The 72,089-nt window shown below is 34.8% G+C and overlaps 2 protein-coding genes and 1 pseudogene across 2 annotated transcripts; 1 reads left to right on the top strand and 2 right to left on the bottom strand.

Moving 5' to 3' along the window:
• Window positions 1-1,344: 1,344 nt before the first annotated feature.
• LOC133834337 (terpene synthase 10-like) lies at window positions 1,345-4,218 on the top strand. The gene is made up of 7 exons (XM_062263922.1): window positions 1,345-1,672; window positions 1,833-2,103; window positions 2,178-2,580; window positions 2,866-3,084; window positions 3,200-3,338; window positions 3,477-3,725; window positions 3,806-4,218. The coding sequence occupies exons 1-7, from the start codon at window positions 1,412-1,414 to the stop codon at window positions 4,115-4,117; spliced, it is 1,854 nt and encodes a 617-aa protein (XP_062119906.1). The 5' UTR covers window positions 1,345-1,411; the 3' UTR covers window positions 4,118-4,218.
• Window positions 4,219-23,949: 19,731 nt separating this feature from the next.
• Window positions 23,950-31,838, bottom strand: LOC133778799 (ABC transporter B family member 14-like; annotated as a pseudogene).
• Window positions 31,839-33,082: 1,244 nt separating this feature from the next.
• LOC133834336 (protein MOR1) lies at window positions 33,083-48,269 on the bottom strand. The gene is made up of 54 exons (XM_062263921.1): window positions 47,845-48,269; window positions 47,626-47,731; window positions 47,406-47,529; window positions 47,175-47,254; window positions 46,923-47,100; window positions 46,757-46,821; window positions 46,592-46,674; window positions 46,296-46,381; window positions 46,055-46,168; window positions 45,728-45,847; window positions 45,198-45,300; window positions 44,855-44,991; window positions 44,493-44,558; window positions 44,273-44,390; window positions 44,133-44,170; window positions 43,824-43,895; window positions 43,624-43,731; window positions 43,425-43,530; window positions 42,501-42,613; window positions 42,310-42,397; window positions 42,050-42,150; window positions 41,762-41,869; window positions 41,554-41,659; window positions 41,342-41,421; window positions 41,113-41,259; window positions 40,908-40,983; window positions 40,659-40,783; window positions 40,469-40,579; window positions 40,230-40,379; window positions 39,996-40,070; window positions 39,830-39,911; window positions 39,638-39,750; window positions 39,423-39,524; window positions 39,264-39,338; window positions 39,085-39,180; window positions 38,904-39,005; window positions 38,694-38,795; window positions 38,368-38,550; window positions 38,173-38,284; window positions 37,855-37,931; window positions 37,658-37,737; window positions 37,093-37,155; window positions 36,826-36,952; window positions 36,144-36,266; window positions 35,962-36,039; window positions 35,680-35,838; window positions 35,419-35,577; window positions 35,204-35,301; window positions 34,923-35,079; window positions 34,700-34,816; window positions 34,478-34,573; window positions 34,307-34,378; window positions 33,904-34,189; window positions 33,083-33,810 (listed from the first exon to the last, which is right to left on the bottom strand). Exons 1-54 carry the CDS (start codon window positions 48,002-48,004, stop codon window positions 33,512-33,514), a joined length of 6,102 nt encoding a protein of 2,033 aa, XP_062119905.1. The 5' UTR covers window positions 48,005-48,269; the 3' UTR covers window positions 33,083-33,511.
• Window positions 48,270-72,089: the final 23,820 nt, after the last annotated feature.

Below are 72,089 nucleotides of genomic sequence, written 5' to 3'. Positions count from 1 at the left end.
ACTACAACATAGATTACACAAGCGTGGTTGGGGACGTTTTACTACCCCCAATACGACTCACTCATACAATCGACACTTCTCAGTTGGTTGAACCAATTTTTCATGCAATTGATAAGAAAATTATAATTTCCTCATCCACTAAGCCACCAATGTGGTCTTCACTTTAAACCTATGTATTAAGAATATTTCAACTAAACTTATGATATTGTATTAATAATATTTTAACACTTAATTTATGTAAACACTAGTAGCAAGATATTAACATGTTAGTGTCAAACATATATCAATCAAGCAAGTACTGACTCTCCTAGTTAATCAACCATCTAAATAACATTTTTCCATACCTAATTTAGTTAGTGATTCATTCATCCCAATATTGAATAAATGAAACTTCTACAGGGAAAAAACTTTAAAAAATCTTATAAAACAACTACAAAATATATATCAGTTTTACTTACGTGGTTATTGTTGCGTCTCACTCAACATAACATATAAATCACTTGGCGGAAGCACAATGCTTACGTTACCAAAATCGTAAATATATCTCAAATTCATATTAAGTTTACAATCAAGTCCTTAAGTTTACGATCAAGTCCAGAGAAAAAACTTTAAAAAATCTTATAAAACAACTACAAAATATATATCAGTTTTACTTACGTGGTTATTGTTGCATCTCACTCAACATAACATATAAATCACTTGGTGGAAGCACAATGCTTACGTTACCAAAATCGTAAATATCTCTCAAATTCATATTAAGTTTACGATCAAGTCCTCAATTGTACATATTTTTGGACAGAGAATTACTTTTTTGCCCCTACTTTTTATACCCACATCACCATCAACTTTCTAACCGGTTCACACAACCGGTCATTGCAAGTCAAAAGCAAATGTGAAAAAAAAACTTCTATAAAATTTGGACAATTGGCAAAAAACTGGACCCCACACTGAAGGACTGAGTCCTATGAGGGACTGAAGAATTGGCCTTAAAAGTACTATATATATAATATTTTTTGAAAAAAAAAATTTGGGGTTGCCAAAAGCCCCTATGAATCCCTCCCTGAATTTTGAATCCCTTTCACTAACAACCACACAAGCTATATCGTACACGTTTTAAATATATTTGGGACAAAAGTGTACGTATGATATAATAATTCATATTATGACATTTCATATCATACATGTTTTTGAATAGTTCAGCTCATCAAAGAACATCATCAGTTCTGTGTTTGTCAACATGCCCAGGACCACCGATGTTCTTGGAGCTCGTGAGCTTGTACCCAAACCCTCCCAAGTTTTAATGTTTTTCCATCTAATCATTAAAATGTTGTAATCGTATATAAATAGAACCAAATTATCATCAATATAATTAGGCAATAAAGTCGACAAAAGTTAGAAGAAAAAAAAAAGAATGGCTGTTTCATATCAGTTAGCTTCACTCTTGATTGTCAGTACTAGTAGTATTAGCTTTAATCGTCAACCACCACGAGTACCATCTAATAGCTTCTCTACTTATTCTCGTCTTCGTCGTCGTCACTCTCTGAAATGTAGTTCAAATCATAGTAGTGATGATGATCATGAAACCATGACCATTATTCCTCGAAGATCAGCCAACTACCAGCCCCCACTTTGGCATTTTGACTACGTTCAATCACTTTCTACCCCTTTCACGGTAATGAACAACTGCCTCTTAATTAATAATTTCCCATCATCATCATCATCATCATCATCATCATCATCATCATCATCATCATCATCATCATCATCATCATCATCATCATCATCATTATCATATATATACATATATATATATTACCACTTATTGTACGCAGGCAGAAGCATATGGCGAACAAATTGAGAAACTGAAGAAAGAGGTAAGAGTGATGGTGAAGAGAGCAAGAGATGAGGACGACCCTTTATCTCAACTTGAACTGATTGATGTGTTGCAAAGACTTGGAATATCATACCACTTTGAGGATCAAGTAAATGGTATATTGAAAGATATATATAATAGCAATAACTATATCTACAAGACCAACAATATATATGCCACTTCTCTTGAGTTTAGACTCCTACGACAGCATGGTTATCCAGTGTCTCAAGGTATATATGGTATCACTCTATGATTCCTTTTGATCATTATTACTACTTAAAATAATGTTTATATATGATTGCAGAAATTTTTAGTACATGCAAGGATAATATTCCAGGGAATTTAAGGGCTTTTACCCATGAAACAAAAGGATTGTTATCTTTGTACGAAGCTTCATTCTACTTGGTAGAAGGTGATGATGGTATTTTGGAAGAGGCAAGACACACCACAAAGAAATGTCTTGAGGAATACATCATGATGAAAGGGCAGCAATTAGAACAAAATGATGATGATAGTTGTCTTTATGAACTAGTGAGCCATGCCTTGGAGCTTCCACTACACTGGAGAATGTTAAGATTGGATACCAGGTGGTTTATTGATGTGTACGAGAGGAGACCACACATGAACCCTACTCTACTTATGTTAGCTAAACTAGATTTCAACGTTGTCCAATCAACATACCAAGAAGAACTTAAATATGCATTTAGGTACGTGATATGATTAATTTATTTTCTCTTAAATTAATTCACCCTAAGGGTTTATTTCTAATATGTTTAATTTATTCGATTGCTACATTAACGTGCTCAACACCATATAACGTAATACTTTATGCACGGTTGATGGTGTTCAACACTATTATTATTACAACATAATAAGTGGTGCCGATTTTAAATTTTAAATGTGCTATTTTATGTGATATTAGATACCTAGCTTAAGATTTCTTTATATGTAACATTATAATTTTAATTTTTTGTATCATGCATGTAATTAAGCTGGTGGGAAAGCACTGGTTTGGGACAAAAGTTGGAATTTGCAAGAGATAGAATGATGGTGAATTACTTGTGGACAATAGGAGTTTCATTTGAGCCACATTACACAAGTTGTAGAAGAATGGCTACAAAAGTAAATGCTTTAATAACAGTAATAGATGACATATATGATGTTTATGGTACACTAGATGAATTGGAGCTATTCACTGATGTGGTTGAGAGGTTGGTATGAGACTACTTACAATTTTAATTTTTGTTTGATTTGAAATACAATTACTTAATATTAATTAATATTTGTAGTAATTTACCTTTCTTATTATAATGTAATTTAATGTAGATGGGATATTAATGCTATGGATGGGCTCCCAGAGTATATGAAGACATGTTTCCTTGCTTTGTACAACTTCATAAATGATTATGCATTTGATGTGTTAAAAGGGAAAAGCCTCCATGTAAAAAAATACCTTCAAAAAGCGGTACTAACTTTGTTTTAATGTCAATTTTTTTATTGGTCTTAGAGCTTTGTAATATTATTTTTTCTTTTGTGTATGTGTTTTAAGAGATCTTATGTAATTCTATGTATAATTATGATTTTTTTTTTCTTTCTGTTTTAGTGGGCAGATCTGTGCAAATCTTATTTAAGGGAAGCAAAGTGGTACTACAAGGGATACACACCAACATTTGAAGAGTACATTGAGAATGCATGGATTTCAATAGCAGGACCTGTTATATTATCACATATATACATTTTTGTAGCGAATCCAACAAAGGAAGATGCCTTAAGTTGCTTGGATGAATACCCTAGCATAATACGCCATTCATCAATTATTTTACGACTTACGAATGATCTCGCAACTTCAACGGTACTATATATACATTTTTCTTCAACTTTTTGATTACTTTTGCTAATAGTAAATATATTTCTTTCTCTTTGTTTTATTAGGATGAACTGAAAAGAGGTGATGTGCCCAAATCAATTCAATGCCATATGCATGAACTTGGTGTGTCTGAAGACGAGGCTCGTCAATATATGATGTTATTAGTAAATGAAACATGGAAGTGTCTTAACAAAGATTACATATATGACTCTCCATTCTCTAAGGCTTTCATTGAAATCTCTACAAATCTTGCTAGAATGGCACATTGCATTTATCAATATGGAGATGGACATGGTATTCAAGACCGCCAAACAAATGATCATGTATTGTCATTACTAATTCACCCTATTCCCCTTGGCCCAATAGGAGCAACTTAATTATCATCATTGTCATGATTCAATTACAACCTTATTGGCTCTTTAAATTTCGGTTGCTTTTGTAATGCTTATTATAATTTGGATTATATTTTACATGTTTTCAGAAGAATTAAATAATGTATGCTTGCTTATTACCATTACAAGAGACAATTCCTAAAGGGCACCACTGGTGCCCAACACCACAAGTAAGGTGGCATATTACTATTGGCGCAATACAATATTGGGTCCCACAAATTTGAATTTAATAAGTATTGTGGGGTATCACTAACCAACCATAGGATGTCACCTCATCATGTGTTATTGGACACCTTAAGGTACCAAATAGCAACACTCTTACTGTAAAACTACATTAGTAACAACTTTTGACTAAATTATATTTATTCGTCACAATAGTCAATTATTTTATGGCCTAGTCACAAAAAAATTATATATATCTTGATGATTTCTCTATATACACTACAACAAAAAGGGTCCCTATATTTTTCTCAAATACACGATCGGCCCCTTTGTTTTGTTAAATAACAATTCGGACCCTGTGTTTTACAATATGGCTCAAAATAGTACCCTAGACCCGATTTTGGTCAAAATATTTCCAATTATAAGATCAATTCTTGGGTCGTTAGTGATGCGATGGGTTCAGAGAAGTGGAGAAAGTGGTCGAGGAGTTAGAATGAAAGATTATATTTGAATTTTTTTTTACCGAATTGGGTATAAGGTACTATTTTTATCCATTTTGTCAAACATCGGGTCCGAATTTTCATTTAACAAAACACAGGGGCAGATTGTGTATTTGGGAAAAACATAGGGGTCAAACTGGTATTTTCCCTTAACAAAAGCATCGGTATCTTGACCAGTTGAAGAAGGTCGGGTGATGTTGCATATGAATGTTGTTGGTTGATTAGATTGTTGAACAACCAACTCCCCGAGCTCAACAGACAATACGAAATTGGATGAGTTTGTGTCATGTACAACATCAATATCAACAATTTGATCAGAACTGTCCAGAATATCACAAACTTGCCAATGATTCATGTAATGCCCCAAAATCCCTAATAAGGTTTAGGACCTTGATTAGGAGGCCAGGAGGGCCATAATTGATTTATTATGGTATTAAATGATTATATGCATGTTTAGGTGTATTAAATATGCATGTGAACCCATTTCTGATTAATTGGGTGACTTTCATATTTTGGCCATTTCGGGCATATTTGGCATATATGTGGCATGTGTGTGTGGTACTTTATTATTATTTGGTTATGCTAGGGTTACTCAACACGAGACGATCCTAGGAGGTAAGCTAGTGGAATAGTCACAACGGGATTTATTCTTGACTCGGAGTAAGTCAAGGGGTATTTAGCACATTACCAGGTTATTGGGTAATGGGAATAAGTATTTGGTGATAAATTGGGAGTTAGTAAGATCAGGGGGGAAATTCTGGAGGTTTTGACTATTTTGCCCCCAGGGACGTTTTCGGGACCCCGAGCGTTAGAATTTGTTTAAGGCTACTTAAGCTTGAAGTAACATGTTAAGAAATAAAAAGAACGTTCAGTAAGTTCTCTCTCCCTCAAAGTTCCATTTTCGGCACTCGATCGCATTTTCGAAGGAAACTAGAGTTCTAGGACTCGGATTCAAGCGAGGATCGAGGCATAGCGATCCTAGGGGAGATTAGAAGCTTATTAGCCAGAGTATTTAGTTGGGAACAACTCAATCAAAGGTAATTCCATTTTTAAGTTTTAAGTTTTTAAAGTTTTTAAGCTTGAATTGGACTTTGTGTTTTGATGAGTTTTTGGATGATTTGAGACTTGGGTTTTGTTGGTTTTGGATCATGGGGATGTTTGGGAACTTTTACTTTTGAGTTTGGATAGGTTTTTGGAAGGTCTTAAAATGGTAAAATCGGGGAAAAATGGTTGGTTCGTGGTTGGGCCGCGGCCCAGGCTCGATGAAGCAGTTGGAGGTTTCTGTTTGGCCTAGGGGCCGCGGCGCTTGTTTAGTGGGGTCGCAACGCTTGGAGCCATTTGTGGCAAAATCGATGTTTTGATCATGGGAACTCAAACTTTAGGCCTCAGGATCATTCCTACTACCCGGTTTAGTGGGATTCGATGTCCCGGAGGCTAGGTCTTGGTTCCAGGATTGGTTTTAGAACTTGAACTCATTGGATCATCGTTTATGGTTGTGACTAGGTTATCACTAGAGGCTTGGAATTACGATCGTGCTTGCGGCTCGTTTATTGGTAACATGTGCTTGGACCAAAGGTAAGAAAACTGCACCCATGTATATATGACATGTATGGTTATTATTGAGGCATGTCGAGTGTTTATATGTGAAACATGTGATGCACGAGAAACATGTGGTTAGGGCATGCCATGAATGTTAAATATGAGATTGATCAGAGCTTGAGTCTCTGTGTTTGTGCATGATCATAATTATGCTAGCAATTGTTAAGTAAACATGTTGAATGCCCTATATTCGGATATTTGACATATGATATATGCCTGGTAGCATTGCTTACTTGTGTATGGCACTGACTATTCAGAATCGGCACTAGTCGCGTGTTACTGACCTAAGAGTCAGAAACGGCATAAGCGTCATGAACGCAGAGCCAATAAAAGATTAGATCTTATCAATATAAGCATTGAATGACTCATATGGGGTATTAATGTTGGACTGACCCTAAGTTCGATGAACATCAGCATTGAATGACTCATATGGAGCATTAATGCTGGACCGACCCTAAGCTCGATGAAAATTATAAGCGCTTAACTAGTCTATGACTAGTTACTCAGAGCCAGGGCCAAAGGCCTAGGTGATTGTTTTATCACATGGCTAAGGGTGCGGTACCCACAGTTGTGACTCTATGATCACTCGGTAGGTTTATGTTGGTGACTATTTCATCAAATACCTACCTTGCTTAAGCTAGTGAAAGGGTCACTTATTTGTAAAGCCCAAGTGACCCTACCGTCACATGGCTAAGGGAGCAGTACCCACAGTAGTGACTCTATGGTCACTCGATTGGTTTGCATTGGTGACTTGCTTATCAATCACTTATTATGTTTAAGCTAGTGACGTGTTCACTTATTTATAATGGGAATGGAACCCACCTTAGTGACTTTTACAACTGTCACTCTTCTATTTGGGGCCATAAGGCCAGCATGGTTATCAAACCATCAGTGTTAAATCACTTATTTGATTAGGGTTGACTTGATTGTCATCCACTCAGGAGGGCAGGATTCCTTATCCTGGATACCCATCATTACGTGCACTTATTTGCATGCGTGATTAAGGCTATTATTGCGAGGCATGCACTTTATGATTTGGTGACATGATATTTCTAATCATGAGCATATTGAGCTTTCTTGTTGGGCTTCGGCTCACGGGTGCAATGTGGTGCAGGTAAAGGCAAAAGAAAGCTGGACCATCCTTGAGTTGGAGAGCTTAGGTGACGATGTGTACATATGCGGCTGCTCGACCACCACGGCCGAGGGTTGAAAGAGGAACTAGGATTAAACCCTATTTTTCCACTTAGATTGGCTCATTGTAAATATTTTCTTGTAATGAACCTTTAAATTATATTTTTGGGATCCCAATGTACAGTAAACGTTCTAAGGAAACGTTATATCTTAACCAAAATTTTTAATCCCTAAACCGCTAATCATACTTAGTTACACGATTATGGCCAAATGGCTCGATTAGTGAGTTTAGCACTGTTTAAAAGGCACACCGTAATGGTCCCTGGAGTTTAGGGCGTTACAACTTGGCATCAGAGCGAGCCAAGGTTTATGGTTCCTGAAGTCAAGCTGGGCATGTACACTTGTCACTAAAGATAGCTTCACTCAGGGAATGGTAACTATTTCTGTAGTTATGTGCTTAACTGCTTAAATAGAATGTAAATGCTTTACCTGCACATTTTATTAGGGAGCATGAGATTCTGATAGAGCCTGGCTCTTGACTATATGATTATATGCTCCGTGAATATACATATGAATATGATCATATGATTACCTGCTCCATGAATACTATAATTGTGATATTTGCATGCTGGAATTTGAGACATGGTGTGAATGTTGGAAGAGCAGGGATTATGATTAATGTATGAATGCCATGGCATGTTTTTAGCACTGCAGTGGTTTGTAATTGTAGTGTGGTAAGATTGATCTGGTGGGGAAAGCTATTGATATGCTCATTATGATTAATGGGTCAAGTTATTGACTGCAGATTCAATCAACAAGTTTATATCCAAGGCAGATAATGAGGCCTGGTGGTGGTTATACAGAGGCTGGGAGTTTCAGCCAGGGGTTGAGTTCTTCATCTGCCCCTCAGAATTTCCAACAAATGTTTACAAATGTGCAATCAAGATTGCAGAGGTAGGAGGAAGAGATTAGGTGTTTGAAGCAACAGTAGAACCTGTCAGGAAACACCTCTTCCTTTGTTTTGCCAGGAGTGGCACCAATTTTGGCTCAGCCTAGGGTTGAGAGCAGGTGGGAATTTCTCTGTAGAAGATTCCAGAAGTATTGCCCTCTAGTCTTTGAGGGAGGCCTAGATCCATTCAGAGCTGAGCAATGGATGTGCATGATCAGTTCCATTCTCGATAGTATGGGGCTGGTAGGTCACGATAGGGTGATCTGTGCTACATATGTATTGTGGGATGATGTCCAGACGTGGTGAGAAGTGGTATCCCAAACACGAGATACAGCTGTGATGGATTGGAAAGAATTTAGGCAGCTGTTTAATGAGAAGTATTACTGTGATGCAACCAAGATTGCTAAAGTGAATGAATTTATGAATCTCGTTCAGGGAAATGCAATAGTAACTGAGTATGTTAGCAGATTTGATGGGTTGGCCAAGTTCGCTTTTGACATGGTACCCACATATGTAGCTCAGAAAGAAAGGTTTATCCAAGAATTGAATTCCCGGATAGCTTAGGGCATTAGAGTTGCCCCAGTGTATGAAATCTCTACTTACGCTCAGGTGGTAGGGAAGGCTCTTACTGTTGAGAGTGTAGGACATCAGATTGGGCAGAAGAGTACTGGAGAGCACGAAGCTCAGATAGTGGTATCTCCACTTATTGGAGCAAGCAAGAATGAAAGTTAGAAGAATTATCCAATATGCAATCAGTGCAAGAGGCGTCATCTGGGAAAATGTCGAGCAAAGGTATGCTTCTTTTGTGGAAAGGTGGGGAATCGTAGGAAGAATTTCCCAAGGCTAAGGGAGTATGAGAAAAATAGGATGGACAGCTTGACTCCAGCTTGAGTGTTTGTTTCGATGCAGCCAGAGACTGAGATTGAGACTAGTTCCTCAGGGGTGGTAGGTCAACTTTTTAGCTCTGATTTTGTATTATGCTGACTGGTTTTGGTGCCATGTTGTTCTTTGTTTGTTGTATATAGAGAGGTATAGAGTTGTTATGCAGATCACATGGTTATGTTGTGATGGGAATGCGATACTGTATTGGTGATCTAAGAGATGAGTAAGGTTATGATAAAAAGGACTCATCAGCGATTTTGATAAAGTTGATTATGACTGGCTTTAGTATGATTCAAGACATGGATTGGTTAAGTAAGTGTGGGGCAATGCTAGACTGCAAGGTAAAGATAGTAACTCTTGAGCTTGAGAGTGGGAAAGAGCCTTGTGTTAGTTGGCACTGTGTAGGGATTTTGTATGCTGATGGCAGGGAGATGCATAGAACTCATAGCTAGTGTGGTGAATACCACTTAGATTGTGCCAGTGGGATCAGAACAGACTGGATTAGTCTGTGAGTTTCTGGATGTGTTTCCAGGGAACTTGCCAGGGTTTCCTTTATGTGAAAAGACAAAATGGTTATTTGATTAATGTCAGGGATGGAATCAGGTCTAGGGCACTGTATTGAACGGCTCAGCAAAGTTGTAAGAATTAAAGGTTCAGTTATTGAGTAATATGGCATTCTCTAAGGTGGATTTTTGATCTGGTTATTACCAGCTAGAGATCAGGGAGAAGGTTAAGCAGAAGTCTATTGTATCAAATAAGGGCACTAGGAGTGCTGAGTTATGATTTGAGAGTTCAATTACTGTTGAGTGTCTTGATGAATTAGATGGACAGAGCATTCAAAGGATTATTTGAATAGGATTTGTGAACGTCTTGATTGACGGTATTATAGTATATTCTCAGTTGGAGATTTTCCAAGGTCAAGGAATGCCTTAGAGGACAGGAGTTTCCTTGGATGGGCAGGATATTATAGGTGCTTCAGGAAAGAGTTATGAGTCTTCTTGCAGATCAGAATCAGTTAGTAGGTGGTTATGACACCTCAGTGACAGAGAAAAGTGATCGCTTATGCAACATGTTGGTTAAAGGATCTGACCAAAACTAGAGTAGAGTTTCTGGTGGGCCAGGTGGCCAGTTTTATGCTTGAGATTAATATCTCAGAGAAGATCAAAAGGAAAGACGATTGAGTGAACCACAGGTAGGAAAGGCTGAGTGAAAAGTCTTAGCTGGATTAGCTAAGGATTATACAGTGTCAAGTATGAATTTATTGAGGTATAAGGATCAGACTTGGGATCTGAAGGACACTGGGATTAATGGGAGATTCTGGATGAATCTCATGATGCTCTCTTATTCTCTTTATCCAGGCATCATGGAAATGTAACAGGATATGAAAGCTTTATCGTGTTGGCCTGGGATGGAGAGGGACATAATGGAATACATGGTAAAGTTTTAACCTGTTAGCAAGTCAAATCAGAGCATCAGAAATCAGTCAGGCCATTGCAGCCTTTGAGTATTTTATAATGGAAACAAGAAAGCATCACGATGGGTTTCGTGGTTGGATTGCCCAGGTTAGTGGGTCAACGTGATTTGGCATTGGGTCATTATGGACCTGTATTCCAAGTGAGTTCATTCCTATCAGTAAAGACAAATAATGCAGCTGATCAGTATTCAGATCTCTATATGAGAGAGATAGTGCGCCTTCATGAAATTCAAGGTCTATCTTATCAGATGAAGACTCTATTATTACTTCCAGGTCTTGAAAGGGTTAAGGAAGGCGATGAGTATACAGTTGGAATTCTGTATAGTTCATTGTCCTCGTACTGATGGTAAATCAGAGAGAGGAAGCGAGTTATCCAGTATTGGAAAAGTACCTTATGAGATGAGGTATGTTTGAGAATGTTTATAGCCCATTCACTTGGAATGAGATGGTGAGATGTATATTTGGATCCTGAGGTGGTTCAGGGGACCATTGAGTTTAATAGAGGTTAGAGCTTGAATGCTCACTTCTCAGAGTAAATGGAAAAGTTTTACTGAATTGAAAAGTAGGAACATGGAGTTCCAGGCAGAAGATTGTATCTTCTTTAAAAGTATCACCATGGAAAGGGAGTGAGGAGGTAAGGCAAATTAAGCCCTAGATTTTTTTATGACCGTGTGAGTCCTGGATAGGACTGGTCAGGTTGACTTTGGATCGGCCTTATCTTTGGCACTGTCAGTTGTATACAGTGTATTATGTATTTCCATGCTGAGGGCATGGGTTAAAAGGAACTCATGAGTTGAGTGGTAAGAATCTGGAGATTGAGGCTAAGTTATACGGTAAGGAATAGCCAGTTCAGATATGAGACAGAAAGAATAGTGTTCTGAGGAACAAACTTATACCTTGGGTTAAGGTATGTTACAGAAACAGTGAGGTCGAGGGAACGACCTGGAAAACTGGAATCAGTTATGCGAAATTTATATTCCGGGCAGTTCAGATAAATTTTGAGGATGAAATTTCTGTAAGGATGAGATAGTTGTAATGACTCAAAATCCCTAATAAGGTTGAGGACCTTGATTAGGAGGCCGGGAGGGCCATAATTGATTTATTATGGTATTAAATGATTATATGCATGTTTAGGTGTATTAAATATGCATGTGAACCCATTTCTGATTAATTGGGTGACTTTCATATTTTGGTCATTAACCCGTTAGGATTTGTTTGAGGCTACTTAAGCTTGAAGTAACCTGTTAAGAAATAAAAAGAACATTCAACAAGTTCTCTCTCCCTCAAAGTTCCATTTTCGGCACCCGATCGCATTTTCGAAGGAAACTAGAGTTCTAGGACTCGGATTCAAGCGAGGATCAAGGCATAGCGATCCTAGGGGAGATTAGAAGCTTATTGGTCGGAGTATTTAGTTGGGAACAACTTAATCGAAGGTAATTCAAGTTTTAAGTTTTTAAAGTTTTTAAGCTTGAATTGGACTTTGTGTTTTGATGAGTTTTTGGATGATTTGAGACTTGGGTTTTGTTGGTTTTGGATCATGGGGATATTTGGGAACTTTGATTTTTTTAGTTTGGAGATGTTTGGATAGGTTTTTGGAAGGTTTTAAAATGGTAAAATCGGGGAAAAATGGCTGGTTCGTGGTTGGGCTGCGGCCCTGTTCTTGGGCGCCGCGGCCCAGGCTCGATGAAGCAGGTGGAGGTTTATGTTTGGCCTGGGGGCCGCGGCGCTTGGTTAGTGGGGTCGCGGCGCTTGGGGCCATTTTTGGCCAAATCGATGCTTTGATCATGGGAACTCAAACTTTAGGCCTCGGGATCGCTACTACCCGGTTTAGTGGGATTTGATGTCCCGGAGGCTAGGTCTTGGTTCCGAGATTGGTTTTAGAACTTGAACTCATTGGATCATCATTTATGGTTGTGACTAGGTTATCACTAGAGGCTTGGAATCAGGATCGTGCTTGCGGCTCATTTATTGGTAACCCGTGCTTGGACCAAAGGTAAGAAAACTGCACCCTATGTATATATGACATGTATGGTTATTATTGAGGCGTGTCGAGTGTTTATATGTGAAACATATGATGCACGAGAAACATGTGGTTAGGGCATGCCATGAATGTTAAATATGAGATTGATCAGAGCTTGAGTCTCTGTGTTTGTGCATGATCATAATTATGCTAGCAAATGTTAAGTAAGCATGTTGAATGCCCTATATTCGGATATTCGACATATTATATATGTCTCGTAGCATTGCTTACTTGTGTATGGCATTGACTATTCAGAATCAGCACTAGTCGCGTGTTACTGACCTAAGAGTCAGAAACGGCATAAGCGTCATGAACGCAGAGTCGATAAGAGATTAGATCTAATCGATATCAGCATTGAATGACTCATATGGGGTATTAATGATGAACTGACCCTAAGTTCGATGAACATCAGCATTGAATGACTCATATGGAGCATTAATTATGGACCGACCCTAAGTTCGATGAAAATTATAAGCACTTGACTAGTCTATGACTAGTTACTCAGAGCCAGGGCCAAAGGCCTAAGTGATTGTTTTGTCACATGGCTAAGGGAGCGGTACCCACAGTTGTGACTCTATGGTCACTCGGTAGGTTTATGTTGGTGACTATTTCATCAAATATCTACCTTGCTTAAGCTAGTGAAAGGATCACTTATTTGTAAAGCCCAAGTGATCCTACCGTCACATGGCTAAGGGAGCAGTACCCATAGTAGGGACTCTATGGTCACTCGATTGGTTTGCATTGGTGACTTGCTTATCAATCACTGATTATGTTTAAGTTAGTGACATGTTCACTTATTTATAATGGGAATGGAACCCACCTTAGTGACTTTTACAACTGTCACTCTTCTATTTGGGGCCATAAGGCCAGCATGGTTATCGGAACCACCAGTGTTAAATCACTTATCTGATTATGATTGATTTGGTAGTCATCCACTCAAGAGGGCAAGATTCCTTATCTTGGATACCCATCATTATGTGCACTTATTTTCATGCGCGATTAAGGCTATTATTTCTAGGCATGCACTTTATGATTTGGTGACATGATATTTCTGATCATGAGCATATTTAGTTTTCTTGCTGGGCTTCGGCATGCACTTTATGATTTGGTGACATGATATTTCTAATGAAACGTTATATCTTAACCAAAAATTTTAATCCATAAACCGCTAATCATACTTAGTTACATGATTATGGCCAAATGACTCGATTAGCAAGTTTAGCATTGTTTAAAAGGCACACTGTAACGGTCCCTGGAGTTTAGGGCTTTACAATTCACTTCTTCAACAACTTTCCAAGCCCAACCTCTAACTAGATCATCAAGCCTAGCAAGTCTGTACAGTTCATCTTTATACCATTCACCGCTCACATTAATACTATGAACCTTATCCCGACCCTATAAAGACCCTATCCCGACCCCCGACCCTATGAACCCTATCCTCACCCTATCCCAACCTTATGAACCCTATTCCGACCCTATCTTGACCCTATAAAGACCTATCCCGACCCCCGACCCTATCCCGACTCTATGACCCTATCCCGACCCTGACCCTATCCCGACCTTATGAACCATGTCCTGACCCTATAAAGACCCTATCTTGACCCTATCCTGACCCTATAAAGACCTTATCTCGACCCCCGACCCTATCCTGACTCTATGAACCCTATCCTGACCCCAACCATATCCTAATCCACGACCCTATAAAGACCCTATCCCGACCCACGACCTTATAAAGACTTTATCATGACCCTCGATCCTATAAATCTACAAAAAATTGGGCAGCATCTCCCCTATACTAATGACTTGGCCATTTGTAAATAGTTAAAAAAAAAAATAATTCAAACAACACACTATAAGTTTCTTCATTATATCTCTGCAGTACACAAAAATTTCATAGAGCATACTTCACTAATACATGCAAGTTCATAACCTCCCTTATCACCGCAACACACAATGTGTATCTCAGAACCTACTTCACTGTGGATGAATATTTAGGATATTCAAACTCATCTAACAATAGTAAATAATAATAATAAAACAAGAAATAAGCGACACATACCAATTAATAAAATGCTCCAAAAGAAAAGGTTCCAAAAATTACTACCAATTTATTTTCTCCTAAATAGAAAAGAAAGTTAGTAAAACAAAAAAAAATTATAACACACATAAAATAAATACATAAAACATATATATAGACCTCGCACACATATACATATACACCACACACACCCACACACACATATATATATATATCCATATACTTATATATACACACATACATATATCTACACATATACATATATATATAAATAAACACACACATATACACACAAATATAAATATACACATTTATATATATAGTTATACACATATATATAAAACACAAAACTAAAAGAATTAAAAACAGAACATAAAATAAATTAAAAACAATCAACAAATAAATAATAAAAAACAGAATGAAAAAAACATATATAAATATATTTACGTATATATAATATACATATATATAATATATACCTATATAATTATATGGTGGTGGCTTCGGTGGAGATACGGTGGAGGCGCAGTGGAGGTGGCGTCGGTGGAGGCTCGAGGTGGGGGCGGAGGTGCGGAGGGGCACGACTCGGGCTCGGGGTGGGGATGGAGGGGCGGGCTCGGAGTGGAGGAGGAGATGCAGAGGGGTGCGGCTCGGGCTCAGGGTGGAGGCGAAGGGGCGGGCTCAAGGTGGGGGCGGAGGTGCGAAGTGGAGAAGGGGGCGGAGGGGCGGGATAGGGGTGGGGGCGGAGGGGCGGGATAGGGGTGGGGGCGGAGGGGAGAAGGTGGGTGAGCTCCAGAAGAGGGTGGTTGGGGGAGGGGGAGAGGGAGAGGGTGGCTCGGGGAGGGGAGGGATTTTGTAGAAGAAAAAAAAAGGAAAGGGGGAGGAGAAGTCGAGGCTTAAAACTGATATCGTGGCGACTATTAGCGGCGACACGTGTTGCCGCTGATATTTTTTGTTGACGTGGCGATTATTAGCGGCGACACATGTCGACGCTAATAGTCTTATATATTCATGTTGGTGGGAAATTTCTCACATTTTTTTCAAGGTATATTTTTTAATTTATTAGCGGCGACAAGTATTGTCGCTAATCAGGGCCGGCCCTGGGCATAGGCGGGCTAGGCCCGTGCCTAGGGCCCACCCCTACCCAGGGCCCAAAAATATTAGTTTAATTTGGAATGTATTTATATTACTAAATATTAGTATAATTTTATTTAAAATTACATATACAAAAGGACCTATTTTTTTCAAATTTATTAAAACCGTTTTAGGCTCACTTTTTTTCAGGGCCGGCCCTGCCGCTAATATTAAAAACATCGCCGCTAATAATATTTTTAATCAAAAAAATTATCTGGTCTGATATCAGCGGCGACCAAGCTTTCTCGCTGCTAATAATGTCACCGCTAAAGAGTGTATTTCTTGTAGTGATAACTTTTAACTAATTATATAAGAACAAACGTTGACTTGGCACTCTTCATAACCAATAAAACAGGCACAAGAAGTTAATTATTATTAGTTATAATTCAATGCAAACAACTTGAAGAAGAATGACTTTTGATTATCCTGAAAACGGTTCAGAGTTTGAGATAAGTGGCGACAAGAACTTGGTATCTAAAGTTGGTGACTAGAACATGGTGCTAAGAAATAGGTGACCAAAACCATTACAAGCATTATTTAAAATTGAGTTTGTCATGATATGTGAACATTTTTACTTTTGTTTTTGTTATTTGGTTAAATGGAAAGACTGAATAAAAAAAATAGGAATAAAAAAGGAAACATGAAATAAATAAAAAATTAATCATTAAAAGGCTAAAAAAAAAGGAGATATTTATATGTGATTATAAATAAGGAATCAATTATTGATATTTATTCAACAGAATAGAAGGATGTTATAAAATAATAAATTTAAAATATAAATAGGTTTCTCACTCAACTTTGTTAATATATTTTATTACAAACGTATCCTTTTAACTGATTAGAGTGAGTATTATGTTGTGGTAGTAAAGGGAGGGGTATTATCGTAAAATGACAAAAATGACCATTGGGACCCTCCCTATCACTTTTAATAGAGTTGTTATTTAGCACGTTAAGATATCCAACAACACATGAGGCGGCACCGCATAATTGGTTAGCGATACCTTATAATATTTATAAATTCAAATATGTAGAACCCGATATTGAATTACATCAGTAACTATACGTCACTACAAAAAAATGTAACTTTTAGTAACAACTATTTAGTCACAACATATGTTTTGTGTGACTAAATATCACTTTTAGTAACAACAAAAAATTACTTGTGACTAAAAAGTCATACTTAATCACAAGTTGTCACTAATGTAGTTTTAGTCACAACCTATTATTTTTAATGATAAAGTTTGTTGTGACTAAAAATACATTTAGTGACAATAAATTGTGATTTTTGTGACTAATATTTTTAACCACGAAATTTTTAGTGGTGACATAAGTAAGATGATTTTTTTTAGTCACAATTTTTTTATTTTTAGTCACAAAATTTATTATGACTAAAACTAAGATTTTTTGTAGTCTTTCTTGTGATGTTGGTCACCGCTGAGGTGCCCCTTACCAATTAATATTATCCTTTTAATATGCATGGATTCGATTAGTTTGAAAGAAATATTTTGACCATCTTTTTTTCCCCATGTGTGTTCTTTTGAAAGAGTCTGATTCTGAGTTTCCAAGATCACCAGAGAGTCCAAAATCAACACATGACATTGTATTAAGGTGTGAGACTTTCGAGTTGCACTATATATTAGCCCATGATTTTCATGACTGTAAAGATATCGATGTTTTTACTTGGTTAGTGAGAAAAAAAAAAACATCTTTGAGATTTGAATATCCATGACATGTTACTGATCTTATGGAGGAATGTGGACATGTATTGGATGGCAATGAAACTGAAACTCTTGCTAGCCATGTTTTGCTCTTTTCACAAGGACAATCATATGTAGAACAATGCATGAATCAACATCTCAAGTGCACATTTAAACCTCTACATTACAAGTGTTTAAAACCATAGAGTTTTAATCCATAGGATGATTTGTGGCCAAAAAAGAAGAACATGGAAGAATGGGTGTATATTTACATAAAGTCCCGATTGGTTTGCAATTAGAAAACTGAATTTTTAAAAAATGTGTTTCTGAAATAAAAATCTGAATTTATAGTCTGAAAACATGTTTTTGAAAATGTGATTGGTTCAGTATCTGAAAACTGTTTTTGAGTTTTGAAAAATTGAATATGTGATTAGTAGGAATCTGAAAATATTAAAAAGTGATAGATTTGAAGGAGTTTAGGATAGAATGATTTGGAATTAGAGAAAACGTAATTTTCTTATTTTTAATTTTAGAACACAAAATTAGAATACTAATTTGAATTTTATTTTCAAAATCATCTTACCAATTACTTATTCTTGTAGATCCCACTATTTTCAAATTTTTAAAATAATAAAATGAGATTCGGATACTGTACCAACCTAAGTGTCAGTCTCCACATTCTAAAGAAAAATTTCCCTGATGACACTTTGATTGAAACACATGATGTGTTTCGTTGGTGAAAGAGGTCCTTCATCTGTAATTATTGGTGGAAGGCAATGTCAGTATGTCAGTCACAATTATCAGGCCCTTTGCAATTATTGGTGAAAGAGACAACGTTAGTCACTCCAAATGACCTATAAAAAATTAGGTGTTTATCCATCACACTTGAAAAAAAGCTTGAGTATTCCTATAAATTATTATTATTATTATTATTTAGAGAAAAAAAAAAGTAATTGGTGAAAATGAATTCTTTTCTTAAGTGATTTTGCATTCTAACTTACTTTTGATAATCTTTTGCAAAATGGTCTCTGTCTAAAATTCGACCAGTTGTCTAAAATTTTCGACCAGCTATCTAAAATTTTCGACCAGCTGTTTGAATTTTTCAACCAACTATCAAAATTATGAGAAGTCATTTTGCAAAGAAATATTAAAACTAAGCTATATTGCAAAATAACTTTAAAAAATAGGTTATTTTACTAAAGGACCCGAAAAAAAAATTATGTTATAAGCTTACAACATCATAATAAATTTATTTTTTATATTACTGGATATTTGAATTGGCGAAGGAGACTTTAAAGAATAAAATCAAATTTTGGCAGAACCTTAGGCATCTATGCCCCAAAAAGAAACATATAGCAGATTCATGATCATCTTTATATGAAATATCTATTTTGTCTAACACTTAGACTAATTACTTCCGGAACAAAAAATAAAACTATTCTAATTAAATATAGAATTTAACATACTATATATATATATATGGACAATTCTTTTATAGGGGCTTCACTTTAAACCCTACCGGTAGGGCTCTCAGTGTTTCTCGACTTGTGAACAGTTTTCGGTGCGATTTTTATTTATGACCGTGTATATTGTAGCTGTTTAGAGCATCCTGTAAATTTTTCAGAAAATTCCGAATATTTTACAGTACCGAAAACTAGGTTTAAACATGTTGTTTTCACGCGCATAAAAAAAAATTAGTCACGCGTGCAACATGTTTGAACCTAGTTTTCGGTACTGTAAACTATTCGGAATTTTCTGAAAATTTGCAAGATGCTTTAAATAGCTACAATATACACAGTCATAAAAAAAATCGCGCCGAAAACTATTCACAAATTAAGAACACTAAGAGCCCTATCGGTAGGGCTGATTAGTGGTGAAAATTGCATTATTTATTTATTTTAATAGCCAAAATAAATTAAGTTTAATTAATATTTTCATTAAATTAATATGATTTATTTTATAAATGAAAATATTTATTTATGATTTAATTTATTGTTATTTTGTAGAAATTAAATATGCATTTTGTCACAAAGAAGAAATAAATAAATAAAGTTGAAGAATGGAGAAAAAGTTGGCATTTTTGCAAAAATTGAAGCCCAGAAATTCGGCCCAAAGCACCATAGGCCTGCAGCTTTCCCTTCTCTCCAACGCGCCACTTGTCGCGCCCCTTGCATGCCACGCGTCCCAGCAGCCATCTTTGACCTTTGACTCACCTTTGACCCAGCTTTGACCTTTTGTTAGTCCTTGCTTCATTCCTTCAGCAAGCTACCCACGTGACCATTAATCCTCCAAAACTCATATGCACATATATGCATATCCTTCAGCCTCCATCAATTAGCAATTCTAATGCATGCAACCTTGTTTCCCTCCAGGCCCAACGGCCCAATCCGCCCAAAGAGCCTAGCTCCTCTTTTCAGCCATCCCAGTCACGTGCAAGCCCAACTCTCCCAGCCACAACATAGGCCCGTGACCCAATGACATCTTCCAACAGCCTGCCTACGTGGCACCCCCCCTCATTGGCTGAAAGTGGGTCAAAACCCTCTTGTGTCATCAGCCATATTTTGTGGGTATTGGGTTTGTAAAATTGCCATTTTGAGCTTTAAAGCTCATGTTTTTGTGGTATTTTAGAAAATGAGCATTTTGACTATACACAAAAATAGCTAGGGTAATATTAATAATAAGATTTGATTTTTCAAAATCATATCTTATTATTAATATTTCATATTTATTTTGTAAACCCCATTTTGTTGTTTAATTTCTTTTTAGTCATTTTCTCCATCTATAAATAGGGACACTCTCTTCACATTTGGTATGTAATTTTTAGAGTAGAGAAACTATAGCAAAATTTCCACTCACTTTCTTCTCATATTTTCTTCTTAGAATTTTGTGAGAATCATGAGCATAATGGCCTAATCTTCCTAGGAAGGTTAGGGATGATTCCATATGCAAGTGATGTTATTTTGCTACTTTGATTTACTATGTTCTTAATGTAATATATTTGAGTTATTTATGTTCTTTCATCTCAATCTTTATTTTGCTATCTTTATTTACTCATGCTAATAGTATATATGATTAGTCATGCTGTTTCTATGTGCTTCTAATTAGTAAAAGTAATATTGATACATAATTTTATGTCTAATCTTCTATTACATTATTGCCCTTGGGTATTTTGTCATTTTTAGATTTTTCATAAGATTAACATTGTGCTTTTAAAGTAAAGAACTTTATAACTCAAATGAACTTTTGTTAGAAAAACTATGGACTTTAATGTTAGATTTTCCAAGTAAATGTTGGGATGTGAACTATTTACTTGTGTATTTTTAAATCAAGTAACCAAGTAACTAAGCAAGCATATGGATGATTCTTGAAACCTTTCCATTTCTCAAACTCTTGATTACATCTTACATTTATCTCACCTATCTCACTTTATCATTTCATTAAAAAAAATACAATATCAAAATCTCAATCCTCTTTCCATTTACAATTTTATTTATTTCTTGTTACTAACTTTTTGTGTTATTTTCTACTAATCTTTTGATTTAGGTTACCTCCTTGTGGATCGACCGCCCGATTATACTACAACCACCGCTTAGTGGTTGTCACATTTTAGGCGTTAAACAAGGGCTTAAAGTGAAGCATATATATAGCAAATTTATGTACCAAAATATAGCTTTACAATTATATTCCAAATTCATTTTTTCAACTGTACTTGTCACCGTATTCCATATTTTGAAAATATGTTTACAAAGCTATTTATTTAATACTTTTTTCTTAATTTTTCCTTTGTCAAAAAAAAAGTTCTACAATTAGACGAAATAAAGAAAAAAAATTATCGTAAGTTGTACAACAAATTGATTCAAGATAACTAATTAAAAAATATAATAAACTCAGTCATATAATATATACTAGGTAGAAGCAACATGCAATGCACGTTTGATTAGTTTTAAAGTTATAAACATTGTCTATAATTTTAACAAAAACTGGTTCACTGTTTTTTTTTATATATATAATAAAATGAATTATAGCTCTACATATATATAAAATACAATAATATTTAAAAATAAATTAACAATAGAAAAAGGCACAGTATAGACAGTAGTATACATGCATCAACTATTTTAAGTTTCTAATGTATCTCGCAATGTCCTTTGGTGAATTTAATGAAGAAAAAAAGCTCAAATCACTTGATAAAAAACAAACTATCACACAAATTAATAAGATAAAAATATGATATGAATGTCTTTATTATTTTTAAATAAATATGATTTAATTATTTAAATTATCATAAAATATCTTTAAAATATCATATTTTAATAAATTAATTAATTTATTTTTGTTTAAGTTTATGTTTGTTCTAGATTTTAAATTTGGCACTGACAACAAAAAATTATATATTATATGTTTAATATAATATTAAGTTTAATTAAATTTTATTTAAGTTATAAAATATATGGTTTTATTATTTTTAAATAATTATCATTGTAAAATATCTCAAAAATATTATATTTTAATTTGTTTAATTATTTATTTATTTAAGTTTAAATCATGTTTACAATCTACTGTTAAATATAAGAATATTCTGTTAAATATAAGAATATTTTGTTAAAGTTAACCGAAGAAAAAAAATAAAAAACCGTTGAAACCAAAAATTTCCGTTATAAACACATTTTTTATAGAAAAAAAATATATATGAATTTTCTTTTTTTTTTTTGGTTAGAAAACAAAAACTATTTAATTACAAATAGAACAAAATTTGAGAGCCACATGGGGGCTATCTCCCATAAAGAAAGCCTACCAGATAAAGGAGTTTACAACAACAATAAAGATTCCACATAGTAATAAAGATTCCACATAGTACTATGTTGTGTTGATATGTGCACTCAAAGAAAATATAAAAAATATGCACCTAAACATTACATATAGTACTCGCAATAATGTGATTTGTTGAAAAATAAAATTGTATATAATGTTTGGGTGTAATTTTGAGTACACATATTATTACTCTAAATAGAATTAAAGATTTAAAATGCTACATTTTAGTCATTTTACTTAATACAATTGTTTAACAAAAAAAGAAGTGTGTTCATATATTTATGTAAATATAATTTCCCTACATACAGTTTTCTTTTAAGCTTGGTATTTACACTCTCTTCAAAAATTTGATTCGAATGACTTAATACATATCAAAAACATAATATATTTTCATTTTTTTACGTAATGTAAATAAAAATCTAGTTAAATGATTTACATTTTTGTTACAAGTTTGAAATAGTAAACAAATAATTTACATTTATATGACAAGTGTTAAATAGTTGAAAGAAACCATAGAAATTGGGAGCTGTAAGTAGAGAGTATGCACCCACCAATTTACAACCCATCAAAGTAAAGCCTTGCATAATAATATGAGGAATTGGTGAAAATATCATCTTTTTTTAAGTAATTTTGTACTTTGGCCTACTTTTGATAATTTTTAGCAAAATGGCATCTGTCTACAATTCGACCAGTTGTCTAAATTTTTTGACCAGCTGTCTAAAATTTTTGACTGGCTATTTGAATTGTTCGACCACCTGTTTAAATTTTCGACTAGCTGTTTAAATTATGAAATATCGTTTTGCAAAAAATTATTAAACTAGGCTAGAATGCAAAATGATTTTTAAAAAATAAGTCACATTTGAAATAATAATAATACTATATATAAAAATTTGAGTATATTTACTCTTGATCTTTATTTTTGCTTGAAATGAGTATTAGCGGTTATAAACTTCTAGGCAATACATGAGAAATTGGTGAAAATTGCTTTTTTTTTTAAAGTGATTTTGCACTTTGGCCTACTTTTGATAATTTTTTGGAAAATGACATCTGTCTAAAATTCGACCAGTTGTCTAAATTTTTCGACCAGCTGTCTAAAATTTTTGACCGGCTGTTTGAATTTTTCGACTATCTGTCTAAATTTTCGACTAGTTGTCTAAATTATGAGAGGTTATTTTGCAAAAAAATATTAAAATTAGGCTAAAATGCAAAATAAAAAAAATAGGTCATTTTGCCAAAAGACCCTTCTTACATTTACTTTACTTTGAATGTAAGAAGAGGTAGAATTTCGTTGCATGTAGTTTAGTACAGCAGGCATGGAAGATTGAAGACAGATTTTTTAGAACAAGGACCATCTCAGTAGAAGCTTAAATATCCACACTACCTTCTTACATTTATACATGTCAAGGTGGTAATGTTTTCTTCATGTGTGTGTATATATAATATATATTAGTAATTTGGTCAATATTTCTTGACCATATTTACTAGAAACCTATTACTTCAAGCACCTAAATTTGTGTTACCCATATAGAACATCTAGTGTCCTGACAAACTTTGTAGCTGGGAGAGTCTTGAGTACAATCCCTTAGATGCTAATAAGCTTGAATGGGAGCCCATTTCAACAATCTCACCTTTGTCCATGACAATAATAGTATCTGAGTTTTTGATGGTGGAAAGCCTATGAGCGACTGTGATTTGTGTAATACTTGACATTCGATTGCCAAATAGGCTTATCGATTCCAAAGCATTGACAATGCTTTTCTCAGACTCGGCATCAAGAGCACTTGTTGCTTCATCAAGGAGCATAATTGCTGGCCTCTTCAGCAGGGCTCTAGCAATGGCTACTCTTTGCTTTTGCCCACCTGAGAGTTGGCACCCCTTCTCCCCAACAACTGTGTCGTATCCATCAGGCAAAGTACTTATAAATTCATGTATGTTTGCTTGAATTGATGCTTCCACAATCTCAGTTTCTGTAGCCTCATCAGTCCCATAACAGATATTGGATCGAATCGAAGAGCTGAAGAGAAGAGGCTCTTGTTGCACCAAACCTATATGTGCTCTTAACCATCTCAGATTGTATTCCTTTATTTCCTTCCCATCAATGAGTATATTCCCTTCCATAGAATCGTAGAATCGAAGCAAAAGCGCAAGAATGGAGGATTTTCCAGCTCCACTTGGACCAACAAGAGCCACTTTGGAGCCTGATTCAATTTGCAGACTGAAGTTGTTGAGGACAGTAACTTCCGGTCTCAATGGATAGCTGAACTTGACATTTTGAAATTCGATTCGCCCTTTGATCCTATCGTGATGTGAAGATTCTGGTAAGTCTGGATTGATTTCTGTTTTTCTGTCAAGGGTCTGATATGCAGGAGTTAGCACACTTATGGCAGAGATAACAGTAGGAATAAGTGTCCACAATTCTGTTATAGAAGGAACTGTAAGAGAAAAGATCTGATATGATCTTATGCCATCTTCAAATCTTGCTTGTTTTCGATCAATCAAAACTGCTGTGTACCAAAGAGCAACAGCATGTGCAATGTTCCATAAGCAAAGGGAAAATCCTTGAATTATTCCATACTTGATACTTTGTACCCTACTCTTCTTGATGGGATTTTCTAGAGATATTTTGGCTTTCTCTAATATATGCCCTTCATGGCAAAAAGAGGCAACTGTCCTTATGTTGGTTGCAGACTCAAAAGCAAGGGCAACAAGTTCAGAATATGAAGCAGCTAAGTCACCCGAAAAGCCTTTAGCAGACTTGGCTTGGATTAGTCCACCAATGAAGTGGCAAGGCATTACTGCCCATGCCACCAGCCCCATTCGCCAGTTAACTTTCATACTGACAATTGTTGCAATCAATATGGAGGAGATGCATTGTACAATAACTGACATTCGATCTGCAATTATGGTCTTCACCATGGTTGTGTCACTAATAATCCGCGAAGTGAGAGAGCCAACGCTGTTCTCAGGTTTCTCAAACCACGCTACTTCATTGCTGAGTACTCCTGTGATTGTTAAATGATAGGTATGTTAGACTAAGTTGATGAGAGGTGAAAATTGAGCTTGTAATGGCTCAAGTTTAGGGTACCTGAATACAAAGCTCGTCTCAGGTTTGTCATGGCTTTCTCTCCAACGATTCCAAAGAAGTAATGTTGCAAGGTATGGGAGAATAATGAAAGCAACCCTATTACAGAAAATATCAATGAATACAAGCCAACCTTTTTCCTTGCATCATTATGGTAGTATGCTACTCCTATAGTGATAATATAGAATCCAAAAAAAGGCTTTGAAATGCCAGAGAAAGCAGCTGCAACAGAACCAAGAGCAATCTTTGTAAGCTCTCTCTTTCTCAAGCCAAACCAAATTCTAAAGAATATAGTTCTTTTCCTTCTTCTCCTTTCCTGCTCTTCTGGCTTGGAATATTCCAAGAGAAGATTTTCAGGCTCCATTAGTGTCTTATCATTTTCTTCGCTGTCATTTTCAGATGACATGTGCTTGTGCATACCTTCATCCTCTTCAGAAGAAATTGTACTTCTGTTATAAACATAAAACGAAGATTAGATTTCATTTCTAATCTTGGTATAAAGCACAAGATAGAAACTTTTAAGCTTGGTATTACTTTGATTCGAGAGATGGATTAAGGTTCTGCATGTTGAATAAGTTGTTGTAGAATTTACTCGTATCTAGCAGGCTGTGATGAGTTCCAGTCTCAGTAACTTGTCCATTTTCCACAACTGCAATTATATCTGCATTAACTATGGTGGACAACCTGTGTGCAATCAAGATCACTGTCCTTCCTTGCATAGCCTTCTCAAGAGCATCTTGAACCAACTTCTCTGATTCTGTATCAAGCGCGCTTGTGGCCTCGTCGAGCAAAAGGATTGGAGGGTTTTTTAGAATGGCTCTAGCTATGGCTACTCTTTGCTTCTGACCCCCTGATAACTGAACTCCCCTTTGTCCCACCTGTTGTAGAAAAAAAGTAAATTTTCTCAAATGAAAATATGTTGACTTTTTGAAAAGCATAATCTAGTTGAGAGGACTATGTTAGAAGCAGACCTCTGTGGAGTAATGATTTGGGAGCTGTGATATAAAAGAATATGCATTAGCCATCTCTGCTGCATTCTGAATCTGGTGGTCATCAGCATCCATATCACCCACTTTTATGTTGTCTTTAATGGTGCCTGAAAACAGTGATGGCTCTTGGGAAACTGTTCCTATATTACTTCTCAGGAACTTCAAATCCAAATCCTTAATGTTATTGTCATCAATGAGAACTTTCCCTGTAAATTTACATGTACATATAAGTTAAGCTATACTATTAGACTATTGTGTGCCACATGGAATAAGTGTAAGAATATTGAACCATTACTAAGAACATGTGTAACTCCACTAAGCACCAATGGGTTTTTAGATGTAACCTCATGATTCTTGTCATAGTATCAAGAGCCAGGGCATTCGATCCATACCGATCCAAAAGATTGAGTCAAGCCTCACGAGATCCGCATAGTGCGAAAAAACACTTGAGATCCAAAAAAATAAGCGAGCTAATAAAAAAAATGAGTCACTTGTGATCAGGTGATTCAAGATTGGTGAGCGAAAAATCGCCGCCATCTTGAGGGGATATTAGACTATTGTGTCTCACATGGAATAAGTGTAAGAATATTGAACCATTAATTAGAACATGTATAACTCCACTAATCGCCTCATGATTCTTGTCATATACCAATAAAAAATAACATTCTCTATGGAACCACTTGTCAACTACACAAACTCATTCAACTTATTCATGTTTATAATAAGTCAATGGAAGCTTTAAACAGCTAAAGGAAGAAAAATAATTATTTTTAAGTGAAGTTTTAAGGTGATGAAGCAAACCTTTTGAAGGGTCATAGAACCTTGCAACTAAAGAAATGACAGTACTCTTTCCACAACCACTACTCCCCACTAGAGCAACTGTCTTTCCGGCTGGAATCGACAAGGAAAACCCTTCAAGGATTTGTTTCTCCGGCCGAGATGGATAGGAGAAAACTACATCACATATCTCAACATTTCCATGAACCTTTCCAAGTGTTATTCCTTGTGAATCACTGCTTATCACTGGCCTTCTCTGAATTAATTGGAAAACTTCATTCCCTGCAGCCTTGGCTTGATTGAATACTTGCATATCTGGTGCAGCATAGGTAATTGATCTGAAACTCAGACAAAAAGGAAAATGAGAAGTAATGTGGCATTATTAGTTGGAGAAAACTCTTATCTGAATGGAATAAGCTTTGGCTTACATAGCTCCAAAGAGAATGCTCATGACAGCAGCTAAGATGTCTCCTCCTTTTGCCTTGTTTTCTGTGACTAAAACTGCTCCAATCCATATGATAAGAGCCCAAGAACAGAAGGACACAGTTTGAAACAGTCCTGTTCCAACTCCCTTTATCAAAGCCTCTCCTTTGCAAAGCAAAACTTGTTGTTCCAAGCATTCTGAGAATGACTTGATTGCAGAATTTTCTCCAACAAATGCATATACTGTTTTTATCTGAGATATCGTCTGTCACCCAAAATAACAGATAAATTGAGAAATATAAGAAAGAGAAAAACCATCGAAGAATGATTGTGTACACATATATATGAGGTTAATTAGGATTCTTGATGAAAAAACTTGTTACCTGTTCTACCAAAGAGGTTGCTTGAGATTGGAATATCATTTTTGCAATGGAAATGGCATTCATTTTCTTAGTGTAAGTAGCTCCAATGACAAGAATCAGTGGAACAACCAAGAAGGTTAGGACTGCCACTTGCCAACAGCATATGGCAGCAATCAAAATTCCAGAGAAGAAAGTTGCAAAGCATGATAGAAAATGACCCAACTGTATGACATCATGTTAAACACTACAACTGTTAATATATGAAAGTTAGTATCAACCATACTATTATATATATTTATATATTTATATATAGGGAACCACTACATAGTATCTTTTTTTTTGCAACAGCGATGCATTCTTTTTTCTATTTTTATCCCAATTTTTTTTATATGACGGTGTACATTGTAGGAATTTAGAATATCCTGCAAATTTTCAAGAATTGAGACCCTGTTTTCAGTACTATAATTTATTGAGAATTTCTTAAAAATTTGTAGAATGTTCTATATAGCTATAATGTACACGTCATATAAAAAAAATTTGGACTATATCTATCCAGGTGCCGAAAATAAGAAAATGATGCACCAGTGTCGCAAAAAAAAAGATGCGTTGTGTTGGCTCCCATATACGTTAGTGTCCTTCTCAAAATGGCCTATTTTTTAAAGTTATTTTACACTCTACCCTAATTTTAATAATTCTTTGCGAAATGAAATCTCATAATTTAGACAGCTAGTCAAAAATTATCAAAAGTAGGCCTAAGCTCAAAATCATTTTAAAAAATAAGTGATTTTTACCTTCTCTCCAATTGCATCCTGAATGATATTCATGTGATTACTTATTCCAGTAATGATCTTTCCAGTTGATAAATCTGTATCAAAGGCTCCAATGTCCTGAGTAAGGACAGCTTTTAGGTAGGCTAATCTTAGACGTGCTAATTGTCTTTCACTTGCATACATCCAGCATCCAATCTCTGGTACGTATTACAAAGTACAAACAACATCATCATAAGCAGTTTTAAAGACAAACTTTATATTGAAGTCAACTGCTATATATAAATATATATATATATACAATACTTCTATGCTGCATTATGCACCGGTGTACACCTTATGTGTTTCTGGTTCATGAACTGTTTTTGGGGCGATTTTTTTTTTCATGACCGTGTTTATTGTAGTTATTTAGAGTATCATGCAAATTTCCAGGAAATTCTGAATAATTTACATGCCGAAAACTAGATTCAAATAGGTTGTTGTATGCGTGACTAATTTTTTTTTTATGCGAGTGAAAAACAACATGTTTGAACCTAGTTTTCGTTACTGTAAATTATTCGAAATTTCTTGAAAATTTGTAGAATGCTCTAAATAACTACAATATGCACGGTCATAAAAAAATCACGCTAAAATCTATTCACGACCCAAAAAGCACAAAAAGTATGCACTAGTACATACATTTTTAGGTATGCACCATAGAATTATCCTATATATATATATAGCTCTTTCACTTTGTTCCACGACGTACTATGGATCAATTTCTATGTGCTTAGTTTTAGATTTGATATACTCTATAATATATTTTTTTAAATGATTGATAATTGTTTGATTGAACGGTTTGGCTCTCTGAACCAAAATTTGTTGGGGCATAGTACAAAATGATCCTTAATAATGTGTGAAAGTAAGTAAATGTCCATGTTTTTAATTTTGTAGTAAAATAGCTTAACCACCTTTTAATATTACATATTACCAAATATGTCTTTTAGCAAATTATTATTTTATTCTAAATATTTTGATATTATGGTATATGTATATTAGTTTTGTTTAATTAGCTTTTATTTTAAAGTTATTTTGATTTTTTTTCATTTTTATGGGTTGTTGAATGTTATATCATACCACAAAATATATATACTAAGTTGAAAAAATAATATATCAACAAAACTTACAAAATTATTACTCAAAAATGAATATATTATGCTAACAAAATTATTTAAGAGTGTATGACTTTAATATAGTGGTATATGTATATTAGTTTTGTTTAATTAATTGTGGTATGGTATATCATTTTTTTTTTTTATATTTAGTTTCTATCTTATTATACATAATAGTAGTATATAATTTTGTATCATGGTATATACATTTTAATAGTAGTATATAATGTTTTTAGCATAGTATTTACATTTTTTAGTAATAATTTTATAAGTTTTGTTAGTATATTATTTTTCAACTCAGTATGTGTATTTTGTGGTACGGTATATCATTCAATAATCCATAAAAAACGAAAAAAATTAAAATAACTTTAAAATAAAAACTAATTAACCAAAACTAATATACATATACTATAATATTAAAATATTTATAATAAAATCGTAATTTGCTAAATAACATATTTTGGTAATATGTAATAATAAAAATGTAGTAATGTTATTTTACTACAAAATTAAAAATATGCACATTTACTTATTTTCACACTATATTAAATGTCATTTTACACCAAGTTTTTTTTAAAAAATAGGCACTTTTGAAAAAAATTCATAATTTTTTTTAACAAAAATTAAATAAAAATATTGAGGGAAAGACCTGAGCGAAAGATGGAGCTAAGGGGAAATGGGGTTGGCCATAGCCCCTAACTTTTTTTCATTTGACATTATATTTTTAGAAAAAAAAACTAATATAAATATATGTAAAAATACATATTGTACCCTTCAAAAATTAAAGAAAAATTATATATTTATATATTTTTTTATAGATATTAGTATAATTCTTATTAAAAAAAAAAACACTTATATGTATGTATGTAAACTAAATCAAATAGTAAAAACATTTACCAAGAATTCCAGCTGGAAATGTGGCGAAGGCCATGTACCATACATAGGGAACAACCTAAACAAACAAGAAGAACCAACTCATCATACATATAAATGTGTGTGTATATAATAGACCATTTTTCTATAAGGGCTTCATTTTAAGCTTTATCGGTAGAGCTCTCAGTGTTTCTCGACCCATGAACAGTTTTCGGTGTGATTTTTTTTATGACCGTGTATATTGTAACTATTTAGAGCATCCTGCAAATTTTCAGAAAATTCCGAATAGTTTACAGTACCAAAAACTAGGTTCAAACATGTTGATTTCCACGCGCATAACAAAAATTAGTCACGAGTGCAACAACATGTTTAAACCAAGTTTTTGGTACCATAAATTATTCGGAATTTTCTGAAAATCGCGCTGATACTCTAAACAGTTACAATATATACGGTCATAAAAAAAATTCGCGCCGAAAACTGTTTAAAAGTCGAGAATACTAAGAGCTCCACCGGTAAGACTTAAAGTGAAGCCCCCTGTATATATATATATACATAATATTATTAGTTTATAGTAAAATTAAAAAAAGAAGAGAGAAAAGAAGCAAGTATACCTTGTAGAGGGCAGTAACCATGGCATCAATATTGTCTATGTTGTCACCAAACGCATTGAGAGCTTTGCCAAGAAGTAAGTATCCGATAGGTTGAGCCATGCCATGCACAACAGAGCCTAACGTCCCCAGAGCCATGAGAGTCCAATCCCAACCATCTGCATAGCTCAGAAGCTTATGAAATGGCAAAGTTGTGGCCACACTTGAAACTTTCTTCTCCTCCTTGCTAGCTTCCTCATGCTCAATAATGGCATCTTCTTGGGGCTGAGGACTCATTTGCAATAATTGCACTAAAGAAACAAAGAAAGAAAGAAAAAATGGCATGCACACGTACAATATTATATTGACTACTAATAACTAGTTTAGAAAATAGTAGCCGTTTGCAGTAGTAGTTTAGTTTCTATCTTCAGTTTTATATGTTTAATAATATATATATAATCCAAAACCAAGGGATATAATGTGGATATACTTGGCATATTTTGATAAAAACTAAAAAAACCTAGCTGGAGTTGAGAATGGGATTTTTCTCTTTGGGTTTGTGTTAGTGTTTTGTTGTTGCATGGGTGGATGTTAAAAAAGACAATAGCAATCATGTGGAAAGAAAATTTTGGTTAATGCGTCCTTATAATGACCTCGTCCTTGACGGTTTTCTTTGTTTTGTTGTGACTGTCATGGTATGGAGATGGATCCCAATTCGTTCGGCTCGATTACTTTATTATCTATGGCCCTTTAATATTTTATTACATTATGCAAGTGATGTCATCAACCATGTTAAAAACAAACTAAGACAGCTGAGATATTATAATATATTTTTGGTTCAAACCAAATCCAATTAGTAACTATTATGGAGTGGAATATCAATACATAGTACTTCATCACGGCATATGCATATTTTGTCACTGAAAAGAGAGAGAGAGAGAGAGAGAGAGAGAGTAATAATTATAATAAATGGCAATGTTTATTATAGGATAATCTAATTTATGTCTAATTATATCGTGTTAAATAGCCTCACTTTCTTAAGAATATTCTTCCTTCTATACTTGTACCTTATTATTTAATAATATCTTTTGTCTTATGAATGTGTACTCGACCATCCTTATTTTTATTTTATGCTTTCACTTTTCTGTCTCTCAATCATTTGACATCAAGATTGAAATAAATTACAAATTGAGGGTTCATCCATCCAAGAACTGTTTAAGCTACTATTATTTTTTTAAACGAAAATTTCTATACAATATTATACATACATTGACTATTCAAAGCAATCTCCAGCAACTACGTTGAATTTGCCAAAAACAGCATTAATTATCCATTTCTGTCGTGTGCATACATAAACCGAAGTAGATCGCTCTCCCTAAACATTAAACCGATTTACACCCTACACTTCTAATTATGCTTTAAAATTTGGTTTGGGGAGTGAAACTTATGCTGCTGACCATGGGATTTGAAGACTAGAGCTCACTATACAAATGAAAAAACATGCAAGTTACTAAAAAAAAATTCAACCAAAAATTAAAAGGTGATGGAAATTTCGAGTGGCCCTGAGAAAGGTGGCGCACACTTAATTTAAAATTAAAGCAATAAAACATATATACCCCCACAAAGGAAAGGAAAAGAAAAATTAAAATTGCTGTTACAATATACAAATGCCAAATTGCTCAACACGCAATTGCAGATGGTTAAAAAAAACTGGTAGCACATGATGGTGCTACTTGCTTGCTACTTTCCTAAAACTCTGATAGGCACAACATCGTCAAAAAGAATTACAAATTCCATACTGACTTCTTTTTTTATACAATAAATGCATAGACACCTCTTGCTGCTGGCGAACCAAGTGAATTTGGTTGCACCGCTGCTGCTCCCGTTCCGTAAACAGAAGAGAAAAATCGGATGTGTGGTGGTGGTATAATAGGATGCTAAGGAGAAAATACTTTGACAATTACCAATCACTAGAGAGGTTCAAGAGTCCCGCTTTTGAGCCTCTCCATCCGAGCTTGGAGCCCAGATAATGCCTTCTCATCCATAGGAAGGACGCTGCTGCGAATGGGATTTTCTATATTAGCATGTTCTGATGATGCATGATGTTGTTGTTGATGATGATGATGGTGAACCTGTTCGGAGAATCCTTGGTTCATGTCATCGTTCATGTAGACATTAGGCCTGCTTTCTGTGTCGTGATTCACACCAGCCGCCGCTAATTGCATGCTCTTCATCCTTTCTCTAATTGCATCCAATGTCCCACTGGTAACTGTAGTTTCCAGGAAGATTCCATTGTTAAGTCTCTTCTCAGCACACCAACAAAAACAAGCAAAGTATAAAACAGTACAGCAAAAATTGTTACCTCCGGATAAGTATCTCTCGTTTCTTTGGTCAACAAATGAGTTTTCTATGGCGTGACCTCTAGAAGAAATGGAATTGTTTGCTCTACCATCTTCGGCATATGATGGTGGAAGATTGAAGTTAGTCAGATCGGATTTCACGTTTAATGATTTGGCATCGTTTAGAGAATTTGTATGTACGGGAGAGAGGGGTGTAAATTCTGGGGAAGGAATACTTAAAGCTGACGGGGGAGGGGTAGACAAAGGTAAACTTGAAGGTGTCCTTCCAGCCGCTGCATTCTTCTCCATCTGCATTAGAAGCCATAAGCAATTTTCAGTACACAACTATACATCATTGATTTCATGTTAACGTGTTTTACATGAAAGTCAAAATAGAAAACTACAACGGCAGTCATGATGCTAGACCTGGGCTAAGCCATCTCTGATATACGTCCGAAAAGCCTCGCTAGCATTTTGGAGTTGAGAGAATATATCTACCTGAAATAGATTCCACGACTTTTTAAACAGATAAACCAAAAAGAAAAAGCAGTGCTAAGGTATATGTGTTTACTTTCTAAACCCCTCTACAAATCTTACTTTTGGGTATAGTTGAGTGATTCGGTATAGTTCATACAGACCAATGGTGCAAGTCTGCTTATCTCCAATTTTCTTGAATATGGCAGCAAGTTCTTGCTACAGGTTCAAATAAATAAAAACCAAAAGATCAATATTGTATCACAAATAAGGAAAAGTACAAACATGCTAATGTACCACAAATGAGTTAAAATTGAAGTAAATGAAAGCTAGGCCGCATTATACCTTTAACTGTGCATCAGCAGAATGTGTGGCAGATGATGCATTGTTGGCTGCTGAATCACCCCAATGAGTTTGACCCACAGGCCCAGTTGCTGTCAACATCCTAGCCGCAGCTAAGGTCTGACAAATTACAGAACAGATATTATATTATAGCAGAGGTCGGGAAAAAAGAACTAAAACAAAATGATCAAAAAGCAGAAAGTGAATAGTTTAGCTTGACTTCTACCTCTAGATTAAGATCAATGTAAGCAAGAATAATTGGTTGAGGCTTCATGTCAATAGGAACCATTGAAAGGTGACCTTTAATAGCAGCTCCTCGAAGCTTCACTAGTTCATGTAGAACAGTTTTCACCATGCGCAGTGGCTTGTCATCAGCACCAGCACTGAATCATTTTTATACATTGCAAGAGAGAAGAAACCAATTATTATGCAATCACAAATTGTAACTTATCAGTCATAGTAGTAGATTGCATGTTATTCCAAATAAAATAAAAGAAAAAAGCATACCGTCTTCTAATTTCTTCCATCCCCAAGTCTTGCAGATACAAATGGATGCTTTGAAGGATGCGGTCAAGGTCAACTTCATAAATAGTGCTTTGAAGAACCTATGAGAAGCAGGCAAGCCACATTGTAAAATATGTCAGATTACCCATTGAAACAGAAGATAACAAAAAAAAAACTTTAGAAAAAAGGTAAACAAAATAGATAAAACAAGAAGTTACCTTTGTAAGTTTTATCAAACATTTAACAACCAGATCAGAGAACTTCTGATTTCTGACAGCAAATGTCTCATTTGATGCAGGTGAGGGCCACCTTGAAGGATCTAATGGACGTAAGAGATTGATGAGAACAACAAAGGATGAAGTTCGATCTGCATTATCCTGTAAAGTTGAATAACAAATCAGACTAAAATAAGACATGCGAGTCGGGATAAGAATAAATGAAAAATAGAAGAGGGAAGAAATGAAATGGCAAGTCTTAACCAGAATCTTTAGCATCAGAACATTCAAAGCTTTTAAAAGCTGGCTTCCATCATCCATATGTGGAACTCTCTCATCCAACAGCCATAGAAGGAGCTCGGTAATTAGACTATCAAGAGTGCTTTCCTTGACAGCATAAGCCAGTCTCTTGTTTTGAAATGTCTAAAAATCAATTAGAATTTTACATCAACTAGTTAGGTTTATAGCAAGGTATATAAAAAAAATAGAAAAACAGAGTACAGTGTTAGCATTAAGACATTAAACAACAACATAAACCAAACTTACCTGCATGAGGGTGTTGAGAACATATTTACAAGATCTAGATGATGCTCCTGTCAAGCTGAAATCAAAGGTCTTGGCAACCTGTTTTATGGGAAAAAGTACATAATCAAAGCCTAAATAATGCCAAAAAAATAAAACCCAGAAACAAAAACTAAAGTACAGGGAAGGACAGAGTAAAGCGCTACCTTGTTTGCAAGGCATGAAACAAGTCTGTCTGCATCTTTAATAAGTTCATCCATTGCACTGCCTTCTGGATCATTAGTGGCTTGTGTCAGCTCATGACACACGACTTTCATTCCTTCAACAGACTGCAAAAAGGCACACAAATATTAACACTTTTTTAATTTTGGAAAAATAAAAATAACAAAGAAGAATAGAAAAAGAGAAAAAGGAACAATAAACAAAGTTGCTCTACCCTACAAACACAAACGAAAGCTTTCATAACAAATAAAATGTATAGCAATGAGGCCAGACATTTGAATTATTAAATCAGACCAAAATGTAAGAATTACTCTTTTTTAACCAGAATAATAGCTGCAAGGAGAATATAAGGGGAAGGGGAATAATAGCTGTAAGAATTACTCTTTTTTTAACCAGAATAATTGCTAATAGCCTTAGCAATTAGCCACAAGACCCGCTAACCATATTCTGAAAAACCATATATACATACATATATTATATTTACTTATCACTTAGTTTTTCCACGTAATAACTGAAAATTCTCCCATTGGCTTTACGATAAATCAAAAATAAAGACCTAAAGCTTACCCTTACAAAAACAAGGCTCATTAACTTTAAGAGACAAGCTAGAGTTTTCTCATAACTAATATTTCTTCTAATATAAAAGTACATATAAACCACAAGTACCTGCTCAGGAGAACCAAAAGAAATAATATCCAAAGCTTCATTCCAATCAGTGGGGCCATTGGTACCAGCAAGAACGCGGGGCATAAGTTGTCTCTCCACATGTATGTCAGCATTTCCATAGTTTTTCCTGACACCAACATCATAGAATAAAAGAAAATTAGCAATGAAGCCAACAGATGTGATGGAAATGTCCGAGTAAAATTTGTATCACTTGTTAAAAAATTAAAAATAAACAATTAAATGATCACTATGCGGAGCCTCTAATACCTTGGAAGTACTGGGCCAGAGACAGATCGTGTAACCTCTCCACTTTGCTCTGCTACATCCAATCTACAATAAATCAAAATAAATAAAAGTTCAAAGTTAGTAGTCTAATAGGCTTGTATCAAAAGGACTCTCTAGATCCTGGCGACGGATTTTTTTAGCTATAAAAATAAAGTAAATGTCCTCAAACAAGTTCAAAAATATTGGACGCAATGCAATGCAACAATTTGAAAACCAAAGAAGTGCAGCCCAGCAGCAGGAATAAAGAAGCACCAACGTGACCTCTGTTTATGTCACATCTAACTATGAAGAGACCTTTTAAAAGTGTCAGCAATCAGCGTGTTTTTTTATTTGATATGCACAAGTAGCAAAAGAAACAAGATTGAGAAAGCTTTACATTGGGACAAACAATTCAAAGAAAAGACAGTTGAGAAAGAAACAGAAAACTACACAAAAAATTGACAGAAAATAAAATCTTATACTTTATTAAAATGTTGATAATCATCATTAGAAATATTAAAAGTAATAGACACTACTAAAGATACAAAAGACAAGCTAAAAAACATACCCAATTTCCCTCACAGAACGTCTCAAAGCAGCTCTGGCTTCGCCAGGCTTCCCTTCCTTCCTTTTTTCCATCTCTCGAACCTAAAAGATGCAATATCATTAGAAGGACGGAATGGATAATAGAAACAGGTCATTTAATCCCAAAACAAATTTAAAAGTTTACCTTAATTTAAATTCTAAGCTCAAATATATACTAACCTTCCATTTAAACCTATCATCCAGCATGCTTTTCTGAGCATCTGTTAGCTTCCCAACATACCTCCATATATCCTCACCTAATGGGGAAAAAAAAGGTCATTAACAGTTAACAATAAAATAAAACAGATAAAATATAATTGCATTCACTGTAAACAACAACTAATACAATGCAACTTACAAAATAAATTACAAACTAAGAAAACTTAACCCCACAAAACAGGCGGAAAGAAAATGGGATGTCTCAAAGGAACAATAAATAAAAATTCAAAATCTTAAACAAGTTAGAAAATACTTTAAAATCTTGAAATCATGACATACCAAGAATCTTATATCCAGTGGCAAGAGTATTCAAAGCAGCTTTTCTAATTTCACCATCTCTTTCTGCTGTCAAGCTTGCAACAATTTGCAAGGATTTTAACTGCCCACTAATCTGTCAAGAGAATAGATGTTAGCGTCGTCTATTTCAATTGCAGTGGGTGGGGAGGGTGGAGACAACACAAAAACAAATTTTACCTCAGCTCCATGATTATCTACTATATACCCAACAAGGTCGGCACATTCTATTCGTGTACGGTTATTTTTCGAACGCAAACCCTCCAAAATATAAGGGAAGCTTTTTGCAGCAGAATATGTCTGCACAATTTGTTTGGTTAGCTCTCGTATTTTTTCCCGTAATTTCTCAATGTTATGGCCCATCTGCATGAAAATACAGAGTCAGCAATATCAGTGATGGGGATAAAACCTACTTTACTATCCAGTGTGAAAAGACACACACACACACACACAAAAGAAAAATACATCACAGTATTTGTCAATGTTCATGCTAAAATTGTAAGAACCTTCTCTATCAAACATGGCAAAAATATGGCTGCTTCTGACTCGGTCAAAGAGTGTCCCTCATTCCTCAAGGTGTCCAAAAGTTCAGGAAGAAATTCCAGCACCTGTTGTTCATGTCAAAAACAGAACTAGATATTAAGGAAATGCATCCTAAGAGATGAAAAAATCAAAGATCTGTAAAAACTTGAAAAAAAAAAGTAAATAAATTATACCTTCAACAAACATGTTGTGTTTGATTTACAGAATTGTAAAACAAACCACCTCAGCAGTATATCCAGAACTTCAACTATTTCCTTGCCAATCGATGGGAGTGCCTGCAATAAAATCCAGAATATACTGTAAAAAATGTGCACTAATATACAAAAGAAATGAACCAGTGATGCACTCAAAAACCTTTTGCAGCATCTCAAGCCCATCAATTTGCTTCTTAAAATCTGTGCTTAGAAGCCGTCTATGCAAATCCTCTCTGAAGTACTTCATCAAATCATTCTGCATAAACATGTATGTTAAATAAATTCTGCATTAAATTAGATACAAAATAAACAAATCTGAGAAACTACTATATCCACAACCTCAAGGTCTTGAATTTGTTCTATCCGTGGATCTTCAAACTTAAACCTCTTTACTACCAATCTTTCCCTATCCTCCTGCAGATAAGTAAAGTCCAAATGATTACTTGTCAATATATTCAAAAGTAAGAGACATTCAAAAATTGCTTGCTTAAGTTGTACCTTATTGGAATCTTTAACATTTAGCAAAGCCTGCGATTGAACTGCTATATCTTGAACGGACATAATTGATTCTGACCTCAAAGCCTTCGTACCAACAGTTCTCTTTAAAAAAACATTAACCGAAAAAAATTAAAAAATGAAATAAAATAATAATAATCTCCTTACAAAATTATAAGTTATAAAAGAACTAGAAGTAAGCATTTAAGGAAACATACAGAAGATGCTACTTTGCTTCCTTGCTTCAAAACGCCATTAGAAGTGGATTTACCCACTTTCGAAAGGGTCTTGGATGCAGGGGCCGAAATTGTTTTGGCAGATTCAAAAGATTCTGGAAAAAAATAATTCTTATTGGTATAAATCACCAAAACAAAATACAAGCAAGAGACCCAAGTACCCAACAGCCTTACCTTGAAAATTACCATAATGCTTCAAACGTTCATGAACAAGAGCTAAAGCTGGTCCCTGAACATCCCTAACAAGCTTCTCAACCTGAAATAATACATTCAAACAATGTGTTCATGCACTAACTGACCAATGGGTCAAAATAGTACCAAAAGTTACTAGTGCACTTACAGTTTCTTGTGTACAAACTCTCAAGATTTCAGCAATGCATGTCTCTGCTGCTTTACGAACATCTGATGATTTATCCTGGATGAAAATTTCATAAAGTCATAACCAGAAACAATGGAAAGGGAACTGGCATCATGATTCTTGCATCTCTATGCACATTATTGTTAGCATGGAAATATTCTAGCAATGCAAACAAGTAAAAAGAATATTTCACTGTTTTTGACAAGTCAGAATTACCGTCAGAGCAGAGGAAGCTGGCTTTAGCAGCTGTACAGCATCAGGAAATTCAGTTAACCCAGATAGTTGTTTTGACAACCACTCAAAAAGATCTTTGCGCCCTTCCGCACCAAGTTTTGCATCTGTCCATGCTGCTGCAATGTAAGGAACCTGCAAGAAGTATAGAAGTATACAATCATGCCACCTGAGACAAAAAAACTAAACAGCTTCCACAGCGTAGAGCAAAAAAAAAAACTTACCATTTTATCAAGATGAACAGCAGAGAGCCAAGAATCTAAAGTATTCAATGTGCATTCCCTCATATGCTTTTTATTGTCACCCAAACATTTCAAAACATCCGCTAAAATGCCCTGAAAGAAATCAATACACTCACATTCAAATTTAAAGAGTACACTACATAAAATTAGCGATCATGAATTAGAAATCAACCTTGCTTGCTTTCTCAACAGCTGGACCCATTGCACATGCAACATTGCCAATGCATGTCAATGTTGCCATGACTAAATTTTTGTTGCTGTCACCTAGACGACCCCTTAGAGCACCAAACAATTCAGCTGAAAATAAACATTAAACAATAATTAACAAATGGGAGGATATAAAGGAGGCTGAATAGCATGTACAATAATAAATAATAACACAATAGAGGGAGAGAGAATTTAAACACATGATAGAATGTACCAGTTCCATTGGGTTGGACGCGCTTGTTAGCCTCTTCCAAAACTTTATTCACAGCTTCAATTGACTCCAAGCGAGCCTAGAAAGCAGAAAATACAAAACATCAAAACACTACAATGGCTGCTAAATATCTCCCCTTTGGACCTTCCAGCAGCAGCCAGGTGTCAGGCTCCATCCCTAAAAACATTAATTATGATCAAAATATTACCTTCCAATCAGTACTTTCTAAGCCTTTAAGCAGAGTAGGTGTAATCTTCCCACTAATATCTTCCCGTGGCAGGCCATCTAGTCCACCAGAAGATGCAGATGTAGGTTCTGCTGATTTAATAGTTCTCTTTGGAGCTGCTGCTGCACCCTAGATAAGAGATGGGAATACATCAATAACAAATAAACAAAAACGAACAATACATGCATCTTGAATGATTAAGTTGGAGCACCTCAAATGGATTCTTCTCATACTCCGTATCCAGTGCACTAAGAAGTGCAGGTTTAACATCAGAAAGAAACCCTTTAATATCTACAAAAGAAAAGGGGTGGGAGGGAGTTACAAATTAATTATAAAAAAAAAATCAAAGTTTGGGAGCAGTTCAACTAAATATTTAAAAGGAAATTGAGGTGTGTGGACAATTCAAATAAAATGAGTATCAACCTGGGCCAACAAATTTATGCAAAACACCCAAAAGCTTGACAGAAGAATTTCTAGTAGCAGCTGCACTTGACTGCAGTCCAGTATCTTTACAAAAATCAATTAAATCCTGTAAAACAAAATATATCAATTCCTTTAATAGCTGAACATGGTAATTATTAACTAACAGTTAGACAAAGCAAAAAAAAAGGGCCCAAATATAACTCCAAACCTTAAGTTTCAAATGTGAGATGCCAAAATCTTCCACTGCTGAAACCATCCACAGTAGCCCCTCGCTAAGAACCTTAGGATTCTTGTGCTCTTTCAGTATCTTGTAAAGCTACAATACAAAGAATTCCTTGACTTTTATTGGATTATAAAAAATAAAAAAAGCAATCAAAGAAAAAAAATACAAGTTCCAATCAATTTAGAACCTAATCTGTTTCATCCCTGCTTCAGAAGTTCACAAGAGAAGTGCAAACAAACTTCTCTACAGAAATGATTTAAATGTAAGACTTACTCTTTCAAAAATAAATCCAGGACCTACAGCTTCACAAAAAGTAGTAAGGCACTTCATGGCATGAGCACGAGTCTTGATGTCAGCGACACGCTCACTTATACCTGTCAAGTCAGGAATAATGACAAGCAAAAATATGGAACTATCTAATCAACCACCAAACAACTAAGAAGCCAAATACGCGTGCAAAAGAGATCACACAGTTTTAAGCAAACAAATCCCAGCTCCAAACTTATGATCAACCAAAACCAAGGAACACTTACCCAGAAGGCAAAGCACTACACACTTCTTAGGAAATTTGGTTGACGAAGAGGCTATGAAAGTAACAACTTCAATAACCTGCTGCTGAACCTGCACTATTCAAACTCCATGCCTTAAATAACTATCTTCACAGCCAAAAATATCCACAAAGGTAAAAAAGACAGATATCTGCAGCAATGAAACCTTTAAATACCTGGACATTTTTCTCACTCCAGCCAGGGACAGCACACAGTAAACGAATCAATAACTCAACCCAGTGGTCTAGGTCTGATAAACCTTCCACTTGTTGTTTAAATGAAGATATTGCTGCAAAAAAAAAGTCATTTTAAGTAAATAGAAACTAAAGCATCCAAAAAGATATATCAATTTCACTCCCATAAGGCTTTTATCTAAGAAATATATTACACTGTTCTACCAATTCTTTAATGTAAAATATCTGGAAAAGCTCAGTACCATCAAAAGTAATATTTTTGTATAGTTACTGCTTTCATGGTGTCTCGGTGTACATGAGGTGCTACGAAAAGGAGGCCAACTAAGTTTTGTGTCCTAAATGATGTGTTTTAGGCAAAAAGGACAGAGTTGGTAGATCACTTGTTTCTGCATTATTATTTTTCTATATTGCTGTGGTTTAAGTTATAAAGAGCTAAGCCACAACATTGTTCCGATCTCTTGGGATATGTTGTTCCAGGTGACAAGAGGTTAAAGATGTATATTGTTGTAACAATGGCTATCTACTGAGCTATATGGCTGGAACACGGTAGAAGAATCTTTGCAGATGTTGAGGAAGGTTATAGATATTTTGCATCGCCATTCAGTTATATGATGCATAAGAGTTCAATGATATTTCGTTTTAAGACTTGGTATGGTAGTGGAGTTTTATTTTACATTTGTAATGTTATTGTATGCACACTAATATCACACTCCCCTTGTATTATTTCGTCAAAAATTCAAGTATAGTTTCTTTTCAAAAAATAAATAATATATAGTGAAATGGATAGACATTAAAGGTAGAAGCCATGCCTAGTGTGATTGCATAACCAATAGGAAACAATCACAATTAAATAAATAAAAAATCACCTAATTTTTTATTAAACAAATCAGTATCATTATAACAAACCTTCAAGCCGTTCCTTCCACACAGCACTCTTCAATTGGGAAATAGTATCTGCTTGTACAAGAGAACCCAATTTGCTTTCAATCTCTTCAAGACCCATTTCAGATGGCTGCAAATATTCAGAAAAACAGTGAGACAAAAGATGTAGAATTTGAAGTAAAAATTAGACATCTCACATATCAATAAGTGTGTACCACTCTACCTCAACATCTTCGGGTGTTTCAGCAGATTTAGAGGATTTTGTCTGTGCAGGTGCATCACTCTTCTTACTCACACCCCCTTTAGCAGAAGCCCCTTTTTTGTTGGTAGGCTGATAGAAAATATCGTCAATCACAAGATATCAAGATCAAAATAACTTCAACAACCTATGAACAAAAATAATTAACAGTGTCAAGAACTCACAGCTGCTTGAACAGGCCTCTTCCCACTAAGCATGCTTGCTGCTGACTTTTTAACAAATGAAGCATCTGATGCCTGCATACATTAAAGACGTAAATAATTATCCTTTCTCGTTGGAGGTCTCAAGGATCATTCTTAACAAATAAAAAAATACATGCCAGTGGGTGGCAAAATCATGTTTATTGACCAAATAACTTTGTAATCCAGAAGAATATTAACTAAAAGCGTGTAACATAACAACATTACATGCAACCTCTCAACATAGCATTGTTCTTTAACTTCCATAAATCCATTATATAAGAAATAACTCACCTCATGAGAGGATGCGGTTGCACCAGAAGCTTGGACTGCTGCTCACACAACAATAAGTATGCACACAAGGTCATAAAAACTCACAAGAATGTTGAACAAATTAGTGATATAAGAACCGATGCTATAAAGATATTACAAACCTGAGCTTGTATTGGTGGATGTGCCACCTTCAGAACCTGAAATCATTTCAGAAAGCTTCTTTCTTCTAACATCATCAAGTTTCTCAAGTGACCGCTCCAAGGGTCTCATACCAACCAACTAAATAAAATGGGCAAAGAAGAAATAAATCCATACCATCAATAATCAAAATTCAGAATTAAGCAGCAAAAGCACAAAATTGATAAATAAATAAAACAATACCTTAGCTATCGCTGCCAAAGCTGAAAAGGCTGCATCCCTCACATCTGGAGTCCCATCATTGAGGCACTGTGAAAAAGTAAGAAACGATAATATAGATAAGAGAGTCCATGAAACACCATGAACAGGATAATCCATGGTCAAAAATAGGTTGCACCATTATTATTCTTATTTCCCTTTGTCTTCTAGATTACAAATTAGAAAGTAAGAGCACCAAACCATGAATTAGTGCTCTAAACTCATCAAAACCAGTACTGAAGCTGTCTTCTAAAATAAATGGGAATAAGCAATGTTTAGCACATTTTACTCAACTGATTGTTCAAAAATATGAAATATATTACAACTACAAACATAAATGCACTTACCTCCATAAGGATAGGCACATAGTCCTTGTGCACCTTTAAAATAACAGCCTTGTTACTTGTTTCAATACAGAATGTTACCCAGTTAAGAGTTGATGACCGTACAAGAGGAACTTTATTTTTTACAGCTGTCTTAATATCTGCAATAGACAACATCCATTACAGTCTGGGCAAAATCAAAATTACCACCTATCAAAGCGATTACAAACACTCAAATGCAAAGAATTTATGTCATCTAACCTCTAATAAAAAAAAAAAAACTTAAACCAAAAACATAGTAAGGAATCCTATGACAATACTATATTCTGAATTAAAGAACTACAGCGTAAGATAAAGATATACTTGCCTTCCACAATGTCAGCTAGACTTAAGCACCCAGCTGTATGCATTGCTTGAAGACTTTGATTTAGTGCCTCAGTAGAGGCAGGTTTTTTCTCTTTCAATTTTTCCTTTATAAAAAAAAATAAGAGAGAGAGAGAGAGAGAGATAAATCAAAGGAGTTAGATAAATGCAATAAACCAATATCCCTTCTTCAATCTTGATTAAATTATTTCTAAGAAAAATCTGAGATAAACCAGATCAAAATATATATTAAAAGTAAAATTGAATAAAAAAAATCACTTTATATACAAATCAAAGCTACGATCAACATCATTTGAACTTCTAAAAAAGAATCTACTTGTATGACTAAGTGCACTTTTATTAATAAGAAAAATGAATGTACAAGTAAAAATACCACCATGCTCAGTTGTAAGTAACTGGCAAAAAGTAAATGAACACTTGAACAACTTGAACAGCTTGGTTACATTCAAACAGTCTGTTTGCATTTTAAGTTGATATAATATTATTTTTTTAGCTAGCAAAAAATGAACATACCAGCAAAACTGGCAATAGGAAGCGTGAACTTGCAGAGAAATTAGTTCTTAAACCCCGAGCAAGATTGCCAATAGCTTGAATTGCCTCAACTGCTACAGCGATATTAACATCTGTTATGAGCTGTACAGAAAAAGAATTAAATGATTTTTATTCATCAACTCAAAAAGCAAGTATAAACTTATAACAGAAGTAAGAATATAAAGCATGAAGTTAAAACTTCACGGAGCAGATCGAACACTTAACTATGCAATATTAAATAGATCCTTGGCAATAGATAGTGGTATAAACGATGCAAACGAAATACCCAAACATAAAAAGACAATGTACCTTTTTTAGTGTCCGACAGATTTCTGAGAAATCACCGGGTGCTATTCTTTTTGTTGAAGCAAGCTTGGTTAGCTCTGCAACAGCCTCTTTCCGTTCTGACCACTTGGTTGCTTTCTGTGACATAAGGCACAAGATGTTAATAGCAGTACAGGAACATCAAAACCAAATATTCCTGAATTAAATCACTACAACCATAAAAAAAAACTGAACTAGTTTGACGGAGAGAAGAAAGAAGACTGACCACTCCATCCCAAAATCCAGACTTCTCCAAAGGAGCCAATATATCAACAGGATCAACAAGCTCATACTCATCTATTTCCTGAGGAGCTGACAATTAAAATATGTTAAACTATGTATAAACAGGAGAGCTAAATAACCAACATCTCTGCAGTAAAAAAGCTAATAAAATATAACACTAAAGTGTCAAACTCCTACAATGGTAATCACTTGTTACCCACTGATAGAACACCTACTTGTCGTCATTTAATATCAACCAAGAAAAAGAAAAATCTAATAGGCTCTATGAGTATTACATACCATCAGATGTAGATTCCTCAGATGGGCCAGCACCCACAACTTCAGATACAACCTCCTTTTCTGGCTCCTTGTCTTGCTCAGACCTGAAGACATCAATACCAACTAGGTTAAGAAAAATAAAAACAGCATGCAGATCAAACAGTTAATGAAAAAATGAATTTTCACCTTATTTTGCGACATGGCCTAGCTGCCCCTGTTACATTCACCAGCTCGGCTTCCAATTCTTTTTTCTTCAAAAAATAAAAAATAATAAATAAGTCATTACTTACAAGGATCAGGGAGCAACAAAAAATTCCATACGCAAAGCCGTACATGTAAGAAGTTATCATACCATTGTATCCCTCATTTTCTCAAATAATATTGATTTTACAGGGTCTTTTCCAATCCATCGACAAAGCTCAAGAGTAAGTCCTTTAGAAGATGCACGAACATTTTGATCTTGATGGTCAAATAGCTCAGGCAACATCTTCAATATCCTCTTTGGAGGCACAACTTTTGCCCCAAACTCACTATCAAACCAAACATGCAGATTAGATAAAGAAGTACAAGAAACACTTCCCACAAAATTAAACTCAATACAAACCTTAAGGCTTGAAACATGACATCAATTGCGGGTACAACAGCTTTAGCAACTTTGGCTTTTATCGCCTTCTCCATTGCATCCTGCAACAAACACAAAATCATAGCAGAAAAAAGATGAAGTTGTCAGAGAGCACAATACAAGTTAAAAAAAAAAACATATTCAACCATACAATGCACCAGCATTACTATATGAATGAAAAAGAAAAGACAGAAAATATAAGAAACCGCATACCAAGAAAGGCTCTACAGCCTCCAATTCAATCCAAAGCATAAAGATGGCCTGGGCCTTCTCCACCGTCTTAGGCCTACCGGTGAGACATTTCGCCACAACCGCGTCACATACTTCTTTGCCATACCTATACACAACAAAGCACCATAAATAACACATCCAAACAGCAAAAAAAAACGAAATGCAACAAACAAAAATAAATTAAGCTTAAAAAGCATTTCACCTTCCGGCATCAGCATCAGCGGCTCGTAAGTAAGCAATCAAAGCATCCAGTGCCTTCTCTTGCACTGGCGCATTAGAATCCACCACAGTCTTCCTAAAAAAATGACCTGAGAACCATCACCAACAACAAACAAATTAGCACCTGAAACCGAAACTGAAACCCTAAGCAAAAACTACAAAGTCCGAACTTCAAAAAATAAAAAATACGGCTATTGTTTACCGAATTCACGAAGACGAGCGTCCTTAGGATCAGTAATGGAGTCGCAGAGAGCGCCCAAGTCGATATTAGCCTCATTTCGAACCTTCCAGTTCTTGTGAAAGAGACGATCCTCCCACGGCAACTTCTTCGCCTCCTTCAACAATTTCTCTTCCTCCGACATTTCTTCACAACCCTATCGATCTGATCTCCACAAATGCCGATACACAAACCGATTCGTACAACGACAACGGCAATGGATCGGGATCCAGAACTCAGATCCACCTTCTCCCACGCAGAAACGAAAATTCAAACGAAACTCATTGATATCACGAAGAAGAAGAAGAAGAAGAAGAAGAAGAGGGTTTTTTCGGGGATAGAGAGTCTGAAAATCCAATCTAGAGAGAGAGAGAGAAGGAAAGAATGGAAAGAAAGGGACGCACTATTGGTGCTGTTGGGTTATAACTTTATTTAGACGGCAAATGAAGATACGTTATAGCTCTTCTTCTTCTTCTCTTTTCCCCCGATTTATTTAATTATTTTCAAAAAAGATTACGACGCAACGAAACGACAGCGTTTTATCATCTCGACGATGAAACGACGGCGTTTGGTCCCGGTGGTTTATGTTGCTTTGTTGAGGTGTCATGATCTGAGCCATTAATTTCAAATTAAAGGCCGGCTTTGCGGAGATTTCACGTAATGTGGGGTCCAACCCAAATTTTACCGGATACCTGCTCGGCGCGTGCACACACTATTGTCTGTATTTTTACAATATAAATATATATAGTTAAATATTTTAAAATATATATATATAAATAATATAAAGTTTTAATTAGTTTATTAATTGTTGTCTTTATATTTTTTTTTTCTTCGAATTTTATAATCTGAAACAAATGTACTGTAGGGACCATTGAATTTGAATATTTGTTTGTTTTATTCAAAGAAGAGGTGTTTTCTTCCATGGCTCATAATTCTCTCATTTAAAAGTCACTTTTCATTGTTATAAAGAGGTATATTTATTAGACTTTTACGTAAAATAATGTTGTTTTCTTGAGGTACTGATTTTAAATCATTGAGAACAATAGAACAATAATGTTAATCCTAATAAGGTTTTTTTAAAATTGGTATGTTTTGGAGCTTAGTGAGAGTATCTTTCACTATACTTCTTAAGGATTTACAAATTTCATCTTCCTTATTTTTTTTTAAGTACTAGTTTCAAACCAATTATCGAAAAGTTGTATAAGTATTATATGGTTTTATTATATACATTAGTAAAAATTAATATGTTGGATATATTTTTGGTCGTAGAATCTAACTACCCACATAATTTCATCATTTTTATTTTGAAATATTGATCTAAAATTTCAATTCATTATAGTCTAGATAATATGTAACGCCATGAATTCATATAGCGTTACATGTGTGTTTTTCATAAAAATAAGGAATTTACTTAATTGGTACTTTGTGTTTTTGCAAAATATCGTTTTAGTATCTTCTTTTTCGATAATGTTTATATGATACTATGTATTTTAAAATCATACATATTTGGTACCCTAGACTCAAATTTTGATATATAAAATTTTGTCAATGTGATCAAACTTTCATCAGTTATATGTAATTATGTAATTAAACTTGAATTTTAAACTCATATAATTGAGAGCAGTTTGATTAAACTTATAAAATTTTATCAATTAAATTTAAGTTTAGAGTACCAAATATGTGTGATTTCGAAATAAATGGTATCAAATAAGCATTAGTATAAACACAAGGTACTGAAATGATATTTTACAAAAATACACGATACTAAATAGTTATCTACCCTAAAAATAAAGATAAATTGTGACATTTTATGTGAATAAAATAAAATATTTATTGTCAAATAACCAAACTAATCAACTTTAAAAAAAAAAAGACAAAATGGATTCTATAATCTAATAGTTTAAGAAAAATAAAACTATTTAATTAAAACATCACAATAATCATGTCTTTTAAAAAAATACTAAGAAACCCCCAATAAAAATATCTTTCATAAAAAAACTATAGAAAAGTCATTAGGCCCGACCCTAAGATCGGTAAATCCCAACATGTACGCCATCCACTAAAGCCCTCCAACTTATTGATGTAAAACTACTTTCTTGTATTTACCTGCAATACAAAGTACCAATTGGGATTAAAGCTAAGAAGAGTTATGAAGGATACAACTCTAAAGCCAAACCCAAAGTAACAATGTTGTGTCACATACATAATCATACAGCATTAACAATTCAACTAACCATATATTATAACATGAACATAAACATATTATATTTCCATTGTGACGGCTCACTACCTTTGCGATAGCCCCTTTGTGTAACCGAACACATAAGTTAAGAGAAACATAAACTATCAACATGATATACCATAATCATAAATAACATAAAACAATTCCATTAACCTTTAACCATTGTACGAAAGCATACACCCAGTGTGCATGTGTTCACTCTTCTTACCTTAATTCCAGTAGCAACGAAATCAATTCCATTCAAGTTGTCTTATTGAACCCTATACCAATAACATACAAACATACAACTTTTAGAAATCCACACCCAAGTCATTTATCATGCAAACATCTTCAACCCTTTTAAATTTTTTAACCCTTAAAGTATCCTTAACAAAGTCCTAAACCCTAAATAGAAAAGCCCTAAACCATTCCATCAAAACCACATCCATTCCAAGCCCCTAAAAGTCTCTAATCCTTTGCTACATTTTTCCCGCAACTCAGCAAGACGTCACTTTGTGACTATTTTATAACATCGAAGAAGTATGAATTAGGATTATTCTATTAAAGACAAATATTTAAGTATTTCAATTAGTTTTCCAACCGTATAAAGAACGTCAAAATCTGATATCATAGTAAAAAAATGACGTATAATTTACTAAAATTATTTTTAATGAACAACAACCGTATCAACAACGTAATTAAACATATTTTTCCTCTCTCTTCGACCCAAGACACCATCAATCTCAATTTTAATCATATTTTTTAATACTATAATGATTATACAACATTAGCAACAATATGTAATACCTAAAACATCATCAAAACACAATATTGCACTCAAATCCATATTCATACACGGTTAGAGTTCAAGAATCATAACTTCATCTTCATCTGTAAGATACCCAAAAATGATTCTTCTTGGAAGACTTGTTGGTCTTCTCTCATTGTTTGTCATTTTTCTTGTTCTTTCCTTGGCCACCCTTCCTTTTATTCGAATTACCATTTGAAGTGGAAGGCTTGGTTTCAGCAACATTTATCTCCTCAACCTTAGTGGAACTTTTGTTTAGAGACTCAAAAGTTTGCAACTCATTCAGCAGTTGGGTCATGTTGTACTCCAACTTATTCATAACATAGTTGGTAGTAAATGTCGTAAAAGCTGGTGTGAGAGATTCAAGTATCACACTTACTTGAGTTCTCTCATCAATGGTCGCACCATGGATTTATGTATTGTGCAATATGTTGATCATATCTAGGACATGTTCTCTGGCATAAACATTTTTCTTTCATATTCATGAAACTTCTAAAAGCATCATGTCTGCACTTATCAGATTGCTGGCCAAACATGCCTTGTAGAGATTCCCAAATCTCATAAGTTGTTTCAACAGTTTCAAACTTCTTTATGAGCACATCGCTCATACTAACAAGCATGTAACATTTGGCCTTATTGTTAGATAAGATCCAAGTGTAATATTTTTCTCTATCAGTTTTGGCAGCAGTGAGAGCAGGAACCTCAGGAAATTCCTCATTTAGGACAAATATGTGGTTCTCACATATCAAAACAATGTTCATGTTCGATTTCCATTTCATGTAGTTATCACCAATCAATTTATCATTAGCAAGTAAAGCAGTTACACGGTTTAGATTGGACATATTGCTAAAAATTAAATAAATTAAATATAATGAATTAATGCATACAATAAATATCAATTTATATTTAGAATAGTAAACATGATGCATGAATGCAACACATAAAATAACACATAAAAATAGTTACTAGTCCACGATGGATTAATTTGCAAATTAATGGACCAACCTTAGGGTAGGCCAGACTAATCACAAATTAATTTTGAGACAAGATCTCAACTCCATAAGTGAAAACTTAAAAACTTTTTTTTTCTCTTTTTACTTGTGAATTATTGTTAGGTTGGTCAAGATGTACTAGTCGTGCTTGAAAGCCTAGATCCATCTTCGGAGTGTAACCCATTATTTTTTTATTAATGACTTAACTCAAGAGTGTGTCTTAGGGTCAGTCAAACTTGAAATACATCACTAATCTTATTCTCTTATGAGAAGTCAACCTTGTGATAAAATAAACATATTCGGAAGCTTTTTTTTTAGGGAGGCCGCAAACGAAGGCAACACGAGGCCCTTCCTATGCCTCTCAGTGTTCAACCAATAATGGAGACCATGAGACTTATTGTCATAATTTCCTCTCCCACTCGCTATTGTTTTAAAAAAATGTGTTTTTCTCAATGTAACGCCCCAAAATCTCTAATGAGGTTTATGGTTGGATTAGAAGGTCGGAAGGACCATAATTGATTTATTATGCCATCAAATGATTATATGCATGATTATGCGAGTTATATTATTATATGATGATAAATGCATACATGTGGGTCCAATTTTCATGATAAGGACATTTTGGTAGTTTGGGCCGTTGAGGGCATATTTGTATATTTTGGTGCATGTTTGTGATTTATGGATGAGATCTCATTGTTATATGGATATGTTCGAGCTATTCGGCATGAGACGATCTTAGGATGCAAGTTAGAGGTTTTGTCATAACGGGGTCAATTATTGGGATTTTGGATAATGAGAATGATTATTTGATGATATATTGGACGTTAGTGAGATCAGGAGGAAATTCTAGGAGTTTTGACTATTTTGCCCCCGGGGACGTTTTTGGAACCCCAAGCATTAGGATTTACTTGAATTTACTTAAGCTTGAAGTAATCTGTCAGAAGGAAAACTACGTTCAAACACCTTTTCTCTTTCTCCCATTATTCCTTTTGACTGTTCGTCGCATTTTCGAATGAAACTTGAGTTTTAGGACTCGGAATGAAGCGAGGATCGAGGCATGATGATTCTAGGAAAGATTAGAAGTTTTCTAACCAGAGGATTTAGTGAGAAACAACTTAATCAGAGGTAATCAAAGCTTTAAGTTTTGAGTTTTTTAGCTTCTAAGCTTTGGATTGGATTTTATGTGTTGATGAGTTTTTGATTTGTTTGAGCCTCGGGATTTGATGATTTTGGATCATTGGGATGTTTGGGAACTTTGATTTTTGGAGTTGGAGATGTTTGGGTAGGTTTTTTGAAGGATTCAAAAAAAGAAAAACAAGGTTTTGGCTGGGTTTCCAAGTAGGGTCGCGGCCCTGTTCTTGGGCACTGCAGCCCGAGCTTAGTGCAGATGAGGGATGGTGCTGAAGGGCCTTAGGGCCGCGGCGCTTGGTGTAGGTGCTTGAGGCTGGCGCCTCTGTCTAGACTGGGGGCTGCGGCTCAGTGAGGTGGGGTCGTGGCGCTTGAGGGCATTTATGGCCAAAGTGGTGTTTTGATCATGGGAACTCAAACCTTAGGCCTCGGGATCGTTCCTACTACTCGGCTTAGTAGGATTCGATGTCCCGGAGGCTAGGTTTTGGTTCGGGAACCTTTTATTACTCAATTTATTGATGGAATTCCATACTTGGTTATGACTAGGTAATCGCTAAGGGATCAAAGGACTGATCATTCTCAAGGGTCGTTCTTTTATTATTTCTCGCTCGAACTAGAGGTAAGAAAATTGCACCCAATATGTGACATGCATGGTTATTAATGAGGCATGTTGAGTGTTTAAATGTGGACTTTGATTGCATATTAAATGCTTAACAATCTTGCTTATCTGTGAATGGCATTGACCTATGAGTCAGAAATCGGCAATAGTGTCAGTACTGACTATGAAGTTGTGACTTATTAGTCAAGCTCGGCAATAGTACTTAGTGCTGGTCGTATGGTATTGGCTTATGAGTCAAGAATGGTATTAGTGTATTTCACGCAAGCCAAAAAGATTAGATCTAATCGATATAAGCATTATCAACCTGAGCATGAAATGCTTGACCGACCTTAAGTTCGATGAAAACAAAAACGCTTGTCTAGTCTAAAGGCTAGTTACTTAGAGTCAGAGCCAAAAGGCTAAGGTGACCAACATGTCACATGGCTTAGGGAGCGGATCCCCAAAGATTGACTTATTAGCCATTTATTTAAGGAGCAGAACCCTAGAGATGGACTTATTAGTCATCTATACAGGGAACAGATCCTTAGAGGTTGACTTATTAGTCACCTGCATAGTGTGTGACTTAATAATCACTTATCTGATTAGGGTGCAGAACCCTAGAGATAGACTTATTAGTCATCTATTCAGAGTATGACTTAATAGTCACTTATCTGATTGGGTTGCAAGCCCCAACGTGATTATCAGAATCTTTATTGATCTTCACTTATCTTATTTTTTGGGCTACAAGCCCAGTATGATTATCATAATCATCTGTTGATATTGAATACATGTAGTAATAAGTTTTCTTGTTGAGAATTGGCTCACGGGTGCTATGTGGTGCAGGTAAAGGAAAAGAAAAGCTCACCCAACCTTGAGTGGAGAGCTTAGGTAGTGATATGTACATATGCGGCCGCTTGACCACCACGGCCAAGGTGTTTCTCGGAGGAACTAGGGGTTAACCCTATATTTTGCCGCTTAGGTCGGCGGGTTGTAATTTTATACTATAATGACCATTGTGGATTGTAAATAACTTTGTAAATGTTTTTATGGGCCCATGTACAGTTTTATGTTTTAAATAAAATATATCATTTCCTTTTGATCAAGATTTTTCACCTTAGCCTATTAATGACACCTAGATGCACGTTTATAACCAAATGACTTGATTAGCGAGTTAAGCACAATTCAAAGTTCACAGTAACGGTCTTGGAGTAACCAGGGTGTTACAACTTAGTATCAGAGCATGCCAAGGTTTAGGGTTCTTGTAGACTAGCTGGGCATGTACACTCACCACTGAAGACAAGTTCGACTCATGGTTTGGTAACTATTTATGTGGTTATATATTTAACTACTTAAATAAAGCATAAATGCTTTACCTGTCTATATGAAATACATTGATAAGGTTGGGCCTTAATTACTGCATCATAAGCAAAAACGTGCTTATTAACACTGATATTGCTAGAACATGCTTATTAGTATTGTTCATTGTGAATTATTAACTAATATGTGTTATATGCTAAATGTTATGATCATGTATCCATTTGTATATCTGTATAACTGTGGAATATGGGTGATTATCTGCTTGTTCTTAGACCGTGAGGCGGCAAGAGGTTTAGTTATCACTGCCTAACTTGTCGTATTGATTGATTCAGCACAGTATAAGTTATAAAAATGATTCCAAGACAGACAAATTCACCAGTTGGCCAGGAAGATCAGGGCCAGAATAATAGACAGGGTCAAGAGAATGACCAGAGTCAGATTCCACAGTCAGTTCCTGAAGACTACTGGTTGATTTACAGGCCAGAGTATTGAGGCAGGAAGAAGAAATCCACCTTCTGAGACAACAATAGGTTCTTGCAGGGAACAGTTTACTTGAGGCACCACTTGTATTCAACTGCTAGAGGTTGGAAGCAAATGGGAACCTCTTTATGAAAGGTTCAGGAAACAGCAACCTCCAGTATTTGAGGGTAGTGTAGATCTTGCTAAGGCTGAGCAGTGGATGAGTATGATTACCACCATCCTTGACTTCAATGGGTGACTGGTAATGAGAGGGTGGCCTATGCCACATATATGTTTCGAGAGGATGCCCGAATTTGGCGGGAGTTATATCCCAGACCAGAAACATCAATGTCCTGAGTTGGGAAGAGTTGCAGACTCTATTTAATGAGAAGTACTACAATGATGCCATCAGAGCTGCAAAAGTTGAAGAATTTATCAGATTACTTTAGGGGAGTTTATCAATGACTGAGTATGCTCTGAAGTTTGATAGATTGGCAAAGTTTTCCATGGAGTTGGTGCCCACTGATGGGACCAGAAGGGAGAGGTTTCTCCAGGGGCTACAACCTATATATAACTCGGGATGTTCGTATCACCACTATGGCTGGGGTTACTACCTATGCATAGGTGGTGGAGAAGGCGCTCACAGCTGAGAGCGCAGAGAACAAGATTTGGCGAGACAACATAGCCAGAAGAGAGTTGAGGAGGACAGGTCCTCCATTTGTGGGTTCTGGTTGGGGTGGAGGCCCCAGTGATCAAAAGAGGAAGGTTTCTGACACCTTCCTAGCTCCAGGCCTTGACAGGCGACCACGTGGTATTTCTATTGGCCGCCAGGGTGGCAGTGAGGCTTGGAAGACTTATCCTGAGTGCCCTAGGTGCAAGAGGCGCCATTTGGGAGATGTATGGCAAAAGCCTACTTCTTATGTGGGGCAGTGGGTCATTTCAAGAAACATTGCCCTAAGGCAAGAAAGGAAGAACCCAGGAAAGCAGACAACTCGACCCCAGCTCGAGTGTTTGCATTGACACAAGCAGAGGCTGAGGCTTCACCCTTAGTAGTTACAGGTTAGCTTCTTTGTAACGCCCTAAACTCCAAGGACCGTTACAGTGTGCAATTTGAACAGTGCTAAACTCGCTAATCGAGTCATTGGACCATAATCGTGTAACTAAGTATGATTAGCGGTTTAGGGTTAAATTTTTTAGTTAAGATATAACGTTTCATTAGAACATTTACTATATACATTGGGATCCCAAAATTATGATTTAAAGGTTTATTACAAGAAAATATTTACAACCAGCCGATCTAAGCGGCAAAACAGGGTTTAACCCTAGTTCCTCTTTCAACCCTTGGCCATGGCAGTCGAGCAGCCGCATATGTACACGTCGTCACCTAAGCTCTCCAACTCAAGGATGGTCCAGCTTTCTTTTGCCTTTACCTGCACCACATAGCACCCGTGAGCCGAAGCCCAGCAAGAAAACTTAATATGCTCATGAATAGTAATAACATGTCATAAAATCATAAAGTGCACGCCTAACAATAATAGCATTAATCACGCATGCAAATAAGTTCGAATAAATGTTTGTGGAGTCCTGCGCTCAGAGTAGATGACTAGTAAGTCTATCACTCTGAGGTAGATGACTAGTAAGTCAATCTCGGAGGTCTCATACCCTCCTAACCATGTGACGTGTAGGTCACCTTAGTCTTTCTGACTCTGGCTCTAAGTAACTAGCATTTATACTAGACAAGTGCTTTTAGTTTTCATTGAACTTGAGGTCGGTCTGGCATTAATACTCATGATGAGTCATTCAATGCAGATGTTGATTAGATCTAATCTTTTATCGGCTCTGCGTTCATGACGCTCCTGACTCTTAGGTCAGTAACATACGACCAGTGCTCAAAACCGTTGTCGAACTTGACTAGTAAGTCACAACTTCACAGACGGATTTGACACCATTGCCTATTCTGACTAGTAAGTCAGTGCCATTCACAAGTAAGCAATATTTCCTAAGCATTTAATATACAATCATTGTCCACATTTAAACACTCAACATGCCTCAATAATAACCATGCATATGGGGGTGCAGTTTTCTTACCTTTGGTTCGAGCGAGAAATAATAATTGAACGACCTTTGAGAATGATCAATCATTTAATCCCTTAGCGGTCACCTAGTCATAACCAAATACGATCTCCAATTAATAAAATCAACAATAATAGGGTCTTGACCTAAACCTCACTCCCGGGACCTCGAATTGTACCCAAACGGTGAGTAAATTCGATCTCGAGCCTTAGGAATTGAAACCCTAAGCCAAAAACCCTAAAAAATGCCTAAAACATGCATTTGAGAAAACAAGGTAGCGCTACAGCGCTGCCCCCTAGCGCTTCAGCGCTACAACCAGGGGCAATTTGCCCTGGCTAGCGCTGTAGCGCTCCCCTTTGGGCACTATAGCGCTAGGACCAGGCAGATTTGCCTGGTTCTTCCCCTCCTTCAAATCCTCCATTTCTAACATGAAATACAGCTCCCAAACACCATTTAAACCCCCAAATGAACCCAAATACCATATACACATGTCTTAGGCATCACAACCCAAGTAACCCTAGCTAAAACTTCCATCAAATTCTCAACTTTCACACAAAAAACCCAACTAAAACTCAATGAGAAAACAGAGCAAGAACTAAGGTTTTAATGGCTAGAAACTCACCTCAATCTCAGCTTAGCACCCTCTTCAATGGTGGAACACAACCCTAGATTAGCAAGGCTTGATTCCCTAGCTTGGTTCCTCAAAAGGAGCTTAAAAGATCACAAAGAAAGAGAAATGATGCACTGGAGAAAGGAAGAAGGAGACTCTGTTTTGGTTTTTTTTTTCTACAGCCTTCTAAGCTTAAAGGCTGAAACATAATCTTTAAGGTGAAAAGACCTAAATGCCCTCATGCCTAAATAAAAGCCTTAATAGCCACCAAGGGCAAAATTGTCATTTCCCACCTATCTCGTTAATCATAATTAACACCCTCCAATTTCCGTTACTTCCAATATTATCAAATGCTAATAAATCATATCCCATTATCCTTTAATTCCCGGTAATGTTATAATCCTCAAAATCACCCTAAGACTCACCCCGAGCCCCGAAATGAACCTCGTTATGACCAAACCGAAAACTTGCATTCAAAGATTGTTTCATGCCGAATGGCTCGAAAAAAATCCAAATATAATGTGGTATTATTCATAATTCACCCACATGCATGAAAATATACAATTACGCTCTCAACGGGCCAAATTACCAAAATGCCCTTATAATTAAAAATGGACCTATATGCATGCATTTATCATCATATCATAATATAATTCACATAAACATGCATATAATAATTTAATAATATAATAAATCAATTATGGCCCTCCCAGCCTCCTAATCAAGGTCCTAAACCTTATTAGGAAATTTGGGGCATTACATTCTTAGTGTTGGAACCCCTTATACTGTTTTGATTGATTTTGGTGTTACACATTATTTTGTTGCTAGTAGAATTATTGATAGACTGTGTAGACCATGTGACTATTATGCTGTGGGGTTTGGAACCTTATTACCCACTGGGGAGTTAGTAGTATCCAGGAGATAGGTCAGATCTTTGCCAGTGATAGTGGAGGGCATAGAGTTGTCAGTGGATTTGATAGAGTTAGTTATGACTGACTTTGACATGATTTTTGGTATGGATTGGTTAGTAAAGTATAGGGCAACCATAGATTGCAGAAGGAAGATGGTTACCTTTGAGCCTGAAGGTGAGGATCATTTTGTGTTTGTTGGCACTATGCATGGACCCCGTATACCTATGATTTATGTTTTGAGGGCTAGAGATCTATTACAAGGAGATTGCATTGGATTCTTAGCCAGTGTGGTGGATACCACTCAGGTCATGCCAGTGAGACCAGACTAGTCTGTGAATTCCTAAATGTGTTTCTAGAAGATTTACCAGAGTTGCCACCACACAGAGAAATTGAGTTTGTGATTGAACTGGCACTAGGAACGGAGCCAATGTCTAGAGCACCTTATAGAATGGCCCCAGCTGAGTTGAAAGAATTGAAAGTACAGTTGCAAGAGCTGTTAGATTTGGGTTTTATCAGACCTAGTTTCTCACCTTGGGGTGCGCCAGTTCTGTTTGTGAAGAAGAAAGATGGTTATCTGAGGATGTGTATTGATTACAGAGAACTGAATAAGTTAACAATTAAGAACAAGTATCATCTGCCAATGATAGATGATTTGTTTGATCAGTTGCAAGGTAAAAGGGTATTCTCAAAGATAAACCTTCGTTCTGGTTATCACAGTTGAGGGTCAAGGAGGGAGATATACCAAAGACTGCTTTTCGCACTAGATATGGGCATTATGAGTTCTTAGTCATGTCTTTTGGATTGACTAATGCACCAGCTGCTTTTATGGATTTGATGAACAGTGTGTTCAAGGATTATCTGGATCAGTTTGTGATTGTCTTCATCGATGATATTCTGGTTTATTCTTAGTCAGAGTCAGAACATGAGCAACATTTGAAATTGGTTCTACATAGGCTGAGGGAGCACAGACTGTTTGCAAAGTTCAAGAAATGTGAGTTCTGGTTATCTCAGGTAACTTTCCTTGGGCACATTGTTAGTAAGGAAGGGATTAAAGTAGATCCAGCCAAGATTGAGGCAGTTAGAGATTGGCTAAGGCCAAAGAATGCTTCTGAGGTTAAAAGTTTCCTTGGATTGGCAGGTTATTACAGACGTTTCTTGGTAGGGTTCTGATAACTCTACAAAATAGAGTTATTTTAACTTTTTATGTGCTAATTGTTGCTTAATTCTTGAATTTCTAATTGATTTATTAAGTTTTTAAGTAATTTTAAATTTATTAGTCTTATCATGATTTTATATATTTTTGTGTGTTTTTATAGTTATTTTGTTGTAGTTAATTATTTGAATTATTGTAGTTGAATTTGAGGTAAAAAAATGTGTATTATTGAACTTAAATGTTAAATATAAATTAAGTTATAATTAATATTTTTAAAGAATTAACTTGATTTATTTTATAGTGAAAATATGTTATTATGATTTATCTTATGTTTATTTTGTTAGGGAATTTGGTGTATTTTTGTGCTTGAAAGACAAGGATAGAAAGCTAAAAAAGAGAAGGAAAATGTGGCATTTTTGAGAAGCAAGACCCAATTCACCCAAGGCCCACTCCAGCCCATTCGACCCATCACACTACCTCCTCCAGCCAATTCATTCATTTGAGGGAAATTTGCATATATACTCCATCAGCCACGTTCAAGCTCCCTGGCGCCAGAAGCATCCCACCGAAGCACCAGCTCCCAAGACCCAACGCCCCAGGCCCAATGCCATCCCTTCTCTTCCAGCCTAGGCCTGCCACCTAGCTGCTTTTTCTCTCATGGAGCCCAACAAATGCCACAATGTACTATTGTTCCCTATGTTAAAAAATGCCACTTTTTACCCCACTTTCTACACATTTTACCCCAAAACATCATTATTACACCCTATAATTTACTCCTATTTGCCATATTATAATTAATTTAATCAATTTAATTAATTTAAATTGATTATTATAATAACTCATTTTTTTGCTATAAATAAGGGATTTTGGTGCATAATTTTGAGGGGGGTTACCATACCACAAATTCTACACATTTCAATACCTCTCTATTCTCTTCATCTTCTTCTTCTTTTTTGGTTATTTTTCTATGTATTTTTAGAGGAACAATTTGGGGGTTCATCCTCCAAATTTTCCTATTTATGTTTGTAATTTTTAGTTTGTATTTGCTATTCTAGTTATGAGTTTCTAATCTCTTTAAGATTATTAAAGTAATGATGAAATAATATGTAACTAGATAGTTGATAACTCTATGGTATAGAGTTATTTTTATTAACTTTAAACTTGTTTTTTCGTGAAAAGAGTAATGAATGTGATGTTGTTTGTAAGTTTGATTAGTTTTTATCTTTCTTTTCTAGTTAGCGTACTAATTTTGGAGTCTTTTAGGTTGTTAGTGTTAAATTTAATTAATTAATTAATTCTGTTTGTTTTGTTGTTTAGGAAATGAATTTTTGAAGTGCCAAGGGAAAGAAAGGAATTCGAGGCCAAAGTGAACACTAAAGCTGGAAATGCTTCTGTTTTGCTGGAGAACAAAATGCTATAGCATTTCTAGGTACAAGGAAATGACGTGGACAAAATACCAGCAGGAATTTCTGCATCTAATTCAGCACCTATGTGGCAATCACTTAAAATTATGTCGGCTGGCTGATGTGGATTGGACTAGTGGACCAAAGAGAAGAAAGTGGGTTTTCTAATTAGGGTAAATGAAAAATTGTACCCTAGAGGGGAGGGAAGGAAGTACAGCTGAATAGAGAAAAAAAAAAAGAAGGACATCAACTCAGCTGGAGGAGGAGAGAAGGAATATTACAGAGAGATATACACAGAAGAACCAAGTATTCAAAAGAGGATATCCACGAGAATAGAAGGAGGAGGACGATAGCATACTTTGATTCTACTTCTCCTCTTTCTTCTATCTTTTCCTTTTCTGTAGTATATACTCTTAATTCTACATTTTGTGAAACTGAAGTATTAGTTATGGATGAACAAACTCTGTTTTGGATTGTAATCGCTGGTTTGAACATGAGCTAAATCTTTTGAGACTTGGATGGCTATGAACCCCTATGCTTGTGATTGATTAATGTGAGTGCATGAGTTTAGCAATTTTGCCTTTGTTCATTCAAGTGAGCTTACTGTTATTTAATTGTTATTAATTGGCCATGAGTAACAATTTGCTAAGCTAGATTTGGTTATGGAAAGGTTAAATCTAGTGGATATAACTTGGATGATGCAAGAGAATTTCCATGTTTAGGTTGTTCTTAGTAAGTAAGATAGGAATATTTTACTACCTTGCATAACTTGAGAATTGGTGTTTAATTGCTGTTCTGCAACTTGATTAAATATAGGAATATATTCAATTTAAGTAGTAGAACTTAATCAGTGAGTTTTGGAAAAACCTCACGAGCATATCTAGAATTCTCTTAACTCTGTGCAACTTTGCTGGACGAATGCTGTAACAACTGGTCAGATAAAACATAGGGGGGATTTAGCTATTCAAGTCTATCATTCCATAGACACTTTTTCTTGCAATTAATTTTCCAGTAATTTTAGTCACATTTTAAGCAGGTTTTATTTACAGTCATTTAATTTTAGATTCATTACTCAATCATTCCCATATTTCCCATTTATTTTAAGTTGTTAATTAGTTGGTTTTACATTGAATTTTGTTGGCAATCCCTGTGGAGACGATCTTACTTATCATTATATTACTTGTGTGACTGCGTATACTTGCGTATATTAATTTTCACAACAATAGTGTTTATTTTGTATGTTGAGTTCCCATTTTGTGCAACAAAGTTTATGGAATTTTCTTCTTCAAATATCTTCTTTCATCTTAAATATCATGTATTTTGGATTGTTAGCACATATTTACACTTTGTTCTTCATTAGTGCAAAAACATAATATTCTTTGTGTAAAATGTGTCATTAAATTGTACACATCCATGCTTAGAACAAAAATATTATGTTTTTCCTTATACATAATGTTCATTGATTTATTTGTTATTTCATTAGATTGATTTACACTACATGCTTTGAAATTATAATTTTGAAAAGTGAAGAAAAATCTTATCTTTTTAGAAGTAATTTGTGCTTAAAATTATAAATCTATTTGGAAAATGATAGTTTGATTTATTTTAACTATCACTAAAACTTGGGAATCAATGTACTTATAAATATTATTGAACTTATATTTTGTGGATTCTAATCCTTAATAATCTTATTTTACTATCTTGTTTACAATTATTAATTTAGTAATATATATTGTCTTTTATTTTATTTTCATTATTAAAAAATCTCTTCAATCATTGGAGCTAAGTTAGAATTTATTAATTTTGGTTTAAAATAGTTTTCTTTTCGATTTTAGACAACTCATTTGGGTTCGACATCCTTGCTTACACGATCACTATTCTATATGAACGATTCGTGCGCTTGCGATTTATAAATATTTAAAACATACCTGTTTTGGGTCCATCAGGTTCTCTAAGATTTCTACTTCATTGACTGAGCTGACACGCAAGAATCAAAAGTTTGTGTGGTCAAACAGGTGTGAGAACAACTTCCAGGAATTGAAACAGATGTTGATTACTGCTCCGGTTCTGAGTCGTCCAATAAATTAGGAGAAGTTTGTGATATATTGTGATGCCTCACATCAAGGTTTGGGTTGTGTTATGATGTAGTCAGGGAAGGTGATTGCTTATGCCTCACGTCAGCTGAAGGAATATGAATAGAGATATCCCACTCATGATTTAGAGTTGGCGGATGTGGTCTTTGCTTTGAAGGTATGGAGGCATTACCTTTATGGGGAGAAGTGTGAGATCTACACTGACCACAAGAGCCTGAAGTACTTCTTCACACAGAAAGACTTGCATATGAGACAAGGACATTGGCTGGAGTTAGTAAAATATTATGATTGTGAGATCTTGTATCAACCAGGAAAGGCTAACGTGGTAGCTGATGTTTTAAGCCGGAAAGGTCCAAGACAGATTTATAGTGAGAGGCTCATAACCAGAGAGTTAGCAGATAATATGACCAGAGCTGGTATAGAGTTGCTGGTGGGCCAGTTGGCCAATATTACACTACAGTCTACACTGCTGGAAAAGATAAAGGATGGTCAGTTGGGTAATCCACAGCTTACCAAGATCATAAAGGATGTTTTAGCTGGAGTATTGATAACTCTACAAAATAGAGTTATTTTACCACTTTTTATGTGCTAATTGTTGCTTAGTTCTTGAGTTTTTAATTAACTTATTAAGTTTTTATGTAATTTTTAATTTATTAGTCTTATTGTAGTTTTCTAGATTTTTATATGTTTTTATAGATATTTTATTATAATATGTTGTAGTTTAATTATTTGAAATTTGTGTTGTTAGATTATAAGTTAAAAAATGTGATTTTATTGAACTTAATTGCCAGAATAAATTAAATTTCAATTAGTATTTTCATGGACTTAATATGAGTTATTTTATAATTAAAAATATTTGATTCTAATTTAATATTTACTTATTTTGTAGGATGTACTTTGCAATTTTTATGCTTGAAAAAGAAGAGAAAAGGAAATAAAAGTGGCATTTGTGAAGAGGAAATAACAAAATTTGGCACAAAGCCATCTCACTTCAACACCCCACGGATTGGGCCTCTCAAGCCCGAAGCCTCACAACTAGCCAGTAGCCAGCCCGTTGCCACCCAGTCGGCCCAGCCATTCGGCCCATCAGCAGCCTCCAGGCCGTACACCCCTGAAGCCTTCAGCTCTCCACCAACTTCTGGCCTGCCCCTTTCAGTTCCGCCCATCACCCAAGCCAAATGACCCAGCGCCTCCTCATCTTCAGCCAATCACCATCTCCACGTATGCCAGCCTGGCACCCAGATCAAGCCCAACTCAGCCGCATGCCAGCCGCTTGCCACCAGCAGCTAAATAGCTGCATTTTCCCATTTTTGAGCCTAAAATTGCCTAAGTGTACCATTTGTCCCCTATGTTCAAAATGCCAACTGTTTACCCTTTTCTCTACACATTTTCACCACAATATCATCATTACACCCTATAAATTACCTCTACATACCATATTTATTTTTTAATTAATCTAATCAATTTAAATTGATTATTTTAATAATCTCATTTTGGCTATAAATATGGTATTTCAAGACCATTTGGGGTGCTTAATTTTTTGGTTACCGTATTCTTTTCTCCAATTTTCTCTCTTCCATTTTTGGTTTTTTCAAGAGCATTTTGCAAGTATGTATGTCATGTATTTTGTAATTTCTACTCTAGTTATGTGCTTCTAATCTTTTTCATAAGATTATTAAGATCATGATGAAGTGATAACTCTACAAAATAGAGTTATTTTACCACTTTTTATGTACTAATTGTTGCTTAATTCTTGAGTTTTTAATTGATTTATTAAGTTTTTAAGTAATTTTGAATTTATTAGTCTTATTTTGATTTTATATATTTTTGTGTGTTTTTATAGTTATATTATTGTAAAATGTTATAGTTTAATTATTTAAAATTAATATTGTTAAGATAGGAGTAAAAAGATGCAATTTTGAGCTTAAATGTTTAAGTAAATTAAGTTTTAATTAATATTTTCATGGAACTTTTGTTGTATATTTTATTATTGAAAATATTTAGTTTTAATTTAATTTATGTTTGTTTTATAGAGAATTTGTTATAATTTATTTGCTCTTGAAAAGCAATAAAAATGAGGATAAACAAGTGGCATTTTTGAGAGAAAGGCAAAAAAATGACACCTTCAGCACTAGGCCCAAGGCCCACTTGCCCAGGCCCAATTTCAGCTTCAGCACCCCACGTTTCCTCTTGGTGCACTTCCTTCATCTAGCCAACTCATTCATTTGAGGGAAGTTTGCATATATGCTCCATCGCCTGCTACATCACTCAGCCAAGCAATCAACCATTTCAGCTCCACGCCTCCAGCCTTCTCAAGTCACCCACGGCCCAGGCCCGCCTGACCAGTTGCCAGCCCAAACGTGGGCCTTCTGTTGCAGCTCAACCCAGTCGGCCCAGATCCTTCCAAGCAGCCTGCGCCAGCTGCACTCCAGCAGCCAACAAACCCCAAAGCAGCTGCCATTTCATTTTGAGCCCACAAAAAATATCACAAAGTACCATTTGTCCCCTTGTCCAAAAATATCACATTTTTACCCAATTTTCTACACATTTTACCCCAAAACATCATTATTATACCCTATAATTTACCCCTATTTGCCATATTATAATTACTTAAATTAATTTAATCAATTTAATTAATTTAAATTGATTATTTTAATCATCATTTTTTTGCTATAAATAAGGGATTTGGGGTGTCCATTTTAGGGGGAGGTTACTATTGTAGGAAAAGCTCATTGCAGGATCTTTATTTATTTTCATGCAATTTACATATTATCAAACAAACATGCAAATTCCTAGAACATGCTCCTATGAAATTGATACAAATACAAAGTAAAGTAAAAACTTACATTACGCAGCGGAACTGGAACAACTCCATCCTTCAATCTCTCTAACCCTTGATTCCTTTCTGTAGCAGAGTATTATCAAGAGATTGAACAAGATCAGAAACACAGTCTTCCTCACCAAGCCTTTGATCAACCTAGAACTAGTGTGGGCTGGTTCTCAACACATGAGATAGAAATCTTGAAGAGAAGAAGAAGAGATTGTGGCTAAGAAAGGATTTGAGTGTCTAGGTTTTCACTTACTCAAATCAACTGAGACTGACTTTTTTTTCAAAACCCTAGATATCATATTCCTTATATAGGCAACTTAATGGGATTTATTTAAATTTAAATTAATTAAAAATAATAAACAAAAATAAAAGCCTTGGGCTGCCATAAATGGACTTGGGCCCAATCTCTTTATTTTGAACTTAAATCCCAACTAGGCCTAAATTCAAAACATTTTATTTATTTATTTATTTATTTTTAATTAATTAATTAAATCCTTATTCAAATTAACTAATTATAATTTGAAACTTGATTTAATATTATTTATTTATATTGATACCAATTTATCAATATTAATAAATTTACCCAAATATTCTCTTTTATTCTCTAAATCTCATATCTCTGTAAATTTTTCAAAATTGACCTAGTCAAATTTAAAAATCTTAATTGATAATTAAATCAATTAATTGAGACATTCTAGATGATTTACTCAAAGGTGATGCAGGGACCATGGATCCATGAAATCAAACTCCAACAAGTTACCGTGAATTTATTTACGAATAATTTCACTACCTTATTAATTCCTCGTGACTCCACTATAGACTCGGAATTGAACTCTTGAATTCATAGAACGTATTTTCAAAACCATAAATACGTTATCCATTGTTATAACCATTACAATCAGTCAATCCTCTATCGATGACTTACTAACGAGCTGGGTGCAAATTACCGTTTTACCCCTCATCAGTATTTTATCCTTAACTCTCACTAAGTTCCTTATAAATGATATTTCCGTGAACTTAATCACAGAAATTAGATCTCAATCATTTAACCTTTTGAACAAAGCAATTAAGGAAATCATCTTTTCACTTCTCATACAGAAGTTATAGATTTCGTATCTATGAATAATACTCCCACTCAATTACACTAATAAATCTCCAAGATGTAAGTATGGGCTAGACCGTAGGGTAAGCTGGTAACGAACAAGTCAAAAGATTTAAATAATATAATTAGCAGAATATTATCACTCAGAATTAAGATCGGCTTAATATATGGTCAACGCTGTGACATTGATTAGATTTGATAACAACGATACTTATTTATCAATCAATAATCAATATCGGTCCTAGTCCGATGTAACTAAACACATCCGATTTTATCTACTTGGTCGATGCCTTGGACAAGACATCACACCCTGAATGTGTAAGTAGATCATATCGTAGATTGCCTAATCAGTGAAAATCCAATGCACTGATCTAATCTTAGGACTCGTTCTTTTGAACATATAATTACAACTATAATCCACTGTGACCTAGTCACTATAATTGTAACTATCCATATGTTCGGGATTTTATAAATGTTTGTATTATTTCAATAATCATGTAATAAAACAAGCAAGCAACACGGTTGTCAAACTAAATGATTTCTACTACTTTTATTGATAATATGAAATCATGCTACATGTCCGACATGGTTTTATAAGGGCATAAAACCCAACAACTATACCAAATTCTACACATTTCAAAACCTCTCTATTCTCTTCTTCTTCTTTTTGGTTATTTTCTATGTATTTTTAGAGGAAATTTTGGGGGTTTCTCCTCCAAATTTTCCTATTTATGTTTGTAATTTTTAGTTTGTATTTGCTATTCTAGTTATGTGTTTCTAATCTTTTTAAGATTATTAAGGTGATGATGAAACATTATGTAACTAGATAGTATTTATTTTGTATGTTGATTTCCCATTTTATGCAATAAAGTTTATGGAATTTTCTTCTTCAAATATCTTCTTTCATCTTAAATATCATGTATTTTGGATTGTTAGCACATATTTACACTTTGTTCTTCATTAGTGCAAAATCATAATATTCTTTGTGTAAGATGTGTCATTAAATTGTACACATCCATGCTTAGAACAAAAATATTATGTTTTGCCTTATAAATAATGTTCATTGATTTATTTGTTATTTCATTGGATTGATTTACACTAAATGCTTTGAAATTATAATTTTGAAAAGTGAAGAAAAATCCTATATTTTTAGAAATAATTTGTGCTTAAAATTATAAATTTATTTAGAAAATGATAGTTTGATTTATTTTATCTATCACTAAAACTTGGGAATCAATGTACTTATAAATATTATTGAACTTATATTTTGTGGATTCTAATCCTTAATAATCTTTATTTTACTATCTTGATTTCTACTTTTAATTTATGTTTATATATTGTCTTTAATTTCTTTATTATTATCTTTTATTTTATTTTTATTATACAAAAATCTCATTAATCTTTGGAACTAGGTTAGAATTTATTAATTTTGATTTAAAATAGGTTTCTCTTTTCGATTTTAGACAACTCCTTTGGGTTCGACATCCTTGCTTACACGATCACTATTCTATATGAACGATTCGTACGCTTGCGATTTATAAATTTTTAAACATACCCGTTTTGGGTCCATCATGAAGCAACTTGTAACTAGGTAATATTTATGTTGTATGTTGATTTCTCTTGTAATGCAACAAAGTTTATGGATTTTTCTTCTTCATATATTTCTTCATCTTAAATATCTTGTATTTTAGATTGTTAGAATACATTTACACTTTATTCTTCATTAGTGCAAAAACATAATATTCTTTGTGTAAGATGTGTCATTAAATTGTACACATCCATGCTTAGAACAAAAATATTATGTTTTGCCTTATAAATAATGTTCATTGATTTATTTGTTATTTCATTAGATTGATTTACACTAAATGCTTTGAAATTATAATTTTGAAAAGTGAAGAAAAATCCTATCTTTTTAGAAGTAATTTGTACTTAAAATTATAAATCTATTTTGAAAATGATAGTTTGATTTATTTTAACTATCAGTAAAACTTGGGAATCAATATACTAATAAATATTATTAAACTTACATTTTGTGGATTCTAGTATCTTAATAATCTTTTCTTTTAACACTTAATTTCAAATCATTATTGTTTTATTTTTATTCTCTTAAATAGCTTTATTTTTCAATCTTTTATTTTATGTTCATAATATTAAAACTCATCAATCTTTGGAGCTAGGTTAGAATTCATTACCTTTGATTTAAAATAGTCTTCTTTTCGATTTTAGATAACTCCTTTGGGTTCGACCTCGTGCTTACACGAACATTTTTCTATAAATACAATTCGTGCGCTTGCGAGTATAAATATTTAAAACATACCCGTTTTGGGTCCATAAAGTATCCAGAGATTATACAGTGTCTGATTTGGGCTTGTTGGGAAACAATGATCGGATATGTGTTCTGTTAGACACTGTTATGAGGTGAGAGATTCTGGATGAGTCTCATACTACACCTTACTCTTTGCTTTCAGGCACCACGAAGATGTATCAGGATGTGAGGTCATTGTATTGGTGGCCTGGGATGAAGAAGGATGTAGTGGAGTATGTGGCTAAGTGCTTGACATGTCAACAGGTCAAGGCTGAGCATCAGAGGCCAGCAGGGCTATTACAGCCTCTGGACATCCCAAAGTGGAAATGGGAGGACATCACGATGGATTTCTGTAGAGTCCAAGAACTTTACTTAGCTAGTTAGATAGTAGTATAATAGTAGTAGTAGTATTATTGTTATGACTGTGGATTTATTGGTTCAGATCGAGATTTATTTGGACACTCATAGTAACACTTGTAGATTTTCTAAGTTTAACCTATAGTCTAGGAATATTAATTTTAACCTAAGGTTTGATTAATATGACTGATATTGAGGGTAATATTTATTATATTATAAGGTTTAGATAAGACCCAATAAAATAATAGCACATGTCATGTGTATGTTTAATAATGATTGCGTATTTTGAGGATTAAATTTATTAAGGTTAAAATTTGAATATCCTAAGGTCAGTCAGCAGCTTTGAAAACGTTAGAGGGCTTAGTCAAGGTTGTTTACTTAATTCAAATTAAGCTAAAAGTGTATAATTTCGTGTTTAAATATTCAGTGTATGCCGATGTTATATTATTTTAAATAATATAATGTTAGATTAAATAATGTGACATAATGTGATTTGTCACACAAATGTGATTTGTCACACCTTATTACATATTATTGAGAGTCACAAAATTGGACACATGTATGTGCCCAAATGTGACAAACTTGTAACTCCCAAATATTACCCAATAATGTGTAGATTTGATATTACACATTTTGATTTGAATTTCTTAAAGATATATGTGAAATATGGCTGTTAGAGATGTGATTTTAACTCCCATAATGTGTATGGAAGTTACAAAATCAAGTAGGAATGAATTTGGAACGTTTTGGCAAATTTGGAAAATTGGTTGCTGAAAAAACAACTTAGGCCGCTGCCTATGTTTTTCAGGCCGCGGCCTAAGAGGCAAAAATAGGCTAAATCCGTAGGCCGCGGCCTGAGCGGCTGACAGCATTTTCCAACTTCGGTTTTTATCCAATTTTGAACGTTTCCAACAGCCAAGTAACTCCCAAATCTCTATTTTAATTCCATAAAACATCCAATTAATCATTGGTAACAGCCATAGGGGTTGGTGGAATTTGAAATTCAAAGGGTGTCTCAAAACTCTATAAATAGGAGCCTAATGCTCACTTGTAAGATACACAATTTCTATCCACTAGAGCACTTGGCTAGAAACACCTTGAGGCTTGATTATTCCAGAAAGCATTTCCAAAATATGTGAGAGATCCCTTAGTGCTTGAGTTAGGGGGAAATAAGCTTTTGGACAAAGGTCTTGAACCTTGTTCAAGTTGGTGATCCCCACTACTCTACACTTTGGTTGTGTGAGAGTTTGTTTGTGTTTTTCATTCTTTTGTTCTTCTTATTTACTTGTATTGTTATAGTATTGAATTTGTAATCTTCTTCTTCTACATCTTTTGATTTACTTGTATTTTGAGCAATTGAGTTGTAATACTTATTTAATCAATATTATCTTGTCCATTGTATTTTTGCATAGAGTTATATTTGGTTTTTCCATAATTCCATTGAGCAATAATATATATTCTCTAACAATCAAAAGCTTAGTTTCCTTTTCAATGGAAGGAGAAACCATGGAGATCATATGAGGATCCAACTTTGAAAAGATGGTAAGATAAGGTAATGCTCTTCTTTGGTTTTCTTAGAAGACCTAATGGTTTTCATATAGTGATAGAAATGAGAAGAAGAAAAGTTTATAAATGAGATTCATTGTTTTCTAATCTCCTTTGTTTTTAGTGGTTAGATTAGAAGATAATTCAATATGTTGAGTTTTTGTTATATGTGATTAATATGAATAATTGTGTAGATGTTAACATATTATTACAATATGAGATACATTGTAACATATGTTACACATCTACTTGTGAAAGTAAAATCTTTAGAAGTGAACTTTTGAGGAGCTCTACATAATCTAGTGATTTTTAATCTTATGTGTAT

The sequence above is a fragment of the Humulus lupulus genome, chromosome 5, assembly GCF_963169125.1.
Source record: "Humulus lupulus chromosome 5, drHumLupu1.1, whole genome shotgun sequence".
Classification (NCBI taxonomy): domain Eukaryota; kingdom Viridiplantae; phylum Streptophyta; class Magnoliopsida; order Rosales; family Cannabaceae; genus Humulus; species Humulus lupulus.
Note: the sequence above shows the minus strand (reverse complement) of the source record. Positions and strands in the feature narration are given on the sequence as shown.

Coding starts and splice junctions, on each gene's coding strand:
- LOC133834337 (XM_062263922.1), top strand. CDS start 1,412: ATGGCTGTTTCATATCAGTTAGCTTCACTCTTGATTGTCAGTACTAGT. Junction 1,673..1,832: donor CACTTTCTACCCCTTTCACG/GTAATGAACAAC, acceptor TATTGTACGCAG/GCAGAAGCATATGGCGAACA. Junction 2,104..2,177: donor TGGTTATCCAGTGTCTCAAG/GTATATATGGTA, acceptor ATATGATTGCAG/AAATTTTTAGTACATGCAAG.
- LOC133834336 (XM_062263921.1), bottom strand. CDS start 48,004: ATGTCGGAGGAAGAGAAATTGTTGAAGGAGGCGAAGAAGTTGCCGTGG. Junction 43,732..43,823: donor AGAGGCCTGTTCAAGCAGCT/GTGAGTTCTTGA, acceptor ATTTTCTATCAG/CCTACCAACAAAAAAGGGGC. Junction 39,006..39,084: donor GGCTTGAGATGCTGCAAAAG/GTTTTTGAGTGC, acceptor ATTTTATTGCAG/GCACTCCCATCGATTGGCAA.